Genomic DNA, 67,586 nt, shown 5'->3' with positions numbered 1-67,586 from the left:
CTCTTGGATTCCTCTATAAATCAATGCATTTATACCACCACTCTGGTATAGAGGGGCAGAGGACACAGTGGGTTTCTATTTGGAGCCTACTGAAATCTATAGCACAAATCCATGGATTCATGTGTGAGGGAGCCTGAAAACAATCTGTGAACTGAAATGCCAGTTTTGTTAAGTATTTTGTTTCCAGCACTCCTGCTTCCTTCCCCATATTCTTTCCATTCTCCCCTTCCAATTCAGTTATCTGTTTTTATAGTACTTTGTGAATTAATAAAAAATACAGAGGGGATGATGCTATTTCCCCTGATACAGTTTAGAAATGAGATAGTGGAACTCACAAACAGTTGATTGACTGGCATGATGATGCCAAGGCAGCAAAGGCTGGTCAGTGCTGTTGCCTGGACTAGGGTATGGTCAAACTAGGAATAGCAGAAGTTAGCTCCTACATTAGGGTATGTACATATGTCTCAGCAGAAGAGGGGGAAGAGGAGGAGGGGGAGGCAAAGATTGCCATCTTCTTTCCTGGAATCTCACTGAAAAACAAAACTGGCAATCTAAGTCTCTATCAATTAGCATTGCAAAGAAAATCTCTGAAAATGAAGGGTGTAAAGAGGCTGCCTGGCAGAGTGCCTGAAACAATAACTCCGGGAAGTGTGAACTGCTCTCTCCATAGCCAGGGGATGTTAGCAAAAGCCGGGTCTATTTGACTTCCCTAGTAGTGATGGTCAGTCACTATTAGCGAGCAGTGCAAGTCGGTGCAAGCCTCTCCTGACTCCTCCTTATCTCTTCTGCACTGGCTGTGGCTACAAGGTGTATATATCTCTGTTGGAGGGGGTGGCTTCCCCTCCTTTTGAGCTCAGAGTTGCAGGCTGCATACAGGGACAGCTTTGTGTTGTAGTTATTCCTAGGAGATAATTTCTGTCACGAAAACTGGAAATACAGAAAGAAAAATGACAGCATTTGTTCTAGCCTTCCCTGCGCCCAGACAGAATGAGCAAGCTCTCTTTGTACCCAACAATCATCCCTGGTATCCGTGATTCAGTTTGTTATGCATCCCATGGGCAGTTGTACTGGAACTGTAGAGAGATGGAAAGGTCATATGGAATTCCATACTTTCTTGATCCAGTTTAAATCTGTGCTCCTGATTTAAACCCTATCTTACCCTGTGCTTTTGTACAGCCCCATCCTGTGGTGGTGTTTGAACTAAGCTTGCCAAAAACTAACCTGGCTGAAACCCAAAGTGATCAGGTTTTTGGAAGGAACAGCTCTGTGATTTGGCTCATTGACTAATCAAGTGTATGCTGGAGGGAGTGTGTGCAGGACTGTAGGCAAAGCCATATGGGGGCTTAAAGGTGGGTAAAATTGCACCCTGCAAGCTCACAACAAGAAGGAAGAGCTGAAACTGAATTTGCTGTAGAGAAGACTGTCAATAAAACTGTGCCACCAAGCTTTACGTGTTTGTTAATTGTGTCTGAGCCTTCATCCACCCTTCTCTACACAAGTCTCTGAACATTAAAAGTGAACTAAAGCCAAAGGGCTAGCAGCACACCTTGACTGTACCTCGAACTGCTGAACCACTTACCCCCTGGCTGCTTTGTTACCTTCTCCCACAGGAAAATTCTTGCTTAAATATAGATTTTTATTTACATGGACAGGAAAAACTCCAAACTGTCCTGGAGCTCTGGGGGAGAAATTTTGTGGGATATATGTGCTAGGACAGTCCAGGCTTATGGGAATGCTGTGATAGAAGAAAGGGAAGCAGTGCTGAAAAATTGCTTTGAGCTGTTGTTTCCAGATATTTTGGAGTTTGTGCTGCTGTCATACCTCTGAAATTCTCACCACTTTCATATGCTTCTGCTGAAAACATTATTTAGGTGAAGTGGTTTCTGAGGGCATTTAACTTTCCTTATGGACAGAGCTGCTAAAGGAATCCAGTCTCTGGAATACTAGATTGAGGGGATGACTGCTGTCCCTATCTGTAAGGACATTAATGTTTGCTGCGAACCAGTGATGGTATGTGCAATGTTAAAACTCTCACTCAGCTCAACCTAAAAGTGGCTGCACAGGCAACGGTCACATTGGTCCCTGCAGAATGCAAAGAGCAGGTAACATCTCACAGAGTTTGTCCCTGTACCCTTTAGCTTCAGAGCAAGCTGGAGCAGGTCCCAAATCTGAAAAATGAATGGGGACACGGTGAGATGAAAAACACATGAAGTAATGATGCCATTGTTCTTGAACACCCTCTGTGACAGCCTCATTCAACAAATTATTACATTGTCTAATTTATTTGCTGTTCTTGTCCTGTTCTGATGTCTAATCCTGTTCAGCTTTGCAACTTGCTCCCTGCGAGTCCTTATGTCACTCTTGGCTCTCTTAAGTAATATTTCTGGCCTTGCTTTTGGATTAATGTGTTGGTCACGATATCACCTTGGGCTGCGAGCACAGACCTTGCTTGTTCTGTACATGACTTGGATGAGTAGAGCTGTCTGGAGGAAAAAAAAAGTAGTCCAAGGAAAGGAAAAGGTTGAGCTGGCCTCTCCGGCACGTGCTCCGGAGGGAGACCGCTCTTCCTCCCCCAGGTGACCACCAAGTGTGCTGGGGAAGGCTTTGTCCGTTGCTGTCAATGCTGGGTTATGAGGCAATGTCTAGTAAAGCTGCCAGTGTTTTATTTACTGCAGTTAAGATGATGGGAAACATTGCACTGATTGCAATAGGAGCAGGGTAGCTAAACAGGGAAGACAAGGACTTATGACCCAGGTGGGTCACTGGTGGGTGACTTCCCTTCTGGAGAAGGGCACTGTGGAGGCCTCCCTGCATCCAGGGGAGCCCCAGGGCTGCAGTGCAGAGAGAAGGGGAGCCAAACCGAAGGTGAAAGATAACTTCATTAAACTATCCACCTTCCATTTGAATTAAAGAAAGGTGGATGGGTCTGTGACAGCAGCGGGGGCTTCGTTGGGAGACGCTCTGGCTCCTTCGATGGGGTGAGACATCATTATGTGTATTTTGATGATGAGATGACAATAGAGGTGTGGGAGACAGCTCTGAGTCACCCTCGGAGGCCTGGCGTCCGCAGCCCCGTTGGCGGGGCCGGCCCAGTCGGGTGGGGGTCGCTAACGGCCGGGGCGGAGGCCTCATAAGGCGAGGAGCGGCCTGTGCTGCCTCATCGTCCACAGACCTCGGCCGTATGGAGCTCTCCAGCCTCCCCGCCAGCCCCAGACCCACTGGTAAGCCTCCCCGGGATGCGGCCGGGTCCGAGGAGGGGAGGGCAAGACAGGTTAGGTTGTTGGCAGGACTGTTGGCGGTGACGGCGGGCAGGAGGAGCGCCGCTCGGCACAGCACCCACTGACCGCCTCCCTCTTCTCCCTGCAGGCGAAGCCCGGGCGCGTCCCGCTGCCCCCAGCGCGGGGCGGGAGGGCGGCCGACGGAAGCGGACCACCTTCAGCAAAGCCCAGCTGGAGCTCCTTGTCCGCGCCTTCGAGAAGGAGCCCTACCCCGGCATCGCCCTGCGGGAGCAGCTCTCCTGCCTCATCGACATCCCCGAGTCAAGGATCCAGGTGAGAGGGGTGAGCGGGAGGGCGCTGCAGCGGCTTCCCCCGGCCGGGTAGGGCCGAGGCGGGGGAGGGTGTGCTCAGTCTTTGCTGCCCCCGCAGGTCTGGTTTCAGAACAGAAGAGCCCGGCAGCTGAACCACAAGAAGGGCGAGGCCGCCGCCTACCCCAAGCCGGCCTGTGGCAAGCAGAAGCAGTCCCGCTGCAGCGGCGGCTGCCAGGAAAGGTCCCGGGTGACGCAGGGTCTTGGGCCGGACCCGGGCTTCCTCCATCTGCAGCCTGGCCTACCAGGAGGAAACCAGAGTTTCTCTGGTCAGCCGTTGCCTTACTCGGGACAGCTGTACCCAAAGCTCGATACTCACTTCAGAAGCTTGGATAACACTTTTGGAGCCTCAGGTCAGACCCCAGCTCATTTGGGTTTGGACTGTGTGGGAAAAGGAGTCCCCCTCGGTGGGGGGAGTCCTCCCCAGCTCTCACTCCCGGTGCAGCAGGCACAAGAATATCCACACCTGAAGAAGTCTTTCTCTGAAAGCTGCTACTCTGATGCAGGTATTTTCCAGTCTTGCATAGATCGCCAGTACCTGGAAGCTAAGGAGAATGTGTATATGAATCCTGCCTTAAACTACTTAAATGCTAACCAGGGCCTGGGCAATGAGAACCATCTGTATATCAAATCAAATGCTTCTCCTTTTGGGAAGGGTTCTGCTTTTCATTATGGTGAAGGGGAATCTAAGCTGGAGCTGGAGCTGGAGCAGATGAGGCACAGTCCACCTCAGGCTGCAGCTAGTCATACTAGTCCTCCTTTGGTACTTGCAAAACACAAAGAGGAGTATCAAGGGCCACTTGCTGCTCCAGCCCCATCATATGGGCAGCAGCTGCTGGAGATGGTAAATGAGTATGACCCTCATTGGCTGGGTGTGAGAGATGAAATTTTGGGAACTGGGTTAGATCCACTGTTTGAGCAAAATGGGGAGCAAGGTGGGCTGAAAAGTTACCCTTTTGCTTATGGTGGGCAGACTTCAGCCTGTCCTTTGGTTCACACATAAAACTGTGATGGTGGGTCTGCTTGCCTGATAAAATTCATACTTTTTTGTTGTCATTCAATTGGCAGTGTTGTCCAACATGGCTAGAGGTTTTGCAGGTCAAAATGTAGAGAGCTTGCTCTGAGTTCTGTGCACTATCTAGAAGGGGAAGGAAGACAAGCCAAGTTAGCAAGCGGTACAGGAGAATAACCTGCAGAATGTGCACTCCCTCCCTGCCCTGTCTTAAGGGAAGTGTCACTAAGCTGCTCCCAGTATTTCTGCATGCATTTGGTCATTGGCAGCCTCACGTTAACTTGCATATACAGACAGATCTTCACAAATGTGCCCGTACTGAAGACTTAGTCTGTGTTCAGGCTGTGCTTGATCAATTCTGACAGGAGACTTGGGACTACAGTATTGGTTTTGTGATCTCACCGCACTGGGCTTTGTTTCTATTCTCGTCAGAATTCACTTTAACTTAAGAAATTGGTAGAAGACAGACTTACTGATACCTTTTAGTGGAGACAGCATTAATGTGAGAGGAATAGAACCTACCTTGGTGGTGGCAGGTGACGGTCACTGGGTGTGTTTGGGTTCTAGGTATGTTTCTGATAAGAGAACATTACTGGTCGTTTCCTAGATACTTAATGCATAGTGTTTTCATTGAAAAATGACCACATGTGTAGCCTTTTAAAAGGCAGTATTTTTTAATTTCCTTTTTTTATAGTGTTTTTCAAATTGTCTTTTTTTCTAATTGTGGTTTTATATTTGTCAAATGAAATTTTTAAACCTGTGTGACAATGAACTTGTATAGCTGCACTCACTGAAAAAATGTAATTGTTCCATCTTTGCACTTCACACACTGATCCATGACCATCTGGAAGATCACCATAATCATGGAAGTGTTCTTCATGTGTATCTCTGGAGAGCTGCCATGGTTGTGTATTAAAGCAATATTGGGCATAGGATCTTGAAAAGGACAAATGCCAATCCTACTTTTTTGTGTTTTAAATGTGGCTCTGTATTTTAATACACATTAACTTAATTACTTTGTTTATAGAACAAAAGAAACATAATAAAACTTAAGGACAGATCATTATTTTATTAATAAAGCTGGTATCTGGGTGAAGAACCTGTCTATTGAGATGTGTACACAAGAAGTACCAAGAACTTAGTCTGGCTGTGGCTGTGAAGAAGTTGTTAAACTTTTCTGCCTTGACCCAAAGAACTGGAACACACCTATGTATTACAGGAGAACTATAGCTTTAGACAATAGCTGCAAAGCACTTGGAAGACAAAAAGCTGTCTGTAAGAGCTAAGTACAAGGTGATGATTGTACTTACGATTGTATATATGACTCCTTCAGTAAATCTCTTAAACAGCATTAAGACTTTTTAATTTATGTATAAACTAACTTCATGAGAAGTGAGACTTGTTCCTAGACATGGACAGAACAATAACTTTCCCTATGAGAAAGACAAGAAATTGGTGTTCAGAAGCGTGTGGCAAAATTGCCTTGCTTCATAAAGAAGAAAAAGGATCTCTGTAGTGGGTGCCTCCCCTGCTGCTGGTGATGTATGGTAATCAGAATGCCCTTACATGGAGTAAAGTAGTAGAGGGTCACTGTTACCTAGCTGCTCTCTTTCAGGGAGCTGGGTCTCTGCAGAGTGTCTGGCTGTTTTCCCTTTCACTCTGTAGCCATCCTGCTCTGTCAAAACACAAAGCTTTGCCAGGGCACCTACGTTATGTGCTTGGTGCTGAGCTGTCACTCCTGGATGCTCTGATGATAACAGGCATTACAACCCCTTCAGCTGGTCTGGAGCATACACTTCCCTTACTGGCAAATTCACATTTCTGTACTCAGTATTTATTGTGAACAAGTCCAAAGGATAAACGATTCTCCCATCACAGTGACCTACTGCTAAGCTTGGTGCTTTTCTGGAAGTTTCTGATTTTATTTTTTTACAGGTTACTTTTAGCTAACCTTCCCTAGCATGTTTCACAAATTACATCTCTGCAGAGCAGGGTGATAGCACACACTCTTGTGACATTTTTGTGAACTTCCATGCCTTACATTGAGGTGGGGAATGGCAAAACATTGCTGCTTGCACAGCAATGGTATTAGTAGCTTCCCCTAGACTTGCATGACAAAAGCATCTCTGCTGTGATATGAGTAGGTGATGCTGAGGTGGAGCAGGAGCTAAGTGTGTTCAGCATTGGACTAGTCTTCTGGCTGTAAAATGCTTCTGGTTAAAGAAGGATTTTGCATGCTGAATATTGAAAGATTTTTTTTTCCACATAACTTGTCAAAGAGAGATAGAGAGGACCGACATTTACCAATGTAGCTTATTGTCATCCTGGGCCTAGCCCACCACTAGGCATCTTGAGTTCCTCATTTTGTGGGAGCCTGCAAAGTGGGTCCTGCTCCTTGGAGCCACCTCTTCTGACAGCAGGACTGGAGGGACAGCTATGGCCCCTGCTGCAGGAGTCTCACCCTGCTGCAGCATCTGGCCAGCACTGAAGGCAACAGTTCATGACCTGGACACCTCTTTAGCAGCTCTGCTCCTCCCTGTTCCGTGGTATAAGGTACATTACCCTCTTCACTTAATTAAGCAGAGCCTGTACCTATAAATAAATGCAGGAGGACTTGCCTGAAGGAGTAGGCACAGGCCCGAGATAAAAAAGCCCTTCTCACTTCTCATGCCTTGGCTCCTGCACGCCTAGTCATGTCCTGCCTGAAGAGAGACCCCCACCCGAGTACTTCTTGTCACAGCTCACGGCACTCAAAAACCCTTCATAGAGCTTTACCCTCGGGCTTGCTTGCCCTCTTACAGTCGTTAGTAAAGATTTCTTTAAAAAAAAAAAAAACAGAACAAACTTTTCACATGGATTTCTGGGGCCACAGCGGGCAGCTCGTACGGGGGCAGCGCGAAGGCTGCGCGGCCGCGGCGGGAACCCCCGATCCGTCAGCGGCCGTCAGCCCTTGCCGGGGCGCGGGGGTCGCCCGTCTCCTCAGCCCCCGGTGCCCGGTACCGCCGGGCAGGTGCTGCGAACGTTCACAGCGCTCGCAGGAAAGTTTCCCATTCGCAGACCAGACGCACGTAGGGTCCGGTTGCCCGGGTGCCGGCCCTGTGGTGCTTCAGCTCGCCCAACCCCGCGGCGGGAGCAAGCAGGCGGAGCCGCTGCCGTGTGTGCCGGCAATAGTGCTCCGCCGCAGCCGCCTCTCCCGGAACTCCGGGCGCAGCTGCTGTTTCCGGGGGGTCGCTACAGCGGGACGGTCGGTGCCGACACGCGGGCCGCACGGCGCGGAGGGACAGGTAGGTGGGGGGCAGCGGGGAGCGGCCTCGAGGTAGGACTCTCTCCCCCTCCTCGGGGCTGTGAGGCCGCTTCTCGCCACGGTGGGAGCCGGCTTTGCCCGGAGTAAAGTTGCGGCCCCGCGCCGTCCCGCATCACCGCTGCGTGAGGGGCCCGCGCCGCCGGGAGCGGGCCGCCGGCCTGCTCGGAGACCCGCGGCTTGCCGGGCACAGAGCCCGGTCTGGGCCGAGCCCTGCGGGCACGAGGGGGAGAGCGCGGTGCCCGGAGTACTCGGTGGCTGGGCGGGTTCCACGCTTCCCGCCTGCGCCCGGGCAGCACGTAAATCGGCTGGTCTTTCGGGGTGCCTTAGTGGCGCTTGTAGAGCGCTGCTCTCTCACGGGCGCGCTGCCGGTGTGTGCCGGATGACCGAACTCCGTTTTCTCCCTATGTCAGGCGTGCGCGGTATCGCACAGGCGTCTATGTCATACTAGTTGCGGAAGGTTGCTGAAAGAACAAGATGGAGGAAAAGGAGAAGAAGAAGCATCGTGCAAAGCATAGCGGGCCAAAGGCAGAGAAGAAAAGGAAACGTTATCTCAATGACTTGGGAATAGGAGACGAGGAGAATGCACGGAAGAGAAACCCCAAAGCCTTTACGGTCCAGTCCGCTGTGCGGATGGCCAGAACTTTCCATAGGTAAGAAAAGGGAGTTGATTGTGGAACATGCCAGGTTGGCTGGATGGATAGGTGTTGGCTGGGGTTGCTTTCCTGCTTTCTGTAGAAATACATGTGGTGTACACACCATACACTGGTGTGCTCACATGGCTTTCCTCATTCATCAAGTCATGTGGTAGTTTGTGCGTGTGTGGTGCTTTTTGTGTCTGTGTGATGTGGTACAGTTGAGAAAGTCTTTTAACAGAAAAAAAATGCTTATAGCTCCTTAGACTTCATAGTAGTTCCATGTTTTATATCGGGGCTTTCAAAGAGTAAATAATACTGTTCTGTAAGTTCTTGTATTTATTTATTTATTTAAAATTTCTTCTCAGAACTCAGGATTTGAAGACTAAAAAACATCACATTCCTGTGGTTGACCGTACTCCTTTGGAGCCGCCTCCTGTGGTGGTGGTTGTGGTTGGCCCTCCCAAGGTTGGGAAGAGCACCTTAATAAAATGCCTCATTAAGAACTTCACAAGGCAAAAACTGGTTGAAATACGGGGTCCTGTTACAATTGTTTCAGGTGAGAGCTAAGATACAGGAAATGGAAATGATTGTTTTGCACTTGATATTTGTCTGGCTTTTAGAGCTAGGATGTGTTCATGTTCTCTTAAGTTTTGGTCACTTTTAAGAAGTAATTTGGATCTGTTAACAGGCATACTTATTGACAGTAAAAGAGTAATGAGATTTAGGTGGGGGATTTGTCACTCTAAGCTTGTTTTCCACCCTGCTGGCATCCTGGTTCTGGTGTGGCTTTTTTGTTTGGTTGGGAGGAGTGGCTGACACGCAGGAACACTGCGCTGCCATCCAGCGAGACCTGGACAGGCTGGAGAGCTGGGCAGTTAGAAACCAGATGAAGTTCAACAAAAGCAAGTGTAAAGTCTTGCACCTGGGAAGGAACAACCATTTGTATCAGTACAGGCTGGGGTATGACCTGCTGTAGAAGAGCGCAGTGGAGAAGGACGTGGTAGATGACAGGTTGGCCATGAGCCAGCAGTGTGCCCTGGTGGCTAAGGGAGCCAATGGGATCCTGGGGTGCATCCGGAGGAGTATAGCCAGCAGGTCAAAGGAGGTGATCCTCCCCCTCTACTCTGCCCTGGTCAGGCCCCACCTAGAGTATTGTGTCCAGTTCTGGGCTCCTTTGTTTAAAAAGGGCAGGGATCTCCTGGAGAGAGTCCAAAGAAGAGCCACGAAGATGATTAGGGGCCTGGAACATCTCCCCTATGAGGAAAGGCTGAGTAAGTTGGGACTGTTCAGCCTTGAGAAGAGAAGACTAAGGGGGGACCTAATTAAAGTTTATAATTATCTGAAGCAGGGGATGTAGGGGGAATCAGCCAGCCCCTTTTCAGTGGTCTGTGGGGATAGGACAAGGGGCAGTGGCTGCAAGTTGGAGCACAGGAAGTTCCGCACCAACATGCGGAAAAACTTTTTCACAGTGAGGGTGACAGAGCCCTGGGACAGGCTGCCCAGGGAGGTGGTGGAGTCTCCATCTCTGGAGATACTCAAGACCCACCTGGACGCCTATCTGAGTGATACGTCCTAGGGAGCTGCTTTGGCAGGGGGGTTGGACCCCATGATCTCTTGAGGTCCCTTCCAACCCCTACAGTTCTATGATTCTATGATTTTGTTTTTTCTCCCTTCTGTTTTTTTTTTTGGTGTTTCTTCTGTCACTTAAAGTTTTCCCAAGTTTCCTTTTTGAACTGTTTTTCTCAGGCTTCATACTAGCCTCTACCCATACTAACCTCCCATTCTTTTAGGTTCCCTGTCCTATAATCTCATCTTTGTTACCCTTTCTTTCTTAAGCCAATAATTGATTTCCTTAGCCATTTCCAGTTATGTTTCTCCACCTTACCTCCTAGTCAGTTGCTTTTTCTTTTTGTGAAGCTTTTGGTCCCACTTTCAGCTTGTCTTAATCTGTTTTCTCTGTATTTTACCCTGAATATTATTGAGGGGGATCATTTGGCTTCTAGGGGAAGCACAGCCCATAGCAGCTCCGGGAACCAATTTGTAAGGGAGATCTTGCTCCGACATAGGCAGACAACTGTGAGTGATGTGGGTAGGCTCTTCAGAGCTTTTAATAAATCTCCTTTTTATGTTTTTGCCTTTTTCTTAAGGCTCGAACAGAGTGTATTTTTCCGAACACTATTAAAAGGATAAAAATACATGGTAAAATGAAATCCATGGTACTAACTTTGGGGTACTAAAGATGATAAGTATATATTTTTTAGAATTTTTTTTTCCAAAATAAGAAAAACTGTGCAAGCTTTTTTTTAATTTTTTTTTCTCCTGTTAGAATTGGTTTTGGAAAAAAAAAAAACCCCTACTTAAAAATATGTACTCAACCTGGTAATTTTAAACCAAAAAGTTTACATCTAGCAGAATTATAGATGTTTGAAAACAGGCACTTCTACAGTGGTGCACGTTGGGTGATCTATAGAATTTGACTCCCAGGTACTCTTCAGGAAGTTCAGCAGTGTGACCTGAAAAGAAAACAGTGGTCCATCTGATTCAGGTGTTTGATTCCTAATACTGTTTTTCAGGTAAAAAACGCAGGCTGACTATTATTGAATGTGGGTGTGACATTAACACAATGATTGACCTGGCTAAAGTGGCTGATCTGGTAAGTTAACAATAGCGTGTGTTTTCTCCTGAAATTTATATTGAAAATACTTTTGATTGGATTGCACCAATGTCTGATTTCTCCACCCATTGCTTTTGAAGGCAAAGCTAGTTAAGCTCAACAATAGATGGAATGTTCTCGAACAACCCCTAGGACTTGTCTTATGGTGGAGGTGGGGGAAATAAGTTATGTGTGGGGTTGTGGGGAGGATGTGGAAGAGGGGAAGTGCAGCTGAACTTCCTTGTTCATGTAGCCAATAACCTTTAATGGAAGATCTTACAAGCCAAGGGCATCCATGACACAGATACAAAGTTCTATTTTCTAAGACATTTCTGGAAATACTGGAAGATATTAAATTCTGCACATTTTAAATTCACCTCAATTCAACTCAAATCTATATAAAGGGGATTTGATTGACCAGGAGAGGAGTTCTGCTTTCCTAAGCCCCACTAACTTCTAAAGTAGCTAAGATCCGTACTTGTTTTTCAGGTTACACAAAAATAAAGAACATAGCTTTTTGCAAGACTTTGGTTCCCAGGAAGCATATGACACCTTTAGTCTTTGAAATTAGCTCATGTGGGCACCATGGTATTGTTACATTGAAATGCTGATACTGTGTTTTCAGGTTCTAATGCTTATCGATGCCAGCTTTGGATTTGAGATGGAAACCTTTGAATTCCTGAACATTTGTCAGGTACATGGCTTTCCCAAAATTATGGGAGTTCTTACCCACCTGGATACCTTCAAGAACAACAAACAGTTAAAGAAGACTAAAAAGAAGTTAAAGCACAGATTTTGGACTGAAGTGTACCCGGTATGGCATTTAACATTCTTTTTTCATGTATTTTGCAATATGAAAGGTAAATTAAAATTGGGGCAATACGTAAGTATTTATGATGTTCTTGCATCTTTTAAATAATATTGTGTGTGGACAATGATGGAGGTGTATCAGATTATCTAATCTTTCTTTTTTTTTGCCACAATACTTACATGAGTATTCTTTATCACGGTGTGACTAGCTGCTTAACATGTAATACTAGTAAAAAGGTCTCTTTTTAGGCAGGTGCTGTGCAAGGAGGATCTGCTTGTAGGTCTGAGAGACAGATTAACCTTTGTCTGAGGTTTTCTGCATAGGAATTTTCCCCCTGAAGTTTAAGGGGCAGTTTTCTCATGGAAATAGATACTTGATTTGATCTTTTGGAACTAATTGTACCCTACAATTTCAAGTTACGATTTACAGATTAGAATTACGTTACATGTTTTTTACTTTCGTAAATATTAAATTGATGTTTAATGTTTTTATGTCTTCAATGCGTTTAGGGTGCTAAGCTGTTTTATCTGTCTGGGATGGTTCATGGAGAATATCAAAAGCAGGAAGTTCACAATTTGGGGCGTTTTATCTCAGTTATGAAATTCCGACCGCTTACTTGGCAGACATCTCACCCGTATGTTCTTGTGGACAGGTGTGTGCTTTTTTTCCTTTGTTTTTCTCTCTCAGCTGTTAAAAATCCCTGTAATATTAGAGCCAGTCAGCTCTGTGTGAATGGGTGTTTAGTGTTATCTGGATGGCTTTGGGGAAATGTGCCAGTAACTTCAGCCATTCAGTTTTTGCTTGATGACTGTTGTCAGATTTCTGCGGAAAAGAAATAGCACTGGCAACTTAATGAGAGCTGGTGAATTAGTTCTCAGGGTCCCCTGAAACATCACTTCTGCTCTATCCCCATGTACAGCATTTGATTCACCCGTTTTTTTGAACATCAGATAGTGGCTGTGCCTGCTTGATAAATTACCTCACCTTTCACATTTTATTGCCAGAATGCTTATGGCAAAGAGAGGAAAAATGGAAAAAAATTAAATCTGTAGTCTTTCATACTGTTTTAAGTTGCTATAACCATTGAAGTTACTTTGGTTGAAGCTGATTGGCAGATAGAATACGTGTGCCATCCTCTTCTTGGCTGTGTGTGTTTCCTCTCTTGCACAGCATGGCAATGAGCTCTGGAAGGAGTTTCCCCCTCATCTGCCTCATCTTTTTCCCTTTGGGCTGCTCATTGCAGTTATTGGGGGAAAAGGTGGCATTGTGACGTTGCAGCGAGTGTGTCTTTCAGCTCTCTTAGGGTGATTGTTCTGTTTTCACTCTTAATGGCAAAATTGATGTGAAGAAGGTTCCATGTGTGGAAAGTTTAAGAACAGTAATTAAGATTTGCGAAGAAAGCAGTAAATGTCTAGTTAAATGACCATAAGTCTTCTGGAAATATATTGTTGGACATGATTAAACAAGCTTTAAAATACCATTTAAAAATATTTTTGAAAGATCTCTTTTTTCCTTAAGATCATTCTATTCTGATTATTGTCTGACTTTTGGAAAAGTTACTATAAGGACTGTTGAATATTCTAACTTTTTTAATGTTGGGTAGAATGGAAGAGTTGACAAACCCGGAAGATGTTCGAATCAATCCCAAATGTGATAGGAAGGTATCACTTTATGGATACTTGAGAGGAGCACACCTGAAAAACAAAAGTCAAATTCATATGCCAGGTAATATATTTTTAAAGCTCTTAGTACTGACATGTGGATAACCAGGTAGCTGGGGCTGGATTTGTTGTGGAATTATTCGTATCTTTAACTGTACATGGTAAAATACATTTTTCATCTTTGTAAAAGCATGCTATGCTTTAGGAAACAGTATTTCACAATTGACATTTTTGAAAAAATAAATCATTGTAAATTATTTTGCTTTTAAATGTATAGTTTTGTTACAGAGTTGAAAATTATATTGGCAATGTGTGAAGTTCTTCAAAGGTGTTTTGCTTTAAAAGGTGCTTGAGGTGCAGAACATAACCAGCTCTAATAAGTACAAGTAAATATAGCTTAAGCAAAATTCATCATAGTCATTGAATAAATGTAATATTTTAAGTGAATGAATTTTAAGAGCTTGAAATCAGAAAGATTTTAACAATAACTTTACAACTGTACTCATACCCAAAGCTTTGCAGTATTCTGGTGAACTTGGGTATGTTTCTCTAAGGTCAGTAGTGAGGTGAAAGATTTGGATTTTTGATACCCAGCTGACTGCTGGTGAATCACTGCTACAATGTTCTGTGTTTTTTGCAGCAGGAGAGATTTGTGGTGTGTTTTTTCGTTTGTTTTCTTGGTTTTTGTTGTTTGTAATTTTTTCATGTGGTCATACAAATTTCAGAATCAAAACTTTGGAAACTTTATTGCTTCCCTTGTCACTTCAGGTGTAGGAGACTTCACTGTGAGTGATGTGAGTTTCCTACCAGACCCCTGTGCTTTACCTGAACAGCAGAAGAAGCGCTCTTTAAATGAGAAAGAGAAACTAGTCTATGCCCCTCTTTCCGGAGTTGGGGGTATTGTGTATGATAAAGATGCTGTTTATATTGACCTTGGTGGAAGTCATGCTCATGAAAAAGAAGAGGTAAGGGAATGCTGTTGGTGATTTGATTTTTTTTTTTTTTTCCAAAATGCAGTTGTTATCCTTATAGTAAAAACAAGTGATTAAAAACAAGCTTCTTTAAAATAATCCATCCTTATATGTCCATACTGAGTAAATTCTTCTTCTGCACTAATGGTTCCAAGGGAGGGATATTTTTATTATCTCTATGTAAAATATTGTGCAGAACATTTGAAAGATCAGTTAATGATAGTTAACTAAATTAGTTTCACAGACTTTCCAAAAATTGACTGAAGACTTTTTAAAACTTCTGGTACTGGGTGATTACTGCTCCTTTTTTGCAGGGCAAGGTGATGGTGGAAAGAAGGCTTACAGGATTTGACTGGTCAGAGGGAGAAAACATTTGCATACAAACAGATTGAATTCAGCTGTGTTCCCATGTATTGTGCTAAATGTTAAATACCTTTGTGTCTATGATAACATGTCCTTCCTGATACTTACTGTAGTGTTTGCATGCTGTGAAGGAGGCCCTTCTTAATTTTTCTTGGGTCAGGATTCTCTGTGCTCTTGAAGAGTGAAAAGGAGACCTCAATTTTCTGAGAAAACGTTTTAAATTCTTCAGATTTTTTTCTTGCATAAGCATATTTCTACAGTTTGAAGCAGATGAATGACAGTTAGCTGTTTTGTTAAGTATTTGTTTATTCATTTTAATTGAAAAGTAAAAAAAAAATTGCTTTTCAGGAGGAAGCGAGACCAAATAACGAGCTAGTGCAGAGCCTCATCTCTACGCATTCAGCCATTGATGTTAAGATGGCATCAAGCAAAGTCTCTCTCTTCATGGACTCCAGACCCTTAGGTTCAGAAGATGTAGGACAAGAGTAAGGTTTTTGAATGCTGTGTGTTTTAACATGAGTGAATTTCTAATTTCCTGCTCTAATTTAGGAAAAAATTCTCAGTAGAGCATGGTTAGTAGACTGGCTTAATGCCTAATTCTTCCTCTTCTGAGACTACTCATTTTGAGATAGGAGTAATTGATACTAGAAAAATTTTGCAAGCAGTATAGTCTCGCCTTCCACTAATTTCCTGGTGATATATCCCTACGTAATATATTTCTGTTTTTCCTTAGAGTTTTGGAGCATGGCAGTCATAATCTTCAGTAAAACTCACTATATAACCAATTTTCATGCCATGGAAAATGACGACATCTTTAGGAATTGTTTATGGCTGTAATGTAGGGTGTGTTCTTGAATTAAGAGATTTTTCGTACTTGAAGAACTCAGTTGCCTTTTCAATGTTACCCATAGCCTTGCTCTGTTTTTAAAAATTACTTATTTTAAAAATAATTAATTACTAAGATGAAGCTTCATTGTTGCACTGAAATTTCCATATACTTTACTGTCTTATCCTAATGTGATCTTTGGGAAAATAGGTTTGTGATGCCAAAAGAAGAGAGGCAGATTGATTTGAAGACGGGAAGAGTACGTCGGAAGGCATTATTTGAAGAAGAGGAGAAGGAAAACGATGATGCAGTAAGTGATGAGGAAGATGACCAAGAAGAGGAAGAAATGTCTGAGGATGGAAGTGATGGTGATGATGAAGATGATGCTGAGGAAGAAAGTGACAGAGAGCTCTTAAGGGAAGAGGTGGCTCTCGGGAGAGTCAAACGTCTGAAAACAGAGATGGCAAGAGAGGAACCTGTGAATGAACTGCCAGCATTTGCGGACAGTGATGATGATCTTGAGATGAGTTCTGAAGAAGAAGGAGAAACTGCCCTGGAAGAGAATGAGATGGAGGAAGATGATGATGAGGAGGAGGATGAGCAAAGGACTTATGACAGTGAAAGCTCAGAGAGTGAATTCCAGGCTGCAAGCAAAAGAGTAGCCAAATCCAAGCAGTGTGAAGCAAGTGGTGGAGATACAGAAATGAGATCACATGTCTCAGATCACAGTCTGAAAAGAAAAGCAGCACCCACTACAGATTCAGGGAACTGCACAGCGGAAGAGGCATCAGAATCCGAGGCTGAAAACCCTTCCCTTGGCGAGGGTGATGATGAAGAAGGATCACACGATGAATTAGAAGTTGAAGAGTCAGACAGGAAGGGATTTCATCACAGTCAGGGAAAAATACCTGATAATATTAGACAGACCAAACTTAAGGCTTTAGAAGCTGAGGATGATGATGTTGAGAATCTACTGAGAGAGGAAGAGGAGTATGAAGAAAAAATAGATTTTTCTGCTGACACAACAGGTAGACTATAAAAGTGAAAAAACTGCTCTCCATTTTTAGTTTAGTGCATGGTTAAAGGATATTTTAATTAGTAAATATGACATAGTGTTGCTCCTCACTTTTTATTTTTTTTTGGTAAAGTGACGAACTTTAAGTTAGGAAATCTGTATTATCTGCTATGAAGCCTTTGATTTGCAATGTGGTATTTAGGGCTCAGGTTTCCTTCTTCTAAAGTGGAGGTGATTAATTTTATAAAATTCTCTGATCCTGAATACATGTCTCCTTAATCGTTGTGACTATTTGTGAAAAACAAAGTATTGTACTCTAATATATTTAGAAAGAATAAAACATTGGATGTTTTATTAATGTATTAACTATGCACTGAGCACAAGAACAGATTGCCCAGAGAAGTGGAATCTCCACTGTTAGAGACATTCAAAAGCTGTCTGGATATGGTGTTGGGCAACCTGCTGTCAGTGACCCTGCTTGAGCAGTGGGGCTGGATGAGATGACCTCCACAAGTCCTTTCTAACCTCAGCCATTCTGCAAGTCTATGCAAGAAACATGTATCATTGTGAAAATAATCAAATCTCTTACTTCTGCTAACAATATTTTAAAATTTTGTTTAAAATTAGAACACATCAAAAATACTGGTGATACGTTAGCCATAACGTATGTTTCTCTGTATATATGGAGTGAAAAAAAGAAACTGGATTGCGTCCACATTTCTAAAACATGTTATTGTTGTGTTCTTAGGTAAATTATTTGTGTAGCTCCTAATTCTTGATCTTTTTTTTGGAGTTAAAATGCAATGTTTTTCCTTTTTCAGGTGCACTTAAGTGGAAGGAGGACCTTACAGAGAAGGCAGCTCAGGCCTTTCTGAGACAGCAACGTTCAACTCCCAATCTTCGTAAACTCATATATGGAACAGGTACAAATCTGTTTGGAAACTTACATGGTCTTAATATATGGTGGTTTTTAGCTGTTACCAAGTTTGCAGGTCTGAATCGTTGAACGCTTTGAACGCTGTCTGCTGGTGGGAGGCTTGAGAAGAATTAATAGATCTTAATTTTTTTTTTTAACTGCTGACACTAATTTTCACTAATAACTGTAATAAAGACAATTTTTATTTTAAGTTCATTTTCCAGACTGCTTGGTTGTATGTTTTTTGGTACAACTATTTCCCCCAAACATTTTAAGTTTGGTCATTTATACAAGAAGTATCTGGTAGATACTGTACAAATTATCATAAAGGATATTGTTTGGCTGTTGCAGGAATTTGTTTCACACCGACTGAGAGTTGAACATAGCTCTTTAAATGTGACTTAGTAGTCTGTAATACTAGAGTCTTTTAAGGAAAAAAAGCAAGCTAGCTGGCTTAAAGGGAAGAGAGGAGTGCTGTTTGTTATTTGTCTTGTTAATTCGCAGCTTGTCCTGTAGTTGCCCAAGTGTACAAACCTCATCATGCAGAACCTCTGGGGAATACAGTTTGGTTTTTGCAAACCTTCCACAGTGTAGGAGCGGGAGGATTTGCTGAGAGATTCTCAGGTCTGATGTTCTTGATTGACAGACTAACTCAATGTTGTTTATAGTCACAGACCATTTTGGTGTGGTTTCTATGTACAGTATTGAATGAACATGCTGTGTTCACTTATTGGACAGTATTTTTTCAGATGATTCCAGTTTTGCAAATAGAACCGGATTTCAGGTTGTTTCAAAAAAAAATCAAACTATGTGGAATTTGTGAAATGAATTAGGTGTTTCCATAGGAAACAACCATACAACTGGCTTTACACTGTTCTCAGAGTAAATTTATCTCCCTGATTGCTCCTTATTTTGTCCCTGTGAGGGTATTCATTTAGCTGTTGCACTGGAACAGTGTACCTTTTTCTTCAGTCTTTTCTATTACAAACTATTTGTGGTCTGCATCTTTTTTTCCCTCAAACTACTGCAGGTATTGTGAAAGGTAAGGCAGAAGAGAGGTATTTAATGAATGTAAACCATGTACCCTGGAGGAAATAATCACAGCTTTTATGTTTCATTTAGGTGTGGAGGATGAAGACAGTGAGAATGAGGATGCAGGTGATGAACTTGGAGGTTTGTTTCATGTCAGCCGTCCAGACAAAGCATCCAAACAGAAGGCTAATGCTCTTGACTGCTCCAAATTTCTGATAGAAAAGACGCGAGACTGGGATTTAGAAGAGGTAATACTGTTGGACAATTGCTTCTGCTCATCGTTTACTGGTTATGTTCTGGCTATAGCTCATTAAATTACAATTGAACTATCAGTGAAACAAACCGATGGGAGCTATGGACAGTGTTGTATCCTCTGTATTTGGAAGTATTTACTAGCTAACATATTCCAAGGTCTGCTTTTAATGGAATGGAAAGTTAGAATAAATCAATGTAATGCTTCGTGCTCTTGACGGCTTGGTGGATCATGGTGTACTTTGATAATTATTTATTGAAAAGTGAAAAGCAGGGGAGTCATGAGTGAAAATATGATTGAGGGTAGAGACCGTGTAAGTATAAAGACCTTTGGACAAGAGCTAAGATGAGTTCATGTTCCTGCTTTTGCTGAGGCATTGTATAGTTTTTGTAATGATGTCTTGATGTGGAGCTGTGGTGAGGCTATCAGGTTATCTCTGATGGAGTAGTGGGGAGCATATTGGGGGGTGTTTCTGTTGATGACAAGCTGTAACTGTACAAGGCACTGACATTTTGCAGGTTATGAGCAGTATTCGAGACTGCTTTGTTACTGGAAAGTGGGAAGATGATAAAGATGCAGCAAAGCTATTGGAGGAAGATGGTATGTTTAAGACTTCAAAACTGATTATATGGGATTTTTAAGACAAATATGTTCTAGTTATGTATGTAAAATGTGTTGCATTAGTGATAGGCTTGCAACTTTTTCACGCTATTACAGAAAGTATTGTACAGGTTCTGCTAATATAATGGAACAATTGCTGTAAATCTCTACAAACAGTAGACGAGCAGCATATATTCAAAATTTGCACTCTGAAAAATAGTTTATATAGTTTAAATTAAAAAACAGTCTTTGTTCAGTACTTGGCCATGGCAACTTTGAGTTACATGTTCTGAGTTTACGTACACATGGTTTATTGTTTTTAGATAGACGCAGGAAAAATAAGCAGAAACTCTTTTTTAATGGGAAGATAAACTGGTCATTTGCATTTGGCTGAAAAGGGAGATCCATCTTTGCTTGTTTTGGAGGTGTTTTTGTTTGTTTTCAAATTAGGAACTATTTAGAAAATATTATTAACATGGCTGCAAAATGAGGGTGATTTGACAGGCTTCTATAAGCATTTGGTTTTTACTTATAAATTGCTATATTTAAATTTTTTTACTTTTATCTTTTAAAACTGAAAGATTCATTGCTGGTGTTTTGTGTCATTAGATTTCTAACTAATGTGCTGTATAGTCCTTTGACGTGATCTAAACTTACGGTTTTTGAAATCATGAAGTTGAAGAGGGGGAGGAGGCATGAGGTCAGCTGAGCGTTTTCAGCTGAAACTACAGGGAGGGCAGAACAGACATATAAAACTATTGGTGGGGGAAAAATATACTTGGGCTGAAACTAATACGCAAAGCAGTACAGAGAGATCCTCAGTACTGAAAATTGGAGGAATTGGGTGGAACAAAACAATAGAACAGTTACCTGCCATGTAACAATGGTGTCTTGGGTACTTATTCTTGCAGAAGAACTGTATGGAGATTTTGAAGATCTTGAAACTGGAGTTGTGCACCAAGGAAAGCATGTGGCTGGAGGAGATGATGAGGTTGGTCCGACCTGTATTTCTATGCTCTTTATGAGTTCCTGATCAAGTGATAGGTGTCCTAAGTAATAAATTTAATTTTCATGAATCAATAATTAAAAAATTGGTGGCAACAAGGAAGAAAAGTTTTATGTGTTAGAGACTTCATAACCTGTATCTGGAATGGTGTGGTTTTAGTTTCAAACTGAATTGTTGTTTAATTATGTGGGAGAAATCACCTCACTCACTTAACAGTAGATGTCAGGCTTAATCAGATGGAGGATCCAGAGGTATGAGAGAAGTATTTATAAACCAAAAGTGATTGTAACTGTTTGTGTTGTGTCATTTCATCTGATACAGAGGGTTATAGAGCTCTGTTTAAACACAACAAATTCTGGAAACTGACACAGTTCCCTAGTCATTCCTCATACCTGCAGAAAGAGCCTGATGGAAGCCATTTAATGCTGTGGCTTGGATACTTTCCAAGGACAGAGTTGCAATTGTCTGTGACAATATGGATTGAAAAATTACCTTTTTTTTTTTTTTTCTCGAGACTGAGCAACTTGATGGCCTTGCATGCCATTATAAAATTGAGGGTAGTAGCATCATTTTGGTAGTTTTCAAGTAGTTTGCAAACAAACTTTCTCCTCTCTGGCCTCTAGAATGCTGCCATCCAGCTCAGTATTATTCAATGCTATCAAGAGTTATTTTATTTCCTCTTTTATTATGTGGGCTTGTTTTAGTTGCAAAATAACAGATAGGTCAGTTCTAAGATATGTTCCCTGATATTAAAATAAATATTCGGAAGTTTTCTCAGGGAAAAGGGTTATGATTAGATCACAAAATGTTTTGGTCATTGTTGAATTCAGGTCTCATAGGAAGAACTTACTAATTTCTGTCTAAAATTGAAATATTTTTCAACTGTCTAATATTGCTTTATGACAAAATATTACTGAATATATTAACCATTAATCACAATGTGTTGTTTTCAATGAACTGTTTTACATGTTGTTTATTTTGATTAGTCTGGAAGTGAAGATGATGAGGAAGATGGAAAAATGTCCAAATCAGAACCAGAGGAGGAGGACAAGAAAAAGGAGCGCATGGACAAGAAACGGAAACTGAAAGAAATGTTTAATGCAGAGTATGATGAAGGGGATGCCACGTACTTTGATGATCTTAAAGAAGAAATGCATAAGCAAGCACAGGTACAAACTGTTAACTTGCCAATTTGTCTGTCAGTATGTCTTCAGAAGCACCCCACAGACGTTGCCCAAAGGCTTGTACCTGGAGACACGCATGACAGGAGCTACTTCAGAAGTTACACACAAAGAAATGCATGCTTGCCAATTTTTTATGGTTGAACTTTTTTATTCTATTTAGCTGGAAAGAAAAACAAGCCAAACAACTGAAAGCTTAATTTAAATTGATTTAAGTAGTTAACCATATTCTGAGTCATGGAATAAGTCAGGATGTGTCATCTAAATTTACGTGCTTTAAAGATTTCTAGCAGTTACCTGTAGTGATGGAACTAACATGATAGGTCTCAAAAAAACCCCCTAAAGCTTGAGAGAAGGTTCTGCTCCAGGAAGGGGGTTGGTGAAGGCTTCCTTTTATGGGTAGGAAAGTGAAAAGTAGTTTTCTCATACTACCAGGTAAATATATCACACACATTATTATTCTTAGCGTGATTCCCCCCGCCCAGTGTTAGTAAGGTATAAGAAAGTTCTCTGTGGCAGTCTCTTTGATCAAACTGTCAAGTTACTTTGAGGAGTGGGAAAAATCAGGTTACCATTGCTCAGTACATGTGGTACAAGTCTTCAGGGTAACTGTATCCGGAATTACAGCTGTTGATTTTGTTCTGGGCTTTTTTTTTTAAATAGATAAAATTTTGTAAGCTTAAAAGTAGCTTCTTTCTTGGACTGACCTGGAAGAATATTGTCTTACATTGCAAAGAACTTTGCTGTCTTCTCTGCTGACAAAATCTTCCCTTAATAGGCATTAAATAAATCATTATTGCCTTGCATTATGCTGTGTTGTAAGTGACAATATGAGCTCTGGTATGCTGATGTACTTACTAAGAGCCGTTAAAGTGTAAAGAAGGACATTCCAGTAAAAGAGTGTGAGATGGTTTACAGCTGTTTCACTAGAGATCTGTTAGGGAAATGCATATCAGCAGTACTCTACTGCAGGATGGAAGGGCAAGGATCAAACTGGACATATGTAAAGGCTTATAGAAAAATAAACTTGGGCCAGAAGACTTGTGCCATATCTCAGGAAATTAAATTGATGATTAGATTGCTTAAACGCGGCACGTTACACATAGCTGAACATCAGGACCTCCAACAGGAAGGTGGAGCCTCTGTTAGAATATTTGGCTAAAATATTTACACAGTATCAGTGTTCTTATGGAGCAGAGGAGACTTAAAAGGCCCTTTTGACAAGACACAGTGTGAGGATGCACAGAAACATTTTAAAGCTGCTGAATCACATGGAAGCCCACCCTCCTGACACATTAAAGATCAGGGTGTTAACTTTAAAAGGTACTTGGGCTCCTAAATCAAAAATGTACTTTTGACAGTTGTATTTTTAAAATCCAAAGTCACCATTATGCAAGGTACATCAGAAGTCACTCAGTCATTTGCTTCACTTGGGTACTGTCTTTAAAGTAGACTAACAGGCCCACTTGGGATTTCAAATTGGAAGGAATTCACGGTGGCAGAGATCTCGCTCTGAATAAAAAGTCACAAAACCGATCAGATCTTTCCCAAAAGACTTACATAAATGTTAGCATGTTTTAAATAGAACTGGCACCTCAGGAACAAGTTGTTAATACTTGAATTCTGTAAAACACACGGTGACTTGCTCTTTTTCACATAGCTTAATCGAGCAGAATTTGAAGATCAAGATGATGAGACCAGAGTGCAGTATGAAGGCTTCCGACCTGGGATGTATGTTCGAATAGAGATCGAGAATGTCCCATGTGAATTTGTCCTGAATTTTGACCCTCATTATCCTATTATCCTGGGTGGTTTAGGCAACAGTGAAGGAAATGTTGGATATGTACAGGTATGTACACATAGCCAAAGCTGTGACCGTGCTTTATATTGGTACAGGTGTGCTTCAGTATGTTTGAAGTTATTATTTATTTTCTGTTTATTATAAACACAGAAAGAAACCTTTGTCTATGTCTCTTGAATAGTGGATTTTCTTTTGACACAATTTAATTCTACAGTAGCAGACACTGGATTTTTACAGACTTAATTGGCTAACTGGAAGAAGTTATTGTTTAATGTGATCTCCAGAGATGTCTCAGGACTAAGGTCTGATACTGTGATTGCTAAATTACTGGGGTTCGCTGTCTGTGGGCAAGGGTATATAGAAGTTACAGGCATGTATATGTATTATTTTTTAATGTAACATTTCCTTATATGTATGCAAACATGACACTATCAAAGTGAGTGAAATACTGATTAGCTTTATCTTTCCAGTCAACCTGGTGTTGTTGAGAATGTTCAAAGATACAGAACTTGCCGAATAAAAAATTCTAATGTAGATGCAGGTTGCTTTCAATCATTCCTGAAAATTAAGGCTTGAATTTCAGGCTTAATCTTGTTATCCTGTAATAGCATTGTTCTTCCTGTTTTTGTTAATTAGTTACGCCTGAAGAAGCACCGGTGGTATAAGAAGATACTGAAGACGCGTGATCCTGTAATCCTCTCATTAGGGTGGAGGCGATTTCAGACTATCCCCATGTTCTACATCGAAGATCACAATGGGCGTCACAGGCTTCTGAAGTATACACCGCAGCATATGCATTGTGGAGCAACTTTTTGGGGTGAGGGGGATATGGAGTTACTGTTCTGTATGGCTTAGGAGTTGTAAAGTCTCCTCAAAGTTTACGGGATGTATCAGGAAATGTAGCCAGTAGGTTTTGGCATTAGAAGTCTTAAGTTTCTCCTGGAATATAAAATAATACCAAGTAGTTGGGAAAACACGTACTTGTGAGTCATTTGTGAATTATTTGAATGATTTGTGAGTTTTTTGGCTCTTAATAAAATTCTGTGTGTTCTGAGTTATATCGTATCAAAGAGGAACCTGATTTGGCTGTTTACAGAAACACACTTGAGAACATTATGGGCCTAGCCCTGCAAATGCTTCCCTACGTGAGTTAACCTCTTGTTCATCATTCCTTTAACTTTTGTGGGGCTATATATGTCAGTAATGGGTTGAATGCTTTGAACTTTTATTTGAGTTTATTCATTGAGAATATTTGGCATGTGTTTTGAAGCTTTCTGACTTTAAGTAGAGGCTAGATGTTGTGTGATGAAGCTTTTCATAAATTTTGCAATTTAATTTTCTTCTAGGGCCTATCACTCCTCAGGGGACAGGATTTTTGGCAGTTCAGTCTGTCAGTGGCACAACGGTAGGTTTGTTACTGGAAAACTGGTTAATGCTTTCCATGAGTTTTAATAAAATGTATAGAATTGGGGATGAAGGTTTACATATAATAAAGCAGTGATGTTGTAGGAACTGAGAAGGTAGGTAGACTCAAGCTTTTAAAAGATGTCATGTGATGAGATAGGAAACTGAATGGAGGCTTTTAAAAAAAATATTCATTTGCTACACTGAAAATGACAAATAATGCTCTATTTTAGGTGGAAGGATTTATACCTACTTGATTTTCAGATGCTGAGCATTCTTACAATTTTTAAAACCCTTCTACAGGATGAAATATTGATGTTCCCCTTGAAAAAGTTTGCCCTCCTTGTGATTTCTCCCCATCTTGTTAGGATGTTGATGGATATCTGAATTAATTTAAATAGTGTTAAAGCAGTATTTATCAAATATGATCTTTGTTGCATATATATTACCCAAAGGTAGATTTATGTTTACATTCAGCATGCAATGAAAGGTTTGCATGACATAGTAATGAGCATGACAGTGATCAGAATGGTGATTATCTTCTTCCTAAAAACATGCCTTGTTTCAGTCCTGTTGCACAGTCGTCTTGTTAAATATATTAAAAGGCTATTTTTGTCATGTGTCCTTAGCATAAGATAGTGACTTAGAGTAGTGCATAAAGCACTTCTCCTCTGAGACTTTCTGTCTGAGTAAGAATCACTTTCATAAAGAGAACATAGTGAGGTGGATAACAAGGACTCTTAGATTGCTTCCAAGGTAATTAGAATGGCAGTTCTCAAAATCTCATTAGTGAATAGTAGGAATGTTATGTCAGCAGCACCTCGACTAGTCTGTACAAAGTCAGTTTGCATTTGTCACGCTGTTGTACTCATGTAAAGGTTATAAATTCTGAACTCAAACTCTAAAAAGCAGTGGAATTGTTTGTGAAATGTTTTCTTCATCACTTGGTAGATATACATTCAGCAGTATGTTTCATCTCTGTGTGTTTCAGCCTGATTTCCGGATTGCTGCAACAGGAGTTGTGCTCGATTTAGATAAATCTATAACAATTGTAAAGAAATTAAAGCTAACTGGTTTTCCATTCAAAATTTTTAAGAACACTTCTTTTATCAAGGTGAGTATGTATGTATGTACGCTGTAAAACCATGCATACTGATGTTAGGAAGGAATGCAACTCCGGACTCCGCCTGTCTTTCCCAAGGCAGAAGTTCTCTGTAATTGTTGCATACTGTTCTCCATCTTGGTAGCTGCTTGGGGTTTTTTGAGTACTCTTCAGTGTAGTCTTTGAAGATATTGATCATTTGCCAACAAAGATGAATTATTGTTAATCAGGCAAAAATTCTGGAACGCTGTCTTGGCTCACATTCATTGTGATTTTCATCTTTTTTTTTCCTTCCCCTTCTCCCCACCCCCCGGTTCCTTTTGCCAAAGCTACTGATTAGCTTCCTGCAGAGGCTGATAGCTGTAGAGAATGTGCACCTGTACCTGATGCCATTCAGGCAGTTTGATTCCACTGAATTTCAGCTCTGGGATCAAATATTACTTCTTTTAACAGTGCTTAGGGCTTGACAGTTACAGTTACAAAAATGTTTGGGGCAAGAACTGTTGCAGAAGTGAGTTTTCACTGACCTTTCAGCTGTCCTTGGTTGGGCTTTCAGGCTCAGGAAGAAGGTAGGTTATTCTGCATTTGGGCAGTAAGCAACTAAGCACTGATCACGACAGAGAAGTTCTCAAATATTTGCCTTGAAGCATACACAGAATTTTTCTGGACTTGTGATTTATGAAAGGAGCACAAACTGGAGAATGCCGAGACTTTTGTTATAGTAAAATAGGGTAAACATTCATAGTTTGGTGCAAACTGTATTGTATTAGAGTCTCACAGCTAGCGACTTAAGGCAGTTTACTTGCTGTGTTCCAGTAAATGACTTTAGAAGAGAATTGGACAGATTCTTCAAAATATGTTCTGGTTTAGAATTTTAAATCTATATATTTAATGCTAAGAAGCCTTGCCACTAGGATATGACTTTTAAGTAGATTACTTTGAGTAGCTTATCTTAAAGCTTAGTAGGTTTTTAGCATGATCAGCACCCTTAGTATAAAGACAAATCTTACGTTCTTGTAAGATCGGGTTGTAGAAATTTGTTTTTTAGTGACCTGCATAGGTTGCAGAGAGGCTTAGCATCTTGAATGATGGTGGGTAATTTACACTTTCAGGGGATGTTTAACTCTCCGTTGGAAGTGGCTAAATTTGAAGGTGCAGCAATTCGTACTGTGAGTGGTATCCGAGGACAGATCAAAAAGGCCCTCCGGACTCCAATAGGTGCCTTCAGAGCAACATTTGAAGACAAGTTGCTGATGAGTGGTAAGTTGCACTTTCCATGTAAGTTATCACACAACTTTCATCCTGCTTCACAGATTGAAAAGCCGTGTCTCAGAATCTCTGGAATCTGATAATTGAGATGTGAAATCAAAGAGCATGAAATATCTGGTGAGATGTAGAATGAAATTTAAACAAAGTACATTTTATGTTGGATTTCTTGCAGTTACACTCAGAAGTCATATAGTAATGCAGATTAAAAGGTTAGTCTTGGAGACCTATTTCTCTGAGTATTTCAAGTGTTTTACACATGGTGTGTTTTTCTCCTTGAATGTGAAGGTTGATTGTACTTAGTGGAGTAAGTGCTAAAAGGACATTTTCTCTGAGAAATCAGAAGAATGGCATCATGACTTGAGTTAACTTTTTTTCCTAACCATTTGGGGAAATTATGCAGAGGCTGGGGTAAATGATCGGTGTATGCTGAGTGTCACTGTGATATCAAGAACATGATGACCTGATTATTTGGGTTTCTGTGATCTCTGTCTTGCTGAACACATTCAAGTTACGGATAGTGCAAGTTAGTCCTTTTATAAAAATAGGCAGAAGAAAAGCAAGTAATAGAGGCACAGATACAAATCTGAACTGTAATGCTAGTTCTTTATTTGACTATGAATGATGACTAGGGTGGCATTCAGCTGGCTGCTCTTCAGCAATATGTGCCCTTCATTTCACCCAAGTGTGCAAACTGTTACATTGCTTTTGACTAATGCTTGAAGGGTTTTGGTATACATACCAATCACAATCCTAGCACATGGTCTAGATGTTAGTTTTGTATTCTGGTCAGGCAACCTTTGCTTAGAGTGTGTTTGTGGTGAATTGTGGTGTTCCAGAATGAAGTAACGTTTAATTTTCTTTCAGATATTGTCTTTGTGAGGACTTGGTATCCTGTTTCTATCCCGATGTTTTATAACCCTGTAACATCCTTGCTGAAGCCAGCAGGTGAGAAGGATAGTTGGAGTGGAATGAAGACAACAGGCCAGCTGAGGCACGAGCGAGGCATCAAACTGAAACAAAACAAAGATTCTCTCTATAAGGTACATTTGATATTTCGGGTACTTCTTTCTTTTTTTGTTAAACCAGTAATCACAGTTATACATGCACCCTGCCTCAGGCCAGTGCAGACAGAGTAGTGTAAATACATGTTCATGCATACACATCCCCCAGGCTGGGGGATGACCTGCTGGAGAAGAGCTCAGTGGAGAAGGACCTGGGGGTCCTGGTTGATGACAGGTTGGCCATGAGCCAGCAGTGTGCCTCGGTGGCTTAGAGAGCCAATGGGATCCTGGGGTGCATCCGGAGGAGTGTAGCCAGCAGGTCAAAGGAGGTGATCCTCCCCCTCTACTCTGCCCTGGTCAGGCCCCACCTGGACTATTGTGTCCAGTTCTGGGCTCCTTGGTATAAAAAGGAGAGGGATCTCCTGGAGAGAGTCCAAAGAAGGGCTACGAAGATGATTAAGGGCCTGGAACATCTCCCCTATGAGGAAAGGCTGAATAAGTTGGGACTGTTCAGCCTTGAGAAGAGAAGACTAAGGGGGGGACCTAATTATCTGAAGCAGGGGATGCAGGGGGAATCAGCCAGACCCTTTTCAGTGGTCTGTGGGGATAGGACAAGGGCAACGGCTGCAAGTTGGAACACAGGAAGTTCCGCACCAACATGTGGAAAAACTTTTTCACAGTGAGGGTGACAGAGCCCTGGGACAGGCTGCCCAGGGAGGTGGTGGAGTCTCCTTCTCTGGACATATTCAAGACCCGTCTGGACGCCTATCTGAGTGATGTATCCTAGGGAGCTGCTTTGGCAGGGGGGTTGGACCCGATGATCTCTCGAGGTCCCTTCCAACCCCTACAATTCTATGATTCTATGTGTGAAGACATATCTGCAAGGCACAGTCTCTCCTGGTGTGACACTGAAATAAAACAGAGGAGAACAGATCATAGTGGGTTAGTGGGAGTTTATAAAGTAATCTGCAGGGGATGAATCTTCTTCAAAAGCTTACTGAGGCTATTGTTTATATATATATATTGTTATTGTATAGCGGTGAACATCTTATTCAGAGTTTGGTGCAAGGACTTCGGAAAATCTTGAGTGTTTGGTGGGTTGATTGGGTATTATTTTTAATTTGTTTGTGGTGTGCTTTTTAATGTCATCAATCTCAAGTATGTTCTACATGAATTTTTTTAGCCTATCGTGAGGGAGAAAAGGCATTTCAATAAGCTCCACATTCCTAAAGCACTGCAGAAGGCACTGCCTTTTAAGAACAAGCCGAAGAATCTTGAAAAGAAAGGCAAGACTCCAAAAGACCAGTGGAGACCAGCTGTTATCAGGGAGCCTCATGAAAAGAAGGTAATTAGCACTTACTCTGAAACTAGGACTCCCGAAGGGTAAATGTATTGCTTAGACCATTTCTAACTATTGTTTTACCACTTGAATCAATGGCTAGTGCTAAAGATTTATATGCACCTAGTAGGAAATTACCAACTGCAATTTGTTTTTTACTTGTTTGGCTCATGGTAGGTATATGGACCTGTTACTGAGTGGACAGTTTCTAATTTTTAAACTAGCAGGTCACCTGAAGCCTAAACATGACTTATGCCCTTGTCACAATGCTTGCAAGGTATTTCAGTTGGATGTAGCACTCGTGTTATTGGTGAATGATGGTCTTGTATTTGACTTGTCATTGCTATGCATTATTAACAAAGGCAGCACTCGGCTTCAAACATTGAGAACTATAGAGTGTTTGCAAAGGCAAGATGATGCCAACTGCATTTACGTGTTCTGTAGCAGTATTTAGGCATAGCCTAAATAGTATCTAACCAAAATCAGAGTTCACAAAAATTAAACCTTTTATTAACTTCCCAACAAAATAAGTAAACCACTTTCGAAATGGGGTAACAGATGCAAAAATAGGAACTTGACTTGAATCTCGTACTCATTATATGGCTCTCTGCTGGGGTTAAACTGTTTCTTACACACCACAACAGAAGTGTATATATCAATTCTGTCTTTTCTGTTTTAGATATCAGCCCTACTCAGTGCTTTGAGTACAGTGAATAATTACAAGATAAAGAAAGCCAAAGTAAAACATCAAGAACAACTTAAAGAATATCTCAAAGTTAAACGGAAGGAGGATGAACAGAAATTCAAGAGGCAAAAGGAGGCTAAGAAAAAAATCTATCGCATACTGGGACAAAGGGAGAAAAAGAAGCAAAAGTCAAGCTTGAAAGGTTCTAGCAAAGGAGAGAAGAGTATGTAAAATTTCATCAGAACTTAGGCCAAATGAGAAAATAGGGTAGCCGTGCAATGTTCTGTTGAAGAAGCAGGCCTTGGACTACACTAGATGTGCATTCAAGAGAAGAAATAAATGCAGATGTGACCCTATTCATACTCTTGAATACATTCACCTATGTATATAAACAAGATATGGAAGGATAGATTGCAGTTTTTCTACTCAGTATTCTGGAGGACTTTGTATTTCAGTATATTTCTATTCATCTTGCACATTCTATCTAGCCAATAAAATATTTTAATGTCAACTACAGAAAACTTTGTTTCTAAGTGTTTTGTTCTATACCTAGTGGCCTTCTGTGGGAGTAAACTCCTCTGGATGTATGTTCTTGTGTTTGTGGTACTTTAAGCCATTGCCTAAATTTTGCTCTTGGCAAATCTTCAATTAAAAGGTGTGAAGATCAGCTGTAACTGGGGAGGAGTAGCTAGCTTTGTGCTAGCAGATGCCACTAGAGTATCCTGTGCTTGGATCATCTGGTCCTGCATGAAGCATCTCAGTTTTTTCAATTCTCACTAGATAGTAAAGAGATCTTCAAAATAACTGAAAATCTGAATGGAACATTACTTGACCAGTTCTGGCTGAGGCTGTCAGTAGATCCCTCAATGATCTCAACTCGTTGGGCAAGCAGTATCAGACCCTTTGCAAAAGTGTGTAACTACTTGGTGATTTTCTGTGAGGTACAGATGGGATAACTTGCTTCCTTTGGGAATGACTTATGTTGATCTGGCTTGGTTTCTTCATAGGGTGTTAGACTTTGTTAAAGTGAATGAAGAAGAAAGGTGGTAGATTTTTCTAGTCCTGTTAAATTAATTTTGAGTTGAAATCTTTCTTGGCATGACAAGAGGCTTTGAACAATGATTCTATTGGAAGAGCAGAATAATTTATTTTTGTTCTGCCATATATGGCATCAAATAGTTGCTGTGATATATGTGTTTTTAATACTTCATCTTTGAACAGGCAGTGGGTCAGATAACATCAGTAATTTCTTGGTCTCCTTCCTGAATGAGTTCATTCTTTATCATCAAGCCAAAATTCATTATTATTGTGCTGTAGTAATATTTGCTATCTCAGATGGGAGATCCCGTGTGGAATCAGGCTGCCTTGCACAAAAGCTTTCTGCTGAATGGGTTTGTAGACTTTTTGTGAACATTTAGCATTTCGGTATTTTCTTAATTAATCTCATAATGTTCTGTGTACTGCTATTGAAATTCTAATGCATCCATCTTTGCCTGTATGATATTAGGCTGAAGCCTGACTCAAATTAATTTGTCAGAAATTCCCTCCCCCTCCCCCCCGTGAGATTCAGCTGAGGTCATGTGAATATGAAAAAGTGATTTATGCTTAAATAATTGAAGATTCTCTGCTGAATAGACAACTGCTAGCTGAGATTTCTTGAAAAAGCTGTTGGCTTTCTTTGCCCACTGAGTGGCTTGTAGTGGTCCAACCATGACTTTGTCCTGCAGGGTTGTTTCCTCTTCTGCCTCACTGAGCTATGCTAGGTCTAATCTAAACTATCAAGGAATTGTTTCCTATTACCATTTCACTGCTGTTGTGAGCAGTTTGCATCTTCCATTATTTTTGTTACATAGAAATAGTGGATGTGAAACCTTATCTAATTTATTTGTAATAGCTCTGACAAAGATGAAAATGAAGAAGTGGTAGACTTCAGTCTTGTTTTGGTTGAGGAGAGAACCACTCGGCCAGCTGAGTGTGAAAATGTTTCACCTGTTAAGAACATACATAATACTTGTTCTGGATTATACTTTAAAAAAAAAATTCTGTAGGTAGCCCTTTTCAAAGGGAGGGAAAAATTAATAAGTTTAATTATTTTTAAATAAAAATTTAGTATGCAGTGGGTTGTAGATATTAACCAGTGTGTGTTGTGAGCCCTGCTAAAAGACATGCAGAGGTTTTTCAGACCCTTGCAGTGCTGACTTTATTTTGAAAACTGATGAGTGACTGAGCTCAGAACCAGTGGCAGCAGAGTTGGGCTCTCCTTGGGTTGGGTTGGCCTTGTGCTGCCCAGGCACCAGGACACCAAGCTCTTCATTCGTGGGCCATGTGCACGGTGCTGCGGGGAAGGCTGCTGGAAATTCCTTGTTCCGACACGAGGGAGCACTGAACAGGGAGCACAGGGGGTTTTTTTGCTGTGTTTCTCTGAAAGTAACAACTGTGCTGCAGCCTTTGTATAGCTGGGAGACATTAATACTGTATGTGAGGAGAGCTACCTGAGTCCTGGTAACAAAGGTACACGTTTTTCATCCTGAAAGAATTAAATCTTGGGTTTAGCAGTAACAGAGCTCTAATTGTGCTTTTGGCCTGTTTTTAACGTCTTTAGTTTTGCCCTCTGGGCTAAGGGCAGGCGGAGATAGTGCTGAGGCCATGGCACTAAGCAGAGAGCTCACCACCTCCCTTGTGCTGTCCTGGCATTCCTGAATGTTCTCAGGGGGGAAAGTTGCTGGCCTTGGTGAAAGTAAGGGTCTTGCACTGCATAAAGTCACCCCCAAACTTAGGTAAACCCCTACTGCCTGTACTCTCTCCTCAGAAACCTGCTTCCCACTGCAGGGCCAGGCCTGTGGCTTGTGCTCCCCTCGTGTCTGGGCTTTGGGTGGAGCAGAGGCTGAGGTCTGCCCCACAGCCTCTGTCCCTTAATGCTGCCCCTAAGTAAAGCAAAAACTTGCATTTACTTCTCAGCTGCAAAAAACCCTCCTGAGTTACCGGAGGAAATCACTGGCAATAGTCTTGCCCAGGCAGGTGCCAGAACAAGGGCTGAAATGTTCTTACCTTGGATAAATCTAGGAACAAATAATTAGCAGTCTCTTTTGTGATTAAGCTTTAGGCAAAGGTGAAAACCTGTAACAAAAGCAGAGTCTTTTGTACAATGATTTCTATGTAAAAGAAGGAAAAAATAATTTACTGGTAGAAGCTAATTAGAATCACCATACAAGTCTTCCAGGTGGGTAATGCAAAATGAACTGTGCTCTCAAGTATTTCACCTAGAAGAGGATGCTAATTGCCTCTGAGCAAGGAGATTTCAACAGCAATGGTTTTTGACCTACAAGACTGCAGAAACATGTAAGCTGGGAGAGAAACTGAAATTGCAAAGGATCAGACCACATGTGGTTTTGAATTAGAATTAAAAATAGATGAGTTAAGAGGGTGCGATGGGCTGTGGTCAAGAGGGCAGTTGTGTTGCAGGTGGGGGTCTGTAATGCACAGTGCTAACTGTGCAAAGGGTTCGCAAGGGCTAATGCCAGGTGAAGAGCAGCTGTGAACTGGCTTTTTATTTAAAACCTTTCCTAGGAAGCATGAAGCTAGATTAATATTTTCAGATTTGGATTAACTGCCTGGATTCATTTTACACAGATTAGACCTCATTCCTCCTAACTCTGGTGTGTTGCTTCAATATGATTTCAAACTGGAATTGGTGCTGCATATACTGGAACAGATGCAGTTTCATTCCCTGTGCCAGAAGCTGTTGTGGGTTGGCTATCTGGCATATACCCACTCTGGCTGTTTGCAAAGTGTCTGTTGGGACGTGACGCACATCGTCCGGTCACTTTTTTCTTATGGTATGAAACTCCTCTCTGGATGACGTCAGAGTACTCTAAAATACATGTGAAGATAGCTATGGGAGGAGGTAGGAATCATAACAGGGCTAACTGGCTTTGGGAAAGTTATTTTGTATCATTTGCTATTTTAAAATGGAATTACATCTTTGTAATGGTTTGCAAATAAAACCTCCATTCATGTTGTATTTCAAACTAAGTTAATGTGATATTGCAGCATAGTTATTGGTTTCAATTGATATAATTAACTATGTTAGACTGTACAAATATTTTTGTGCTATGGGTAATGCTCAATGTTGCTTGCATATACAAAGCTAAGGCCGGTCTTGACTTCACAGCTCAAATGAGGCTGTGGCTGTTCTAGGTGATGCAGCTAAATACAGAGGTCCTGGGTTATTTCCACAACTGCTATGGATCCTCAATTCTAAGTGAATTCATTGACATCTGCACATGTCCATTGCTGCTTCACATCAGGACTGTAATTTGTTTCTGGCCACCATCAAACTGTTTGCAAAGAGTCTCAGGGTGTTGTAGCACTGACACAAACTAATGCAATCAGACGTGTTAGGCACAGCTCTCTCTGCAACCAATTTTAAACAGCATCCTTGCTATAGCTTTAAAGGTCACTGTTGATGGAGCCTCACATTTGCAAACACCGAGCTTAATTTGTTGTCTATTTTAATGGATTGTACTGAAGTTATTGGGTTTTGAGAACATAGAATCTATTAAGAAACTTAATAGAGCAGCTCATTCCAATTATATGAAATGTATTGGTGGAGAAAATGGAAATGCATGGAAGATCAATGTATTAAGCAGTTGCCTGAATGGAGGAAACAAACGAAATAGATCAAAATTAATTCTCTTTAGTGCAAAAATATATTTCCTTCTACATAGCACTAAAAATATTGGGCTGCTTATATTGTAGGGGATGATAAAACATTTATATGCTAATTGTATAAAATAGGATAAAGAACTATCCACAACTTTTTCCTTCTTCTATTTCCTTTTCCTCAAGATATTGCTGGGTACAGTAGGATTTGCTTCGTTTGCACTTCCACCCAGCCTCCTCCCCACCCATTATGTTTTCCTATTTTGGACGTTCTAAAATTCCTACATGGCAAAGCTGTTGTACTGAAAACTTACTTGGCAGCAAGAAAACTTAGCAGTGAACTTGAGATGGGTCATGTGTGAAGATGCATTCTGGAGCAACTGCCTCTTTGGATTTGAATTTCTGTTCTTAAATGCCAGGTTTCCTAAGTGCAATCCCTAGGTTAAAATTCAGGCTATGGCATAAGGACATGGGTGTTTGGATAGCAATCCCAGGTGAATGCTGCTGGTTTCCTTCATCAGGGGTGACTAAAGGAAAAAAAAACAGATGTGGTACTTTTGGATCAGATCAATTCTTTGTTCCAGTTTGGCACAACTCAGTGTGTCGCTTGCTTTGGCAAAATCTCATGGGGAGGCAAAGGAGGGAGCAAATTCATTGAGCTGGTTTTCGCTTTTGCTACCTCATTAAACTGGCTGCAGCCCCTTATGTACTGTCCAATCATCATCCAAACACAGGTGCTTGCAGAATGTCCTTGTAATTATTTTTTACTTACTATTCATAGTAGATTTCATAGGAACTATGAAACAAACTTATGATCCATAAAAATTAAATATTAAAAGATAGTTGAATTGTTTACAGTATCATCCATTTACTAATTTCACCTTTTGTGGTATAAATAGATTGCCATTTAAGCCTTGTCATAAATTATCTGTGGATAATATCTGTGAAGTTCCTAAGAGTTTTTCATGTAGGGGAAGACTTTAGCCTGACTCTAAGAAAAACAAGGTAAAGACTCGCAAACTCAAAAGTTAACTCAGACACAAGTTGTATATTTACAGTAGGTTTTCACTTTGAATTGTCTGACAAATGTATTTGTTTTCCCATGAGAGGAGCAGCCTGTAGGACCTTGAGACAGAAGTCCCATCGCCATGTCATGGGAAAGAGATAAAAGAATGATCGTGAACCAGCCACTCTGCCTTGCCGAAGCTCTTTCCATATGGATAGGGGAAGGGGTAAATCCACTGTGCCAGGGAGAAAGCAGGCTACTTAGTGAGTGTATTGTAGTTGGGACTGAACTGAAATGTGCTTGTATTTTCCCCTCTGGGATTTGCACCATACCTGGCATTTCAGTCCATAAGGAAGGACATGGCTTTTGTGCCATGACAGGGTTAAGTGATACAAAGGTAGGTTAAAATAAGATTAGCTGTAGCTGAAAATCATTTCAGTCTCATCAGGGCTGCTAAGATTGCCTCAGGTCTTCTCTTTCTCTGGCTTGACTGTAAGATCATAAGTTCCTTGTGTTTTTTAAATATTATATATCTGATGCCAGAGAAAACCTCAGCGATGTTATAGGAACTCTCCTTTGCACAAGTTTTGAGCATGTGTTCATAATGTTGTATGCTTTTTCAAAAATTAGAGAGGCTGCAAATATTACAAGGCTCCAGACTGCTAAAGATTCAGAGGTCTTCAGATCATGCAATAGTTTCAAGGGCACATTGTTCATCACGGACAGTCAAGAAAGGGGAAGAGATGGATTATTGAGAGTCTTGACAGATGATTCTGTGATCTGACACTGGTCATAGCTTGAAAAGAAAGACTGAGATCTTCATTCCTGAAAATATTAAAACCCTGACTTTGATGCTATTGCTATTGCATGATTTAAATTAAAAATGATTTTTTTAAAAAAAAATAATTAATTTCCAGCCTACTGGAATGTATTTTTAAATGATTTTATCCAAATTTTCCCGCCTGTTCATCTGTTTCCAACATTCATTGCTGAAGTAATTTTAAAAATCTCATTGTCAATAAGTTGTTTATCCCAGTGCTATAAAAAGATATTTAATTCACTTGGATTTACAAAAAGGCTTTTTACAAAGTTCATTACAATCGGTTCTTCAGGAAACAAACAGATCACGAGTTCAGTCCTCCTCCCCCCATGATACTCAATCTGTCTAGACTGTATCTATTCTAGACACATAATAACCTTTGCTCACATCCAGGAAGGAACAGACTTTCAAAAATTACTCCCAGAGTAGAGCTGCATATGTTTTTAGGTAGGTTTATACTATATAAGGTGCCCTTTCTGGCAATAATATGGGCAAAGCATATGTAGATGCGCCAAGAAGATCCCCATAACATTTCTGCTTTGCAGAATCAATTTACAAATGTTGGACACTGCGACACTGTTGACCTTACTTGTACTGTAGCTTTTGGTTAATGGGGGCTAGTCCCTGAGGATAGGGTACTGCATATGTTTTGAGAGCTCTAATGTCTGCTAGGTCTCCTCTGTCTCTTGAGAGGTGGTCTCTCCAAACCCCACAAAAATCAGCTTGCCTTGAAAAAGCACCTTCCAGGAGTGCAAACCTGTTTTTTACAGCTTTAGGCTCAGTGCTTTGGGAAGAACAGCACGCTGCTGAGATTTCCAGCACTGAGTTTTGTTTTGTCCTGATTGGGAGAGAGCGAAAGTGTTTGCAGCTGTTGGCTCTTTGGCTGCCCCTCAGGTGAGAGCCCTCTTCCCCAGCAAGGAGGTGGCTGGCACTAGCATCCTTCTTCTTGACTGGCAGGAGCGTGATCTGGTGAGACCATAACTGAGCTCAGATGTCCTAAAGCCTCAGCCCTGCTCTGACTTCTCCACCTGGTCTTGTATTTGGGCAGTTATGAACCAGTTATAACCCAAGGGCTATAAAGTAGATATTGCAAAAGCCATGAGTGTGCCACCACGTGCAACCGGTATTCAGGTTGCTAGTCTCATGGGGCTGGGACTTGGAGGTAGAAAAATAAGTGATGTGCTTGCTGTGCTGTATACAAAGTTGAGGTGGGTTGGAGAACTGAATTTTTATCTTGTTCTTTATACCAGCAGTAGGCTTTCTTTTGAATTCTAGCTGGTTTAAAACATGGGAAGTAACTCTTTACAGAGTTCAGTAGCAAATTAATTGCTTTCTCACTTGTACAAGCAGAAGTTTGTAGGTGCCTGTCTCAGGCCATTGTTCCTGATCTTTGTTAATAGCTTGTCTGTGATAAGTATGTTATAAAATGTTATTTTGCTGAGATACTAATGGGTCCTATAGGGTTTTTTTTACTGTGGGAAACTGTGGTATTGCACAGGGGAAAGCCTTGATTTAGGACATGTGTCTATATGTGGTGTAAAAGAAAGTGAGGAGCGCCAAAGGTCAGACCTCAGAGAGTTGTTGCTGCTTTGTGAGGGAAAACCAAAGAACACGCTTCTCTCCTGAGAGTTAGGCTTTAGTTCTGCCACCTGCATCTTTGCTGGTGGTTCAGTTTTCCTGTCTGTAAATCCGGTGTTGGTTGTCCACATGCACAAATCTGCTGTGTTATGACTCTGTTTGCCTCACTCTCAAGTGTGAGGGCTGCAGGGCAGGCAGTGCAGTTCAGCTCTGTTATGCACTGTGGTACTTGCCTGCCTCCTCATCTGTTGTGAAGCTTCACTCATTTTTGAAAAGTGCCTTAGGAGCTGTGAGTGAGAGCTGGTCACTGTTGGAGGGACAGCATGGTTTAAGGTCATTGTTGACCGACAGGCGGCATTGCCAAAGTATAATGACAGACATAGAAAGCATATATTCTTGGCCAGTGCAGGTAACTGGTCCTAAGCTGAAGCAATTCTAAGTTCAGATATTTGAAAGTTCTCATGGTGCTTTATAAGCCCTGTACAGCACTCTCCAAAATCTGGAAGCTCTGTCTCCTCTTGCTTTGAAGCCAAGAACACTAAGAGCTAATTGTCTCTTCTTTGCCCTTGCCACTGACCTCATTTACAGAGATGAAAGAAGTAAAAACAATTAGCTCACCGGGAAATTCTATTATGTGGAAGAGAGGTGGACGTTTGATCAATACTCAGGGGTTATGGTCTCAGCTGGAAGGGCAGATTTTTGTCTCCCAGATGGAGTGATGCCTGTTAGTCCCAGAGGCTTTGCAAGTGGTAAAGATAGTGATCCAGCCTTCCACTTAAGGAAAACTAAAAAATACTATTTTTAATTCTCTCAAGTAGTGAACTGGAATTATAGATTAGATATAATTCATCCTGTTGATATAGGGGTAAAAGGGCTCATTAGGGAAATGTGCCTTTCATTTAACTATGCCTAATTGTGTGAAGCAGAACATGTCCCAGCCTCTTCCTCCCCAAGCCCAGAAGTGATTTCTCTTTGACTGTTTCACAGCCTTCTGTAATGTGCTCCACTCATACCTGTAACACTTTCTCTCAGATCTTCCCTGGCTCCTTCACCTTGCTGACATGAACGGGGCCCCTGAACACACATGTGCCATGGGCTGGAGCGTATATTGCCTGTGTGTGCCCAGGGTGTCCTGCTGGGGGTTCAACAGCCACTCCAAAACAGTCTCTGGTAAATTGTAGCAGGTGAAGCAGATCTGGCTGCTCTTGCATGTTAATGTTCTTGTTGAGGCAAATGAGCATGTGTTAGCAGAGGCAAGGATAAGTGGACTTTTGCCTTCAAAGCTACTGTTCCATAATTTCAATCAGTGTTTTTTTCCCTAACCACTGCAGGGAAGTATTGGTTTATCTCGTTTAAAGTTTCTTGTTATGAAATGGCAGAGAGGCCAATATTTTAGGGTTCAGGGTTTAATTTCTGGTGAGATAAGTGTTGATAAGCATTAGAAAGGTATGGCTAATTTGCTGTAAACTTAAAAGCGTAAATTAGCATTGTCAATGGTAAGGAATTCTTGCAGTTCTGCTAATGCCCTCTAACATTCATTTATTATTTTCATGCCACTAGTTGCCTTTTGGAATGCATAATTTGCTATACCAAGTAAATCAATTAGTCAGCTGAGCCTTCTGTTTTCTTTGCAGCCACAGCTAATGTGGAGAGCTAATACGTTTTTGCCTTTATATTCTACCTTCACTCTAAGAGTCTCAATGTTTTTTACTCATGTTAGTGTAAGAAGCCTTCAAGCTCCTCTGATAGCAGAGAGGTTATAAATGATTTCCTTTTGCCAAGGTGAGAAACACAGGCATGGCATGGCCATGTGCTTTATTGTTCCTGGTACTGGATTTAGAATTGTAGCTGTGAGACATGAAGCAACAAACATATATATGTTTTTTAAAAAATTATAATAATTTAACTTATTTTTCCTAGGTTTTCTTCAAGCTTGTGTGTCTTCTAATTTCCAGCATACAAGCAGACCTTCTACCTATCTTTTTGCAAATCATTTCTAGCTCTCTTGTGCTTGTTTTCCTCTAAGACCTCAGCTAATGTGCCAGCACTGCACCTCACACAGGCAGGCTCTGTGGATCCCTAGAAATCCCTTGTCTGCCCTCCCCATAGTTAAGCTACCTAAATCTCAGAAAATTTGCTAGGGCTCAGTGTTCTAGCAGATAAGACACATGCTTTTCTGATTAAGGTGAGTGATGGCTGATCTGCTACACCTTGTTTTGCAGGTGTTTCAGCATCAGAGCACTTCGGTGCCAGGTCGGTGAAGCTCGTCTATAGAAAGGTTGAGCAGAGCTGTAGAAGCTGCTGTATATGGAATATGATGGTGAAACCAGGTAAGTGAGAAGGTTTCTTTTGTACTATTGATTCCTTGGTGGTGCTGGAAACCTCTTTAGGAGCTACTGGATAATGTAAACAGAAGGCTTTTGAAACTAATGACAGTTTTTGTTGTGATGAATTTTGTATTGGTCCTGGTGCTTAGTATGTGCAGTGCCAGGGGATGGATGGGCTAGGTTGCTGTTGTAGATGGTGCTGCTTGTGGTGCCTCTTGTTCTAGTGTGGAGTGTAGCTGGCTGTGTGTGTATGTGGTGGAGTGGTAGTGCCAGCAAGATCTGAAGTAGCAGGTACTGTGTGCTGCAAGTCTTTGCTTCTGTAAGGACTGTGGTCAAGGCTTGCAGCCTCTGTTCATTTTTCTTCTGCTCTTGCTCCTGGAGGGTTTTGCTGTCAGTTTTTAAGAGGATAAATGGCAACGCAGAGCTGCCTGTGTGCAGCGATAGTGGTAACCTGTTTGTGCTATAAGTGTGGTTTCTGTGGGGAGGCTGGGCCCCTGCAGGATTTCTCACTGCTCATTTATGGAGATTGGGCATCCGAGCTTTTATGCTACATAGACAATAATTCAACTATTGTTTGGACTTAAAACCTTATCTGTAGCTAAATACAGCAATATAAAGGACGTTTCTGGGGTAGCAAATTTGCTTGCGTTTAAGAAGTTCTGTTTCTTGGTCAGATGATACAGCATGATGCTGAGGTGTGCACTGAGCAGGTCTAAGTATGTTTTAGTTTACAGTTGTGCCCTAGTTGTGAGTAGCGATGGGCTGTTGTGCAAACTTGCTCAACAGGGGAACAAAGTGGATGGGTTATTTATCTGTTGAGCTGTGAGGGTGCAACAACCTCCTCCTTTTGTTGAGAGTTGATGCTGTATGCAGTGAAGTTATGGCAGCACTGAAGCAGCAAGGAGAAGCAGGTGAGCAGAACAGGCATGAGAAAGTAGTCCTGGTCACGAGAATGAGTGTAGTGTCGGCAGCATTGGTCAGTAAGCCGGCTAACATGGTATACAGTTCTTGCAGTGCTGAGATGCAAATAAAGGTTTGATTGAGCCAAGCAGCCTTTCTGCAAGGCTGTTTCTTGGAAACGTGGGTGACCTTGGGAACAGAAGGGCTCTCTCTCCAAGAGGGCTACTAGGAAAGCCTTGCAGCATTGCAGAAGAGGCATTTTGTAATGCACCAGGTGGTGGGGATCAGCACAGTCTAGGATCAGTGCAATCTGGACTACCAGGTGGTATGCTGAAGCCTGATGCCAGCACAGACTTGCTATCATTCCCATCATATAATTCACTGGTGATCTTGCTAATTTGAAATCTGATCTGTGTTTTTTATTGGCTTGAATATGTTCTGCCAAATGAGTGGTAGTGTGAAAATCTAGCATTAACTGTTTGTCAAGACACAATTGAAACCACAGTCAAACCGAGTATGACTCACTCTAAAGCATTTTTTCACCTTTGTTTCCTCTTCTCCCTCCTTCCCTTCCTGCTCATCCTACCAACCGTATCTTTGTAGAGTGACACTTCAGGTAAGGACTAGGACTGAGAACTGTGTAAAGATATACTGTTCATGCTGCTGGAGCTGCTGAAACACTCTGAGTAGCAGATGAACGCCTTTTCCTTTCCACCAGTGCTGCATTCCTGGTGCTCAGGATCTTTTCCTGGATTCATATAGTGACACTTCACAGTGGGTCTGGGTTCAGTGACCTTTTGATGGGTCATCAGCATGTGGTTTATTCTCACTTTTCACACAGTCATGAAGTAAATGCTGCTGGCACAGTTTGCAGGTAAAACTGCACTGCAGATGAATCTGATGTGATGGGACTGCTGCAGTTTGGAGGGATGCCTGTATGGCAGTCTCTAAAGCCAGGTAATTTCTCAAGTCTGTCTTGTGATATGACAAAACAAGGTGAGGTGTTTTAAATATATGGAGTATGGTGCCTTATTCTTTCTGCATTCTTCTGTATCTATTTTGGGGCAAACAAATAGCTTTAAAAATGTGGGTGTATCTATGGCAGAAGTAGCATTGAATAGAAACAGTGTGAAGGAAACAGTAGTGTTTGCAAGCTGTCAGAGAAGCCTGCCTCCTTATTGATCCTCTGTGTTAACAGAATGTGACAACCTATAGCAACAAAAGTGAACAAGCATGGAAGAATATACAAGGTCTGATTAAAAATTTATTAAGTCGAACTACAAATATCCTTCTGAGGTTTTGTCCTGGTATTTTTTTTTTTTTCTTAGCAGTGTTTCTAAACAATCTGGAGTGATATAGGATCCTACAATTGGAAATTTAATTTGGGGTCATCTTTAAATGAACTCTAAAAGCATTAGACTCTTTTTTGGCCAGGATCTCTGCTTTGGGCTGAAGCCCAGCATGTCATCTCCAAATCAATTCCAAGGTCCCTTTCCAGTCCAAGCTAATATTGATTTTTTTTTTTCCCCCTTTTAACAAAAAGTCATCTCTATGGTGATCACATTATATATTTTTGTCAGAAAAGCTGATTTCAGACAGCAGGAAGCTGAAGCATGAGGAAAAGCGTGGTGGCTTGTGTTTGGCAGCACTGCAGCAGCTGGTGTGTGTGTCCAGGTTGACTGGTGTCCTACTGGCACGGCCACATCTTGGGCTCACAAGCTGCAGCTGCTTGGAGGTCACGTAGAAGGGAGCAGATGTGTATATATCTTGGGCACCTGCCCTTCGCAATCCTGAGTCTTGGAATCAGGCTGTTTTCCACTGTGAGTCACTTAGGAAGTGGAATATGATCCTGGAGAAAGGGTGCTACAGTTTGGTGGGTTTTGCTTCTAATAAGCTGGTGCGTGACACAGGTGCTGGGCTGTGTATTGTCACCTCTGCAGTGACAGGCTGCAATGCAGGGCAGGAGGTCTTATTCTTGACCCAGCTGTGCTTGTTCTTCTGTTGTACTTTGACAGAAGTCTCGTTTGATTCATTTGCAAGTGTGTTTGTCAGAGTAAATGTGAGATGGCAAATAGCATTTTGATACCATGCTGAAGGTAGTAGCATGTGCAAAGTGTTCCCTTTTGAGAGCTGCTGTTTATAATCAAGAAGCTTGTACAAAGCAACATGCAATCACAGTGAGGTTTTTCCTAGTGCTGTATTTAAAGTGTCTCTTGCCAATATTCTATTTTGTGCATGGATCATATCTGAAATTGCTATTGAATAGAATTTGTTTCTTTCCATATTTTAAAGTGGTAAGTGGGTCCTACACACCTTGTTTTAACTAAATGCAAAGGTGCTACCCTGCATAGTGGTGGTGTTAGGGCTTCTTTTAAAGGGTTGAAGTTTAGCAAGTGCATTGCTTCATGGTGTAATGACACGTATTATACTATTATTAATTCTTCACAGATGTGCCTTTCTCTCTAGTAAGCTCTTCACTTTTACAAATGACAGGATAGTACTAGTGCAGCATTTTTTTTTCTATCAATGTCTTGACATAATGTTTAAAGATGTGGAATGCAGAAGAGTGTTATGATAAGGTTGGAACACTAAATGTATTTGAGTAGTATGAGATTTTACAGGCTTAACTGACACTGGTAAAACAACAGCTTTTTTTTTTTAGGTGAAAAATACTCTCTTTTAGTCTAAGTTGTCATGGCAGTCCACTGGAAAATAACTGTAAGAGACTGATGTGAATATAATTTAAGAGATGTATTCTCATTTCATATGCCTTAAAATAAAGGCCAGGTGGCAATACAAGCCAGAGCAATGATGACCTGTGCACTACTAACTGAGTTAGTGTGGTTACCAATAATTACCACATCCTTAAATGACGATATTGTATTCAGTAGTGTCAGTAAGGTCAATTCACAGTCATAGGATAACAGGGAACACTCCAGTAGCTCTTAATGTGCATCAAAATGAGAAGATTGATATTGACGAGGTGACCTCAGCTCCAAAGGGGCAGTTTGTTTTGAATGCCAGTAGTTTTTCTTGGTTATGATTGACAACCTTAATGGTACAACTAATTTCTTCCTTTCTGCGTGCGGTGGTGGTGGTTTTGGGTTTCTGGGTTTTTTTGGGTTTTCTGTTGTTTTTTTTTTTTTAATAAAGCAGCACCATGCTAGCTATTTCAAATAATACTGCAACAGTACCAGCAAGTGAAGACTAGTAAGATTTTTCTGGAGAAAGTTGTTGTGCCCAATGTCCCCCAAGTGCCCTTTGGTCGTTCTCTGAATGACCCCGGCTCTGTGTTAATGTCTGGCATGCAGTTCCGCAATTAAAATGTGTGGCCTGACATCAGTTCCGAATTTGTCTTTCCTTCAATTTTTCATGTCCACCCAATTCATTCTTTTGTCCTCTTAACCTTCTCTGTGTCAGATAACTGTGTATTATTCTTCAGTTGCTATCAGTGGAAAGTTTGTGCTCAATTTACTTTTTCAATTCTGATGTTTTTCCTTTATTACACTGAGTTTTGTACTGACAAGGATTTTAATTTATGTTCTGTAAAACTGGGAACCCACTCATGCTCTTCTACTCAATAGCTTTTCTTTTTTTTCTGCAAGTGATTGGAATATGTGGTGTAAAATATTTGGAGGAAAAACTGCATGTTCTTCTCTGCCTGAAGAACACCTAAGTATGTGTGGATTTGTAAGTTTAGTTAACTAAACATAGGCCTTGAAGACAGTCCTCTTATTATATTGGGTAATGAAGAGTTCAGGCTTAGTGGGTGCTGTTACTGTAGGAAAGAGAAAGTGTTTTAAATAAAACAGCATCTATCTGCAGGATTTGACTGTTTGACCGTATTAGCTATGGAAGGAGGTTATCATATTATGGCTTGAATAATTAATGCAAGTGTTCTTAGATACGCAGAGAAAAGAGTTATGAAGTGCAGCAAACTTGTGAGTAAATGCAGGTTTCAACAGAAGGGTTTTAACCTAAGTTTGCTTGGAGGTTAAGAATACTTATACTGCATTTCTTCCTGCAGAATATTATGCTGAAGCTGTTGAAAGTGTTATAACTGGATAAAATCAAGAATGGCACAGAATAGCACTCACACCCATCTTTCTTTCTAAGCCTGTTGGTTTGGTAAAATACAGCATGAAAAATGCATTGTAAGAATTAAGGATGGGTATTTTGAGGAGGATGAGTTGTTTGTGGCCAGAGTTTGGTGGTTTGTTTTTTTTTTTTCTTCTTCTGAAGGTTTGTTTTACAAATATAGTGCAGCTCTGAAGGAATTTCTGGTACAGAAGTGGCTGTTTGCCTTAGTTGAATGGATGGCAAAGGGACATTTCATAGAATCATAGAATTGTAGGGGTTGGAAGGGACCTCAAGAGAACATCGGGTCCAACCTGATGAGGGAAAAATCTAGAAATGTGATCACAGGAGTGGTAACTGTTCAGAGATGGAAAATGTGATGATGTGTCTTTGGAGGAGCTGGGAGAGCAGGTAAACAGACCTCCAATCTGCAGGTTCTCCTGTTTCGTTGGTTGAAACCCCCTTCTCCAGACCAAACTTTTAGTGACACCTGAGCAGCAGCACAGAATGGTTGGTGCTACTTGCTTGAGTGTTGGGGCAGGAATGATGCCTGATGTAAGGCAGTAAGGAAAAGTGCCCTTGACAGGCAAATGACACACTCTTATTTTGGTATACAATAATGCTGCTGTTTGGTTGGTTTGTTTTTTTTTTTTTTCGCCCAAATATGCCTTGCTAAAGTTTTTATGTCAGGAAGAAGGATGTACTTTTTCAACTGATTTTTACTGCCTTTCATTTTCTGTTAGTCAAATTACATGTTTGGGCTGGAAAAAAAAAGGGGGGGGGGGGAACACCTTAACTGAGAAAAAAAAAACCCTGGGACTTTGACCAGATTCTCAAAATAAGTTCATAAACCATCCATTTGTAATAAGTTTAAATTGATTTTTTTTTCTTCGATATTAAGATTTATTCTCCCTAGAGTGTAATAAATCTGAGGTGGAAACAGGCTAGCATACGCTTGTCTCTTGCCTCTTGGGAAATGGTGTTTGCAGTGTGATGGCTGGCCTGGAGACTTGCACCGCCAGCCTAAACCTCTCCTTGAGAAAAAATTAAGGTTTAGGCACAACAGCTACATTTTCAGACTTTGGACCAGTGATGCATCCAGCCTTTTGTGGAGGTTAAGTCCTATTTGGTGAGAGATGGTGTAGTACCTTTGAATCCTGAGTGGCGAGAAGCCTGTGTATGTTATGTACGCTTACACTTCTTAACCTGCTCTGAAGTCATTTGGCTGCACACCACGGTCACAGCAAGACATGTAAGAGCAGAACCATAGGTGAGATTGGGCTGGGGACTCCAGAGTGAGCCATCTGTGCAGTGGAGTGGAAGAGAAGTATTTTTGTCAAATAGTTTGAGAAATGGCTCTGACTTGAGCAGTGGCTTTTGGCTGAGTGTGGTGATGTTGCTGAGGCCAGTCATGCGACGCGGTATCCTCATTTGAAGGAACATCCTTCTGCCTGGGCCGTATGGGTTTGCTAAACATTTTTTTTTTTAGCTGATCTCTGTTAAAATGCTTTGTTTTACCCCTAACAGCCTTCTTTGTATTTGTTGTAACTTTTAAATTTTGCCGTTGAAGCACTTTGCTTTCATATGTCCCAGGTTTCAGCCAACTGCTGTTCTGCTCTCTGGCACTGAGCGAAGCTATGGGTAAGCACCTGCTGAGCTTGCCTGGGAAGATTGCTTCTGTGTAACAAGCTGAAAGCCTGGACCAGTTTTATGTGTTCCTTAAAAAGAGCTTGAGAGCTGCTTTGTTACCTATTGTTATTTTGCTGGATTTTTGTGTGAACTGTTTTAAGTCTTCTCCATCTTCCTAAACTATCTCTGTTATAAATGTTAGCACAAATAGGTGTCATACAGCTAAAATCCATAGCTTGTTGCAGAATCAAGTATTAGGCATTGTCTATGATAATTGCTCATGCTGGTGATAACACATAATTTCTGTTAAAGGTGTTTACCCTTAGCAGCATTTGAACAATGAAAAAAAAATCACGATGTCAGATCTTGTCTCCTGTTAGGAAGTCTGCTGTTGGAAGCACAGGGTAAGGGCCGCAGGAGGCAAAGGATCTATATTTTTCAGAGCAGCAGTTAGGAAATTGCTACATTCTTACTGTAATCCCTGGCTGCTTTCTTAAGCTGTGATCTGAGGGCCAGAGGAGTGCTATGACAAGCCAAGTGTGCTGCTTCAGCTAAGTGCCTTTCTGCCCTGTGTGTTGAGAAAGGGCGAAATCTTCTGGATGCGTTTCAATTTTACTAATTTTTACTGAATTGCTAGCAGGAGTCCCGAATGTCTGTTACCCTGTTACCGTGCAAGAGGAGGCAGGAGGCTGGCTGGCCCCTGGGCCCACACGCAGTTGGCAGTGGCACTGCTGCGCTTGTTGTGGTGCTGAACTTCTACCAGGCCACTGCTGACAGCAGTGATGATCCCGCTGGAATTTAGGGGTCACTAGCAAATTCTAGCGTAAGGTCCCACACAGAAAAATCGAAGCTAATTGCTCTCCAGTGGAACTGCTGCCCATGGAGCAGCACCAAGAGAGGTTACTTTCTGCTCTGCAATCCCCAGCATGTGCAGAGCTCTAGCCTGCAATGGAGAGACTGACAGGGGTCTTTCTGTAGCTCCTGTCCCCTGGTACTGTGAATTGGCTCTTTTCAAGACAATATGAGAAATCAGGCTAATGTCTTTCTATGAGCTGGAAATGTCTCGTGACCTGCTGGGCACTGAAGAGACCTAGAAATGCTCTTTGCAGAAGTTATAATGCTAGTCATTTATAATTTAGCTAATACTAGGTTTTCCTTGAGCGGGTGTATGAGCCAGGTGGTGTTATTCTGTGACTTGTAACTTTACACATAGAGCTTGTTGTTGCTTTGTTTGGCTGCTCATGAGGCATGAAACCAGAGCATCTCCCTGCTGAAGCATGACCTTTGTCACTTGGATTAAAGTGCAAAAGGGGCTGACTGAAGTAATCTTTTTATTCTGTGCTCTGCGAAAGGAACTCACGGTACGAAAGAACATAGGAAAGTGTCCAAAAGCAGGAAAGGGATCTGAGCCTGGCTTACACCTTAGACCTAGGGCTCTCCCAGCTATGCCTGGCTTCCACCTCACAACATTTTTGAGTTGTGCTGTCCAAGTCAGAGCTCACTGCTGTCTGAGACCATTCCTGACCACTGAAGACAGGCCGTATGCCTCACATCTCACAACAGGACATTTCACCTTTTTTCTGCATAGCAGAGTTACAGCTGAAAAATGCTGTGTGGGGTTTTGTTTTGTTTTGTCTTTTTGTTTTCACAAAATGGACACCACACACAAGAACTGTGGTAATCAACTACTAATTCAACTAAGTGTTATGTATGATGGGATGCTGGCATCAAGTAACTCTTCTGAAGAATTTATGCTGTAGCAAACGTTTTAATTATCAAGTTCTTTAACCCCGTGAATATATGTAGAAGGGGGAAAGAGAGAGAAAACATTTTATGTCATACATCAAGCCTGCCAACTTGCAGATCAATAGGAAAGAGAAACTTCTATTCAATTAAATTCTCCATGACAGAAGTTATTGCAAATACCCTGCCTTTCTTACTCTGTACAACTTGGTTTTATGATGCAGCACAGTAGGAATTTGACTGATGGGTTACTCATGCTTTTTTTTTTTTTTCTGTTTATATTTTTGCAGCAAGTGAATTAGGGCCAGTTTTCTGGAAAATATTAGATACAATAATTTTTGAGTTGTAATTCTAGGTAGATATTAAAAATCATAGTACTTTCCTTCCATTTTCAGAAATCACCTGAGATTTCCTTCTTGAACTTATGTCACAAAACTGATAAAACTCAGGGCTTTTTGTTGCTGCAGTATTCATTTCATTTATGAAGAAATCCAAGATATCAAATATCAACCTGACCTAAAGAAAATATTTACATTAGAACTAGAAACCTTACTGGTTAAGGTTCAGGATGAGAACAGAAATCTCTTACCCAGGGTGCACTGAGAGGCTAGAGGCAGCTTGAGGCTAACGTGAAGAGACAGGTTGTCTGGGTTAATACCAGCTGGGGAAAGGCTCTGCAAAACCAGAAAGGAAGAGAATGCAGAATGTCTTTCTAGATTTCAAATGGGATTTGGGGGATCTAGTCTCTGTTTTATAATGTGTACCAAAGTGATTGATAGTCTTGTAATAAGGAGTATTATAGAAGATTATTAATCCTCTGTCCCAAACTTTAAGCTGTTCATATTGCTTTCAGACAGCAAGATATGACCCGTTGCATGTACAATTTGCTATACATGTTTCCTTAAATATGCTTGACATCGTGACCAGCAAAATCCAAGACAATTCTGTGATTTTATCGGACTTGTGGTGTTAAAACACTTGATGATTTTTAGGTTCTTTATTTTTTAAAGATGTCACTATTCCAGTTTCTTCTGCAGTACTGACCATTAGATATTTTGTGTTGCTTAGAACTGATCTTAAAAATTATGTAAGGGACAACTCAAATGTTTTGAAAAGACAGAACAGGAAGAGATGGTAGTTGCTGCTTGTCATTCTTTGTGAAGGATTCAGCAGAAAGCAGATAACTGCAGGCATCAGTCGTGAGGCCACTGAAACAGAACCAGGCGAAGAAAGTTTCATAGCTCAGGGAAAGGGGAAATGCCTGGAAACAGGGTGATGTACTGACCTTGCTTGGTCAGTACGGTTAAGACATCCTTGCCCCTTGGATCACTTTCTCACTTGCTGTCTGCCTGTTCACCTTTTTGCCTTGCTTACCTGGGAATGGCTGAACACCTGTATGCCCACAAGCAGTGTGGAATGAATTCCTTGCTTTGCTCTTGTGCACAGCTTCTGCTCTCCCTATTAACTGTCTATCTTAACCCATGAGTCTTCTCACTTCTACCCTTCTGATTCTCTCCCCCATCCTGCTTGGAGAAGACTGAGCAAGTGACTGTGTGATGTTCAGTTGACAGGTTGGAGCAAAATCACAACAAGCACCTAGCAAATCACACCCTGGGTTTTGTCTTCTCTTTCTGCTTTATCTTTTCAGAAGGACTGAGACATTTGTCTCCCTTGCTACTAAACTGAAAGCATCATAAAAAGGCTAACGATACTATTAGAGTATTGCATTACAAGATCTTTTGGCTAACAATTATTTGTAGTCCAGAAATTATAAAGTAAAACCAATCTAAGGGGGTCACAAAACCAGGAGTAGAACACATCTATCCTGACTCCTGGTCCAGTGATGCAACTGTTAATTCACGCAATTTCTACTTGAGTTCATTACAGATCTCCCACAGCTCTGCCTCCTCCAGCAGCCAAAAATTCTCCTTTTAATAGAAGAAAGGAGCTTCCTTTGGGACTGTAATTCCCCCTACAGTGAAAGAATTTATCCAGCTGAGAGAATGGGCTACCTTTTGAAGTACTGTTAGCCCTTTTTGACCTGAGAAATGAGAGGGGAACTGAACCTGTAGACATAAGCTTGAAAAGCACATCTAATACAGTCGGGGTCTGTGTGCTAGACACTTTTCACACCTGAATTCTGCAGATAATGTGTTTTAAGTTCTCTGTTATGAAAACCTGATTTGTCATTAACAAGGAAGATGGCCACTCCCCTCCTAAGCCTCTGAAATAGAACTACAGAATGGGAAAATGAGTCCGGTGTGGTGTGCATGGTTTTGGTAGTATTTTTATTTTGTTTACACCTTGTTCTTGTGTTGTGGTAGTTGGGCTTGATGGCTTTTAAAAAAATATTTCTAGAGGAGTAGATTTTGAGGACAGCAGGACCATTATGGTCTAATCTGCTGTAGAATTCAGTGTCGCAGTACTTCATCCTGTTGTTTTTTTTCATTCAGCTGATAATGTGTGATTGAGCATATTTTTTAGGTAGATATCCATCCATCTATATAAATTAGTCCCATATGAGGGCTAACTCATCTTTTCACATGCCAAGCTTTTCCATCTCTTAAATACTAGTTTCAGTGCTAATGGCTCAGAAATGGAGATGTATATACCTTCAGAAGAGAGCAAACATAGCTCATTACAACCAGGATGCTCATGCTAGTATGCCGTTTGGTAACAAACTGGATGATACTTATATCTTGCTTCAGATAATGGACCAATTCTGAACTACCTAAATTAGAGTTCCATTATATTAATTTCCTTCCAGGCTTGCGGTACTTGAAAAAATTATTTTGGGCACAGTTGGGGCTTACAGAGAAGCTGTTCCAGTGGGCATTATTATTCATAACAGATGATTCCTGTATGCTTCTGGATGAAGCCTTATATGAGTTTTTAAAATGGTCATTTAAGACCTCTTCCTAGTGTAACATATTACCTATACAACTGTAGGAGTGTTTTCAATTAGACGTAACAAAACTTATAATGGAAACGGGGGTTAAATATATTCACGTTTTCAGCAGATCATCTTAAACCACTTTGGAAACATGGCATAAATTTTATATTCTGTAGCTTTCTCCAAAGCTTTCATTTTAACAGTGAAAAAAGGCCAGTTGCCTGTAGTAAAGTCTTATGTGGATGTGGTTTTCAAATAGTTTTGTGGTTTGGTTTTTTTGCATTTTTTAAAAGCTACTGAAATACTCTGTTTTTCTATGGGTTCTGAGCATGATGTTTTGAAAAGCTGCTACAGAAACTTAAGTGTTATAAGCTAAAACTAAATAAATAACTGTGACTTTCTGCTGTCAGATTTAAGTCAGTATTGCAGTATGGCATATACACAAACATTGCAAGTGCTTGTAGTTGAAAGTGGCCAAGAAGTGGGAGAAGGGAAAGGGAGAAGAGTTAAATCTCCTCATTATTCCTGCAGATGTTTGAGCTATTTGAGACAATAGTAGTTTAACAGACTGTTCTTCCCCTCTGTTCCAGGAGCAATGCCAGCACTCCCAGGAACAGGAAACTTGGCAGTCGCAGACATATTAGCACACTGTGTCTCTTAAACTTTGTCTCACCTAACTTGGAGAGCAGCACAACAGGAGAGTTTCTCCAAACTGGGGGACTGTGGGTGCCTAGGAATTAGCTTGGGGTAGAATGATGTGTATCTGTGGGCTTTGCTGTTGTTCCTCCTTAAGGCATTCCCCGTGATATGATGTAAAAAAAGCTAACTACAGGTAACTATCAAAAGCTTAAAGCCCGTCTTTTCTAGGTGCCTTTAACTCTGAGACTGATATACAGACAAAATGACATACACATGCAACTCGTGTCTTTTTTCTCCCTTTTTTTCCTAATGTACCCTTACACACCTTACAGGTGTGGGCTTTTAATTATTATTTTTAAAAATTATATCTTCAGATCTCATATGTAGTTTTCAAGGGAATAACAGACTTCACAGCATGTGATGGGCTCTGCAAGGAGTCTGTAGAAATCCAGCCCAAATCAGAATCAAGCAAAATTCATGTTTCCACTCTGATAGTTATTTAAACTGCCTAGATGAAAGATGCAAAAACCATGTTTAGCTTCAGGTGTAGAATTTAAATGCTTTTTAACCTTTGTGCATAGGCTGTACTGGAATAATACAAAAATGTGCCAGAGTAATTTCTGTTGAGCATGTATATGTGTAAATGTATATATGTGACAAACTGTCAGTTTATTAATGATTATAATATGATGTGAAGATTGTATGCTGCCTTCCTAGAATGATGTTAGTCAAAGGAATTGATAAGGGAAAGGATATGCACATAAGACATTGATAATATTGTTACACTGGATATAACTTCTGAGGATGGATAAATTTTCTTTTCTTGTGCATCCTATCTGCAGTTTTACCAGCTTATTTTAAGACATCAACGATCAAATCTAACACTGGTATTAGTGAATGGTATGTCCTGCTCTGGACTTTTACACCCACGTTTTTCTCTGTGTATGTGTATATATCTTCTGTGTGTGTTTATATATTTACACTTTTTTATGTATATGTTTTTAGTTCTACACTGACTCAGTACTGCTTCACTATTTTTCCATTATAATTTGTCTTATGAAGCAGAATGGCATTTTGATTCTCCAAAAGGATATTCCTTTAAGACCTCATCTTCATGTAGGCTACCAAGATATATATTTCTGTCATGTTTTGCTTCTGTTTGATTTTTATAATCTATGTAGATCTAGATATATGAAATCAAGGAATATCTATGTAATTACTCAGAGAGAGCAAGTGAGATTTATATAAAAATGCATCACAGACCTTGTCAGTCAAGAGAAGCAAGTGAGATGATCCTGCCTCCAGCCATGGCTGTTATCTTTGCAGGATCGGAACTGTTGGATTCCTCCTGTCTAATTATGTCAAAGAGTTTGTAGCCCATTTAATTTCTGCAGTGAAAGAATGAAACCTGTTAGGTTTTTTATAGGTACCATGAATTTAAAAAGAAACAGGCTGACTTATGAGGATGCTTTTATTCTTACTCTTACTTGAAATGTTTAGGGAACTCCTCAATCTGTATTCTGAGGTGTTAAATACTGCACATCTGTAAATACAGAACACTGTAAGCCTCAACACATGGACATTGTTTTTCTCACTTTATAGATAAGAAAGCAGTAGCTGAAGGATTACGAATTTACCAAAAGTTGTGAGAGAGTCCTGGCTGAGTCTGGAACTAAATGCAGGCCCCGTGTGTGTCCTGTTCTAATGTCTTAACCATGAATCCATGATTACTTCAACTCACTGTTTACATACTGGTACAATATATTATTGTCCAAGTAAGGTTTATGTGTGTATGAATTGTTTTTTCTGCTGTATGGTAATAGGTTGGAAAGGTATATCAGAAAATGTGTGCATAGAGGGAAGGAAGAAGAGGAGAGGCACCTCCGTCTGTTGCAATGATACAGCATCTAGGATGATGTGCATTACTTGGAAAAAAAAATCCATTAAGAGCAGCAAGCTTGAAAGCCAAAATAAATGACAGGATATGTGAAGGATTAGTTGGATGGAGCATCTGTTATTAATACTGAACAGTGATTTTTTAAAATGAATGTGAAGCATTAGCATGGTGGTGAGAATTAATGTTAATGCTTTTCCATGAAAGAGAGTATGAACGAGAATCATGTTTTTCTTTATTTAGAAGTAATGTTTTCATTTCTTGCTTTATCTGAAGTCTGAACGCAAATTCAATCGTAAGTGGAGAAGTGATGCCTGGAACGCCAGCTCTTTCTGATCCCCTGGAGGAAAGAGTCTGGTGCAGCATAGCAGATTACTTCTTTTAAGGGGAGTTAACTACATGCTTGATCAAGGAAAGGCAGGCTGGCTAATGCTCATCTATTGAGTGATAAGCAATGGAAAATTAGCATGAAACTGTGACACATTTTGAGGGGTTTATTGATCTGATTTCCTTGCAGAACTGATTTCTCCATGAAAGCCATCTTACCTGCTCTCAGGATCCAGGGTATATGCAGTAAAGTTTGAGTCTGGCAGACTCTGATAAATGAAGATTATTCTCAGGAGTGTTCCTCAGGTGGTACCAAAGAACAAATGCACCATAATCTCCTGCTTGCTTTATTTTTTTCCTCTCTCAGTTTTTTGGTTATTACTGCTTTTCTGTAGCAGAATGGGGTTTGAAGGGTTCATAGAGTACTCGAAAATCTGCAATAACAACCCACTTATGTTAGGACTTATTTGGCAGTTGACAGCAACAGTTTGTATTGTGGGGTGAACATTAATAGTTGAGTACGTTTTATACTGAGGTCTGTGAAGTTTTCCCTTGATTCCAATCACAAGTTTACAGAAATAGGTCATATACAGCAAAGTTCAACCTCAACTGTGCGCTGCAGAGATGTTAGTTGCTGTAGCGTGTACTCAGATGATGGTTTTATGCAACTTTATAGCAGCTGTTTTTGTGGAGGCATCATAGACCTCAATGATAAAGCATATTTTATAAGCATCCTTGAGTATATGCATTATTTACAAATATAAACTATATTATATATTGAATACACTGCAGTATTTCTAGCTTTTATATCTGTGTTGTGCATGCAGTGAAGGTGAAAGGATACATCTCTGTAGGAACACCAGAGGTTGGCTTCCATTTTTTATTGAGTCAAGAATCTCATGTGCCTCCCTTCCTCTCTTCCTCAGCTATTTATACTAGAAACTGGCACTGAGGCAGAAAGGTAATTTTCTATGTGCTAATACAGAGGAAGAAGTGTCAGGGATTTATCTGGCTTACAGCATAAGACTTCTCTACTAAAAAAGACAATTAATATAAGAAGCATTTTCCTGCTTGGTGTTATGCCTTGCATTATTGAAATGCATTTGTAGATAGCCTATTTTGCTCAAGTCTTCAGCCATCCTTCTGTGAAGTGAGCAGCAATTCTAACTTGTTAACTTGCAAGTGGAAAGGTCAGTTCTCTATTTCTGATTAGATGGCAGGTAAATGGGAAAGATGGATTGTTGATGTGTGACAGGAAAGACTAAATAGCATGTCTTAGCTTATGGCAGGCAGGTGGCTGTGTATGCAGAGCTACTGACTAGCTTGTCTGGCTATAAGCACAGTGCTTCTCAGTATTGCAATTGGCAGATTCTTAGTTGTATTGAAGCCTCTTGGCTATATAACCTAAATTAATTTGGTATTTTATTTTAAATTAATTAATTTAAAGCCATATTATTATGAATAACTACATAGGAAATAAAATGTTCTTCATGAAAATTCTTATCTGAACACAGAAAATGCCAGCCTAAAGGATTAAATTTCAAGTATTGTAAAGAACTTCTGAGGTTCTGCCTTTCCCATGCTTCATTCCAACTAGTATCTGGCTAATTGAAACTCCAGTGGACAAATGATTTTACGAAAAGCTGTCGTCATTCATATTGATATTTTCCTTTCCAGAAAGAGAGAGTAAGGGTGCAATAATTGTGGGCTTTGTACATTTGAATCGGTTCATTTGTATTGCTAGATGTTGTATGGAAACTTACTTTCTTGTGCTGTCAAATCTTCTGTTGATACCTAAGCAATTTCAGACTCTGTAAAGTATCAGTAGTTGGCCAGAGTGCAGGAACAAAAAACATTTTCAAATAAACTACAGGCAAAACAGTATGAGCTGCAGATTCTTCTCTTCCATTGATTATTTGGCTTTAATATTTGCTATGTTAGAATGTACTTCCACTTCCTCCTCCCCCAAAGTATCTTAGCTTCAATTATAAAATAGCAACGGAAGATGTGCAGATATTTTTGATCTTAAAGCTGCAGAACCCTCATCCACGAGACATTCAGTATTAATTTACGATACAAAAATGGAATTGCTTTGGGGTAACAGCCAGCATGTGCCTAGCTGCTGCTGCTGGGCTTTCTGGCGGAGAGCGTGCCAGCAGGGGCCACCATCCTCCTCTACAAGAAGGACTGAGAGGGAGTGTAACTCAGCGGTGGGAAAAGCACTCTGTTTCTCAGGTTTCCTTGAGTGCACTGTGGAGGGCAGTCCCTGGGACCGTGGGCTCTCTGCTCCAGGGAATGGAAGGTGAAGAATGGAGTGGCACAAACGAGTTTTGGGAATTATCCTTGGGGGTTTGGGAATCATCCTTGGGGTCTTGGCTGAGATTAGAGTTTTAGCTTCATATGAAGCCATCCATGCCCAGAGACACTATTTACTCATCTGCAGCATCACTATTGTTTCTGCCTGGGGATGCTTTCCCTTCCAGCAGCTCTGTGTTCCCAGGATCAGGATTGCCTCATTCAAACCTGCAACCATCTCTGTTACACCCAGCTGCAAATTCAGTGTCAAGTGGCCATGCAGCCAGAGAGACAGTGCATTTGCACTCCTTGTTCCACATGACCTAACACAAGTAGAGTAGACAGTTATGAAATTTTGTCTGTGAACTGTCCAGGTTGTTTCTTAGGTGAGTAGTTTGCGGCTGCTCTTTGATATGAGGGTGGTAGATCGCTGGAACAGGTTGCCCAGGGATGTAGTAGAGGCCATCCTCAAGATATTCAGGGTCTGGCTTGATGGGGCTATGAGCAACCTGATCGAGTGAAGTTGTCCCTACTTACTGCAGGGGGTGGTTGGCCTAGATGATCTCTAAAGTTCCCTTCCTGCCTTACACATACCTCCATATAAAGTCTATCAAGTAACTTAGAATCATAGAATGTGTAAGTGCTCTGTTAGTTAAAACCTATTGGCTCAAGTCTAGGTATGTGTATTACACCTAAGAAGAGATTTTTTTTTTTTTTTTTAAGGAAGAACACTAATGTTTTCTGGTGTTCTGTAGAGCAGAGAAACGTGCCCTAGAAAAAAAATTAGGAGACTGTTTTCTAGCACAATTTTGTTACGCTGGAACCTTTTTGAAGAGGGGACTGCATAACTAAACTTTTAAAATAGAAGTCATAACTGATGTTTTCCAAATGTCCCATTTTATTTGTTCCCCATTCATGGTTTGTTTGCAGTTTTTGACCCTGTTTGCAGGCCTTATAGGTATAAATCTTCCTGTTTACACTGACTTCACTAGGATACTCAGTATGGGAACTGCAGAATTGCACTATTTGTATCTGTTAAATTATAAATGAAGCAAGTTGAAAATAGCATTCTTGCTTTTAAGCATTTCTCACATGCTTATTTTTCCCTTTGGCTATGTCTTGTGGTTAATTCTGCCACCAATTAAGAAATAAATGCAGACAGCTAATATCAGATCACTTACACAAAGACGGATGTAACAGCTGATTATTTCAGGATACGTATAACAATTCAGCTATATACTCTTGTTGTTTTATATTCTAATGGCTAGAACTAAGTTGTTATAAAGATATGTAAAAGAGAGACTAATTTCCTGTCTGAGAACTGCGTGTGTGTGGATGGTACTCTGAACTCTTCCATATTGTTCTGTTATCCAGCATTTATTTTGAAATCTTAAGGAGTGTTTCTCTGAATTCAACTTTGCCTCGTTCTGAATATGTTGGAATAAACTGGGTTTATCTGCACCTCAGCTTTTGATACATGGGCCTTACAACACACATAGATCAGGCAAAATATTTTTTAGCGCTGTGTCAATTGTGATTGAGTGTTGAAGGAGCAAGGATTTTTTTATTTGTTAGGTGAATAAATATTTTGAATCAGCAGGACAATGTACATTTTGAATTAATCTAAGCCAATTTACTATTCCCTAACTTATCATTTTCAAGCAAAACACCAAAAGCTGCTTCTTAAGTAACACATGGAGAAAGCAGTTAAGTGCGCTTATGCAAGATTTTTGTGAGGCAAGCCTACTACTTTCCCAGCTGGGATCTGCTTTCAAAATATAAATTTATCAGACACACACAGAAAAGCATTTCTCGTTTGACAGCAGTAGCAAGCAGGGGGTCTCAGACCATTTGCTGGTGAACAAGATTACATATCATAAAGCTGTCATGAGCTGGCACTAATTTGACAGTTTGTTGGCTCAAGAGACTCCAGCACTGCGAATGCAGGGGATAGAAATGTCTCTGATGCCATGAGGTTCACATGGAGGGCATTGATGAATGGCAGACAAATTGGATTCTTAAGTAAAGTTGTCTTGTGCTGGGGGTGGGGGGAGTATGTTAAACCTGACAAATTTGGGTTGTAAAATGTGTAATGGGAGATAATGGGAGGCTGAAGATTCCCTAAAAGTCGAAATATCTGTATTTTTGTTATTCTGTATCTCTTTAGTGGGCTGGCTTTCAAAATATTTTAACCTTCGATACTGCATACTCTCTCCTACTTTATAGAACTGCTTCCCTTGGAGTCCTTTGTGCCAGTCAGAACTTATTAGCTATAAGCTAATAATCTTTGGGCAATATGCAGGCTACTTTTTGTGTCTCAGAACAAATGGAGAGAGAGTGTGTGTATCTGGGAAGGAAAGTGCATGAATGGATATTAAGGAGATTATTCTAGAGAAAAAGAGAATGGGCAGGCAATAAGAGGAATAAGTGGGGGTGGGAAAGAAATGTTCATGAGCAAACCATTCAAAACCAACTTTTTTGGTTATAAATGTATTTTCAAGGAATGTCAATAGAATATTTCAAAAGCCAATTTGCTATGTCATCCTGCCCATTAGTGATATTATCACTAGAACAGTGGCTGATGTATTTGTTGCCCTTTACCTCAAAGTGCTTCATTCATGTTACTCTTGGGGTTATTCTCAGCATTTCTTACTAATCCACATGGAATACCAGCAACATTCTATGTGAATTTCTCATTATTCTTGTTCTGGTGCATATAGAACTGGAGTTTATTTTTGAAAATTACTCTGTAGCTTCTGTGTACATTAACTGAAGTTCATCTGATATTTTCACATAGAATATTATTTTACATTTACATATGTGAAATTGGATGTAGTATAAATTTAGTATGGCTAGAGACAAATTCCTTGATGCAATGGGGATATGTTGCAGTTTTGTTATTTGGTCATTTTCCCTTGCATGTATTGATTTTTGTTGTTGTTGTTCAGCCAGGCAAGCAAGAAATGATACTCTGTTTTTTTTAAAGAGCTGATACTTGTATTTTTTCTCACTGTTCTCATGCTGTGCTCTTTTGTACATAATTTGCCTACAACCATTGGGCAAATAATCAGTCTGCTCTGCATTGTCATCTGCTCTGAATTAAATATTGACCAGATGTGCTGGTTTAACAGCATAAACTTCCTCTGAGAACATGACAAACTCATTTGTACGCTAAAACTCACTGTCACATAGATTAAGGCACCTGTATAAAGTGTAATAACACATATGGATTTATTTTAGGCACAAGTCCTTCATGAATACACCATAAGAAAAGTTTGGCTTGCAGCATAATTCTTAGCAAAGACCTATGCTTAGGTTTCTGAGTTGTTCCAATGATCATATTGTGGTAGAATATTTAATCTCTTAGAGAATTAGACTTACATTGCTGAGAGATTTTGAGGTCAATGATTGTGCTCACTTTCAAACACAGCGTGAGCAACTGAATTTCTATAGTAAATCTATATGTTATTTCAGGGGTGGTTATATAACTGAAGCAAATGGCAAAACTGCTGAGCAGTTGAAGAAGTCTAATGCAGATTCAGTGAAAGTTCATGTCTGCTGAAGCTGCTGAATCTTCTATCTGAAATTCCATGTAATATCCAGACTGTAATCCAGAAAAGATGAAGGAACCTTAATAAAATGTATTTAATCAGGTTTAACAGCAAAGTAAACTGCCCGATTTTATCTGTCCATATCTATACATAGTGAAAAGGAGTGTACCTAAGTCAGCCACACCTTGCGTGTAGTCATTGAGACCTCTCTATTGTTAGCCCCTGGTAGGAGATTGCTTTTCAAAGTGTTGGAGAGCTACAGCCTAAACCTGATCAGAAGGAAACCTTCAGCCTAGGCACACGTGCTAGTGGTTGTCTATGTTCAGAAGGAAAGATATATGCAGCTGTTACTTCTCTATTGCTTTCGGTGTCTGATGTGCTGCAGTGAGGAACACAAAAAGAGCAATTATTTGTGCCTGTTCAGTGCCTGAGAAATATCTGTGTTTAAAGTGCATCGAGTTGCTACCAAGATTAAGCAATAATGGAAGTTAAAAATCAATATTTTGCTTCATTTAAATTCCCTCAACTTCCTCTGAATCACTAAAGTGAATGAAAGGACTACTCTTTCACCAGGAGCAGTTGCTCACTGTAAGTTTTCTCATCCGTCTTTGCTAGGTGCTTGGTTTAGATAAGCATGAGGTGAAGTTAGCAGTTACGATACACCTATTTCACCTATTTAATGCCACAGGTGTTAATTTATAATTGTAATTATAATTGTCCTTATAATTATGTGTGTAATTAGAAAAAAGCTAAAATGTAACTTGAGTTTTGAGGCATTTATACTCCTTCTGAAGCCAAGGAAAACCACATAATAAGCACTGACTCTGCTTGCATTCTCAGACAGACCTAATCTTAAAAACCTTGGTTCCAGCCTCTCTAAGTTTAAATGTGAACAACAAAACCTCAAGCATATAATAATAATTAAATAATTAAACAGATCAGGACTATGCATTCCAAGAGAAAGGACAAGAAATTATATAATGTTTTCCAAGAGAGTCCTGAAAAAATAGGGGATTGCTTTTTTTTTTTTTTTTTCTTTTTGTGTCACACTACAGGATGTCTTCGGCCAAAATCATTTCAGTAACAAAAATCACTGGTTATGGGAAGTGAAACAATACGTGTTAAGTACTAAAGGCAAACTGTTGCTTATTTGTCAACATGGTCCTATCTCACTGTTTGTCTATGTTACAATGCAGTTGAGCCTCAAATGAAAAAACAGGTAGTTTCTAGGTGACAATTTAAGTAAACATGGCCACATGCTGGCAATTGGTTACTTGGTAGGAATAGGATGTGAAACATGCTTTGTTTAAAATGACCAATTATTTAGTTAATTGAATGTTGTAAGCCATAAAAAATACAAGGTAGAACAGTAGATAATGCATGAGTAGTGACCTTCCTTTTGGGAACAATTAGAGAATAAAAATTCTCTTTACTCCTGAAAGGTGCAGAGTTGGGATTGGGGCATTTGCCACCTTCACAAGCCTGGCTTCAGGCTCTAAGTTCTGTAGGACTGCAGATCTGCAGCTACACACTGAAACTGTTTCCACGTGGAGACAGTTGTTTTTAACACCATCTGTTTGGACAAGTATTTGGATGAGGAGCTGAAGTATGACTGTCACAGCTGGGTATAGTGAACTGGAAAGACACTTGCCTGGACAGTCCAGCTGGATAATCTTAACTGGGACAAAATGTACAAGTACCTACCAAAGAAAGTGCAGACAAATAGTACTCTGAGGGTGTGCCTGAAAATCTGAATACAAGTGTTTGAATATCCAGCTGTGAAAGTTGCCCCTGTTTTGGGCGTGAGTCGTAGCACCAGCACCTTTGAGAGGGGATATGCAAGTTACCAAGAACAAATAAGTGATGGGGATTGAACAACACATTGCTTTAGCCTTTCTTTTCTTACTGGGGAAATGTGTAGTTCTAGCCTTTCCATGCAAACTTCGACGCAAGACCTTGGTTCCTCAGCAAGACACACAAAATTCAACAGATGGAGATAGGAGCCTACTGAGCTACTCTATGGAGGGAGTTAGCAAGACAGATGAGCTACACAAGTGTATGCTAAAACTGATTTCCATCCCAGAAGCTGCCTAACCCATTTGGATTTTGTAACCAGGAAACCTTTTGCCAATACTGCAGTGATTTTTTTCTTTTTAAAACAAAGTTATTCAACATTTTTCTGTTGTGAAAGGGGACCGACTAGAGATGTCTTCAGTATGTGGGTTACTAGTGTTGCTGTCCTTCCGTCTGTCTGGTGTCCCCACAGGAGCTGTACCTTGTCTGACTGGAGGCTGTTTTGTGTGGTAACATCATCTGTTTCTCCTGTTGAAGTCGATCTGTTTCCTGGGGATTCAGAAGGGACTCTTGGCATTCAAATAAATAGAAAAGGAATGGGAGAAATGTCATGTACTGAAGAAGGAAATGTGTCCTTGTGATGATGACTCTTCTAAAATCACTTCTAAATATAATATGTTCAGGACAAGCTTTTTCCCTTTTCTGGGTGAGTGCTCTCACTAGAATATCCTACAAAAGGATGAATGAGCCATGTCACTGAAGATGAAATTGCTAAACTTTTTCAGTGTACTAGTACTATGGTAATGCCTGCTAGACCACTCCCTCAGCTAAAATATGTGGAAGTACTTTGCTTTCTTTGTTAACAAGATACAAATGCAAAGTTCTGAATTCCTCAGCCTTCCTCACCTGTTGTACATGGATATACAGAATCCAAGCTCTAGGCAGATGGGGAATTTGAAATGTTAAACTAACTTCTTGGAGAAATTTTAGTAGTAAGTGAACGCAGGTTTTTAAGATTATAATTTTGGCTTAAGGTCCTACATTCCAGTAACTCCAAGTTCCCCTTCATGGATCTCAGATGTGGTTTTTGTCCTTCGTTTTTCTTTGTGCAAAAAGGACATGAATGATTACATGCAGTATTATGCAGATAGTAGTAGTATGCAGATTTCCTGGGGTTCATAGCAGTGCAAAAAGGAAGCTGTGATAAAATATTTTGGCCAATTTTTTCATTTATAATGGCTAATCTTTGCAAGACCTTTGTTACAATGGAGACAGGTTGATTCTCTGTTAGACCTGTCTACCCAGAATTACAACACATAATTTGGGCCAACAGGTGACTTGCACCACAATTTTAAATTATGTTTATAGCATGGTTCTTTTGAATTGGTTATTGAGTAAATTCTTCATTGGCCCTGAGAGGGAGTCAGTGCTCAGAAGGAGCAGGGAAGTACGCAATTGTTACAGAAAAAATACATAGGTGGGACATCAGGAGGAAGCAATTTTGCTTAATCTACTGATTATATTCTCATCCACTTTTCTGTAAGTAAGCATGCAGCTCAGCCCCCATCCCCCTCACTTTTCCTAGTTAGCTCCACTTACATCTGTGCTTGGTGTTACTAAGAGCCTATTATGGATGTTATCTCCTCTTAGGCTGCACAGGATCAAACCGTGAAAGTTCAAGGCGTTCCATCTGCCTTCTATTAATTACCACTTTTATTCCTCATGATTCTGCTTCCTTCTAAGGGAATTTTTTTATATTGCTTCTAAAGGACAATTTCCTACAGTAAGATATGTAAGCATAAGGCACATATTGATCTTTTCATGACCTTTTCTAGTAAAAACATGTAAGATGTACTGCTACCTTTAAAGAAGAGAGTGTATCTTCTCGACATCATGGAAGATTAAATATTGCCGTGTTAAATGTGTAGTTCATTTAAAGTCATCTAAGTAGTCTTTATAGCATTTAAAAACTTTAGACAAAGATCCAGGAGGCAGGAAATAAAGGAAACATCATAACTTTGGAAGAAAAAAACCCAGCAAAAATCTCTCCCTGCCCTCTCCCTCCAACTTCAACCAAGAATACCCTTTCCCCCTGAAAAAAAAAAAAAAACAAACCACTCAAACCTGAAAATACTTCAGAGGCAAGGGAAGTGTTTTGCTTCTGAGGGTAATGTCACTCTGTCTGCTGGGTTGCTGTTTGGGGTGCTCTGTAAAGACAGTACCAGACTCCTTTCTCTGTCACCTCTGTCCACACCTAATTGTTTAATTTCCTTTACTGACGACTTGTGCTGATGTTAAACTGTGTCTGGTACATGGTGAGATATCTGTGGGCTTATTAGAGAATTGGAAGCCACCTGTAGAAAGTTGAGGGGCATGTCCACCTCAGGCTTTGCTGGTGTTCTTTGTTGTGTATTTGTGATGCTCCAGAACTAAGTTAAAACTGCTGGGTTGTTTGAGGAGCACTGCATTCATCCTAGAAAACGTGGTATGAAAACCTGAGCACATTCCCTAGCAACTATTGTCCAAATTTCCTTGCTTCAGCAGCTATGCAGCTAGTCTTTCTCCTTGGATTGGTTAACTCCAGTCACACTAGTGTTATGGACTCAATTAGGCAAAAGTGAAGAGTAGACTTAAGTCTCCCGCATGTCTGTTCATTCTTGCTCTTTTTCTTACCACCTGATTTCTGTCTCCTGCCAGTCACCAGCCTAACATATGTGTTAAATTCAGAGTGATGAGACAGCAGGAAGCAGGTCTGGAATTTATTTCTGAGTTTCTGTGAAAACTCATATCTCCACATGTACGGGAATGAAGGATGGTGACTTCAGAAGAGAGAACCTCTAGACACAACCTGTATTGTATTGTACAACTTCTAATCACAGCCTGCAATGTGTTAAGCCCTCAAAGCCAAATATCATCTTACCCTGATTTGCATCTGGATTCTCTTCAGGTTATTAAACAGAAAAATGCTCAAAATCTTCAGATGGTAGGGTAAGTATCTTTCATCCTCCATATTTTGAGCTTCCTCTAGAAATAAACTAGGGAAAATTGTTTCTGTGAACAGACCCACTGCACAATAGTCCCCGCTAAAGATATAGATCTAGTTAGGATGTAGTCTTAATTAGAACGCATTGGAAAAGTTGACCATATGGCCATAAAGATGGACAAATTGTGAAAACTTCTTGCCTAGTGTAGAAAAGTACACTTTAAAAAATAAAACAAACAACAAAAAACCCAAACAACAGAAAAGCAAAAAAACCCTCACCAACAACCCACAATCTTTATGGATGCCTGGCTGCCAAAGACCTTTTCCGAGTAGGAATCTAAGTACCACATTTTAAAGCTGAGGACACTAAGCATTTGGGAACACAGTGGCCTATACCTGACCTAGATTAGATGGGCTCTGTAACAAAGCAAAGCTGAGGAAATCGTAGAAACCTTTGTTTTTGTTTTGTTTCTAAGAGATGCTGTAACCGGCTGCACTTTGCACAGAACCCGGAACCAGTCCAGGGAGAATCACAGTAAAGCCACCCCCACCCTTCACATGCATGTGTAAATATTAAAACCAAAAACATTTTAAAGGGAAATTTGGAATACTTATTTTGCACCTGCCACTTCTCTTCGTATTTCCATATGAATTTTCTTTTGCAGTCATAGCTTGTGTGTGAGTATATTCATGGCCACAAATGTTACTTTGTTTTGTTTTTCTTGAGAGATACCAGTGTAGTGTGAAATCTTGATTAATGTTGGAATTAATGCTCAAGAATTCCTAGAAAGTATTTCTTTTTACTTGGTTATTTCTTTTACTTGGTTTAGAATGAGCTCTGTTTTCCTTCAGACACAGCTATAACTAGTTCAATAAAAAATAGTAACCAGAAGTATACATAGAGGAATTACAGTATTTGCATCTGCTACTAGAGAGTTAGAGGCAGCTTCAGACAGACCTACAGCTGCCTGCTGTCTGTTAGCTTTGAAAATATCCTTGTTACAGAAAATGTGTGTAACTGTCCTGAGACTGAGTTCACTTACTGCGCTCCTTAAACTGCTGTAGAAAATGCACTGTGGAGGCTACTAGAGGGGAAACTCCCACCTGGAAGGGTTATTTCAGATCTTTTCCTCAGTCTTCTTGACCTCAAAGGACAGAAATGCACAGTGAAGGTGATACCCAATGTCTGGCTTCTGTATCATTTTTAGTGTCTTGGAGTTACAATTTTTCTGGTTCTGAAGATGAGGTTGCATCAGAGGGAGTTTTAGATCATTGTTTAAGTTCTACTTACAGTTTGTATGTGAAGTAATGGTATTTTAATCAGCATAAATTTGCAGGCAAGTAAAAAGAAGGGATGAAGGTCGGGTGACATGCCCTGTTGGATGCCTAGAATGGCTGTGCTAAAAGCACAATTGATTGCTGAAACAGGTACCCAGCCATTTTCAGGTGTCTAATATGATGTGCTTTTCTTCTTTGCCACCCCCCTTGTCCTTCTTTCAGCATTTGACTTTTTTGCAATAATTTCCAATGATTCATTGTACACAGTGAAAAAAAAACTACCACTAAACTTAATAAAGTAGTTTTTAGCTGTCCTTCTGCATTAGTGACAAGACTTTTTACAGAACAGTAATGTTAACTAACTAGTTTGCTGGACTAGTAATTGAATTGTCATTTTTCTTTCACTTTGATAGTTTATTCCACTTCGATTCTCCTGGACTAGTACAAGGCTTATCTGTCTTGCTTTTCATTTCCCTGACACATTTAGTGGAAAAGACAATATAGCCTAAGCATTTATATTTTGAAAAATCATTCTCCCTGTTTATTTTCTTCTAAGACAATCATAAATATGACTAAGCTACTTGAGTTTCCTTCTGGATTAAATGAAGAATGATATCTATTTGAAGCTCACTTCATTGCTTCTACTTTGGAGATGATGGTATCCCTAGAAAAGTACATGCAAGCTCAGTTATGGAATGTCAGTTAATATTCTCTATAAACCTGTTTGTTTTTTTTTTGTCTCAAACATCTGCATTAATAAAATG

At 40.6% G+C, this 67,586-nt stretch overlaps 1 protein-coding gene across 1 annotated transcript; it reads left to right on the top strand.

Moving 5' to 3' along the window:
- The first annotated feature begins 7,864 nt into the window (after positions 1-7,864).
- On the top strand, positions 7,865-30,936 carry BMS1 (BMS1 ribosome biogenesis factor). Its single transcript, XM_084265754.1, has 23 exons — positions 7,865-7,882; positions 8,313-8,552; positions 8,903-9,093; positions 11,111-11,190; positions 11,816-12,004; positions 12,511-12,653; positions 13,605-13,726; positions 14,431-14,627; positions 15,345-15,481; positions 16,033-16,850; positions 17,659-17,760; positions 18,876-19,033; positions 19,557-19,638; positions 20,550-20,629; positions 21,631-21,813; positions 23,486-23,674; positions 24,263-24,443; positions 24,973-25,031; positions 26,022-26,144; positions 27,245-27,392; positions 28,266-28,441; positions 29,586-29,747; positions 30,421-30,936. The coding sequence occupies exons 2-23, from the start codon at positions 8,377-8,379 to the stop codon at positions 30,655-30,657; spliced, it is 3,933 nt and encodes a 1,310-aa protein (XP_084121880.1). The 5' UTR covers positions 7,865-7,882; positions 8,313-8,376; the 3' UTR covers positions 30,658-30,936.
- The last annotated feature ends 36,650 nt before the right edge of the window (positions 30,937-67,586 follow it).

The sequence above is a fragment of the Gallinula chloropus genome (genome assembly GCF_964237585.1).
Source record: "Gallinula chloropus genome assembly, chromosome: 5".
NCBI classification, from domain to species: domain Eukaryota; kingdom Metazoa; phylum Chordata; class Aves; order Gruiformes; family Rallidae; genus Gallinula; species Gallinula chloropus.
The sequence above is the reverse complement of the archived record's forward strand: the minus strand, read 5'-3'. Positions and strand labels throughout refer to the sequence as shown.

Excerpts from the sequence above, each read along its gene's own strand:
- BMS1 (XM_084265754.1), top strand. The coding sequence starts at position 8,377 with ATGGAGGAAAAGGAGAAGAAGAAGCATCGTGCAAAGCATAGCGGGCCA. Across the intron at positions 12,005-12,510 it reads TTTGGACTGAAGTGTACCCG|GGTGCTAAGCTGTTTTATCT; the intron begins GTATGGCATTTA and ends CAATGCGTTTAG. Across the intron at positions 17,761-18,875 it reads TAAACTCATATATGGAACAG|GTGTGGAGGATGAAGACAGT; the intron begins GTACAAATCTGT and ends TGTTTCATTTAG.